Source organism: Vulpes vulpes, chromosome 6 (assembly GCF_048418805.1).
Source record: "Vulpes vulpes isolate BD-2025 chromosome 6, VulVul3, whole genome shotgun sequence".
NCBI lineage: Eukaryota > Metazoa > Chordata > Mammalia > Carnivora > Canidae > Vulpes > Vulpes vulpes.
Window position 1 is genome coordinate 90,925,548 of NC_132785.1, and position 72,089 is coordinate 90,997,636.

Here is a 72,089-nt window from a genome sequence, read left to right on the forward strand (position 1 = left end):
TATAGCACATGTGGTATGTATGGGGGGAGGCAGAAGGAGAGAGAGAATCTCAAGGAGACTCCCCACTGAGCATGAAGCCTGATGCAGGGCTCAATCTGATGACCTTGAGATCATGACCTGATCCAAAATCAAGTCAGTTGTCTAATCGACTGAGCCACTCAAGCACCTCTAAAATTTTGTTTTATGTTACATTTGTGTGACATTGTATTGCAGGCCCTGTGTTTGTCAGAATACCATAGGCAGAGCTTGATGTCCATCTTGGTGTGGTACTTTGTTTTATTATCACAATCTTGTCTTTGCTTCTTTTTTTTAATTAAAAGTTTTTATCATAAGTCAAATTTCACATAAAAATTGGAAGCCAACTTACTGCCATCTTGCTCAATTTAGGATAGTCAGTTTTTGCCCTAAGAAGTACAACTGTGAAGCCCACAAGCTTCCTCCATTTTTTTTTTTCTCTTGAGGGTTTGAAAACCCTGTGGCGGAGGTAGGTCAGGAACACAGTGGTGAGCGCTTCAGGGAGAAGATAGAAGCTGTTCCCTCCTTTGGCGACTCTCACACCTGGGATACTGGAGTGTGATTGCCCAACAAGAGACAATCAGGACAGTTCATAATAGTGAAAACTTCATCATTAAGGGTAGCATTAACATTTGGGAATCACTGATCTATGACACTGAGGTTAACATTTGGAGCATAAAGTACTGATTTTATAAAGGATTTGAAACAGCCCATCATGGACTTGAATCCTGGTTCTGACAGTTCTTAACTGTGTGCTATTAGGTTCAGCTTGCATATCTTCAAACTGCAGAGCCATATACCTACCTCACTGCATTGATACGAAGATTAAATGAAATAATATATGTAGAATGCTTAGAACTACAGTGCCTGACACATAGTAAGTGCCAAATAAACAGGGGCTATTTCTTGTTTTTTTGTTGTTGTTGTTTTTTTGTTTTTTTTTGTTTTTGTTTTTGTTTTTGTTTTTGTTTGCATTCTCTAGGATTACTCTGTCCTAGGACCATAGGGAACCTTGAAAAAAGGTGTTTGAGATCATGGAAGAGAAAGGCAGAAGCCCAGGGAAAGCAGCCAGGTAGGAAACTACATAGTAGGACAACTTGAAATTGTCTGCCGGGAGATGGGACTTAGCAATATGGGGAAATTTGAAGCAGGTATAAGGCTGGGCTGCTCTAGCACAGGATCTTTAACTCATGATATCCATTTTTTTTTTAAAGATTTCATTTATTATTTTTTTAAATTTTTATTTATTTATGATAGTCACAGAGAGAGAGAGAGAGAGGCAGAGGGAGGCATAGGCAGAGGGAGAAGCAGGCTCCATGCACCGGGAGCCTGATGTGGGATTCGATCCCGGGTCTCCAGGATCGCACCCTGGGCCAAAGGCAGGCGCCAAACCACTGCGCCACCCAGATTTCATTTATTTATTTGACAGAGAGAGAGCACAAGCAGGGGGAGTAGCAAGCAGCAGAAGAAGCAGACTCCCTGCTGAGAAGGGAGCCTGATGCAAGCTTGATCCCAGGACACTGGGATCATGACCTTAGCTGAAGGCAGATGCTTAAGTGACTGAGCCACCCAGGCGCCCCACGATATCCATTTTTTTATTTTTCCTTGGCTCATTTCTTCTATTTGCTTGTCAATTTTCAACTTGTTTTCTTACATTTAAAAGACACTATTCTAGTAAGACTGTTTAAAAAAAGACATAGGAGAAACTTAAAGGTAGATGTGTATAAGTCCCTAACTGGTTGACTTTATGTTAATCAAAAAGGAGATTATCTTGGATGGGTTTGATTTAATCAGCCAGAAGGCCTTTAAAAGAGGGGTTAAGATCTTACTAAATGAAGGAAGCCAATTTGAAAAGGTTACATACTACATTATGCAGAAAGACCAGTGGTTGCCTGGGGCTTGGGAGAATGGAAGGATGAATAGGTGAAGCACTGGGAATTTTTTTTTCCAGATTTTATTTATTTATTTATTCATGAGAGACACACAGAGAAAGGAAAAGACATTGGCAGAGGGAGAAGCAGGCTTCCTGCGGGGAGCCTGATACTGGACTCAGTCCCAGGACCCCGGGATCACTCCTTGAGCTGAAGGCAGACGCTTAACCACTGAACCACCCAAGTATCCCACACAGGCAATTTTTATGGTAGTGGAACTACTCTGTGTGATACTGTAAGGGTGGATGTATGTCATTATACACTTATCAAAACCTATAGAATGTATGACACAACCAGTGAATCTGAATGTAAACTATGGATTTTTATTGATAATAATGTGTCACTATTGGTCCTTTGATTGTAACAAATGTACCATGGTGGTGCAGAATGTTGATGGTAAGGGAAACTGTATGTGGGTGGGGAACGGGGTGACTGGGAAATCTATACTGTTTTTTTGTGAACCTAAAACTGCTCTAAAAAATAAAGCTCATGAAGTTTTAAAATATAAACCAAAGCTCCCACAATCCCACCACTTTTAGAAATATTCTTACTTTTGTATAGTGATCCTTGTGCACATACACACCCAGCTCTGGATAGTTGTGACTACTGAGGGATGATCATTTGACTGCACCGGAACTATTTAATTTATTTGTAAGCTGTACTAGATACCACACCTTAATGGATAAACAGAGGGTAGAAAGCTAACATTTATGGAGCATTTACCAGGTAGCAGGCCCTGTGCCAGGTGCTTTACACATTTAATTTTATTTAATCCTCTTAACAACCTTATGAGATTGGTGTTATTATCCCCACTTTATAAGGAAGCAAACTATAATTTTAAGATAACTCAATTACTAGATAACCAAAGATCATCCTTGGACAAGCTTAGATGTTACTGGTCATATAACCCCCCAAATTTTCTTATGGTAGGAAGAATAGGTCAAAATAATATTTAGTAACATGGGTTTTATGAAACTTCATTCTCAAAGGAAGTTAAAAAGTAGATAGATTACAGATAGATATTGATAGCCATATGTAGATAAAGATACATCTCCCCCCCCCCTTTTTTTTTTACTTCTAAAAGTTTGAAGTCACCCTAGGTGAAAATTGGAAAAGCTTCTTTCCTATAGAACATCTCAAGGCTTTGACATACTAATAAACGCTGTGAATTTCCATCTTTTCCCATTTTTTGGAGAAAGAGTACAGCAGCACTAGTTTGGGAAACTACAACATCAAACACACTTTGGGAAATACCGACCCATAACATTATCCATAATTTATTTAGTGAACTCACTAGTTAATTGTAAGAATTTCCAAAATATATTCCATGACAGTGTCCATAAAAAATTCCCAGTTTTATCTTATTATTTATTTTATCAAATGAATAATATACCTTGGGGTTAAGCCATAAAATGATGTAGAAGAATAGAATTGTAGGTCTGGAAGAGATCACAAGAACTCAATAGGTCACCTCCCAGGCTTCAGAGAGGACCACACCTAAGCCATCATGGACAGATGGGTATCTAGCTTGTTGTAAAAGACCTCCAGGGAAGAAAATTCCATAACCTCCCTGTAACTTATTCCAGATGCCCAAGCTCTTCTGAGAAAATGAGGAGTTCCCTGAAGCTCTTCTAGTCTATTGTGCAAGTACTGTGTGCTTTATCATTATGGTAATATATTATATGCAGGTGTTCAGGTTTTTAAAAAGGGTACTGGTGAAGGTAAGATGAAGATCTCTATATCTATATAGACATGGACATATAGATATATAAGATATAGATAGATATATCTTCTACCTATCTACAAATATATATTATCTATCTGTTATGAGAGAACACAGGAATTAAAAATGTCATCTCAGAATTATCTTTGGCTTCTATCTATTTTCAATCTCAATTAGTCTTCTCATCCTATAACTTTCTACTTTCTCCTTTGAAATGTCTCTTGATTCAATTGCCTCCTCTTTTTCCCTTGCCACCCATACACCAAGCTCTTTCTTGGAGCTTGCATCTCTCAAATAATTCCTGACTAAGAATTAGTCAAGACTATCTCTAGACTCTCTTCCTTTTCACTGCCCCCCACAGTGCTAAAGCATTCATCTTTATAGTGCAACTCTATCATGTCACTACCACGTCTAACATTTTTGGTGACTTGTTATTGCCAACACTCTAAACACTCTCACAACACTCTATGTGAGCTTCATAGACTGGCTTATATGGTTTGGCTCCAAATTCCCTTCCCAGTCTCATCTCTGGTTATTCTCCACTACACATTCTACATGTTGCTCACAGTGGACATGCTTTCCTGACCCTATGGATTTTCATGCTTTTTGTGCCTTTGATTTTTTTCATTCTTTCTGCCTGAAATTGTATTCCTTCCCTCTTTGTGGTATTCTTGTTCATCCATCAAATCTTAGCTCCATTGTGAAATCTGCTTCATTCTCTCTAGACCAAACTCATTATTTTATCACATTTTTGCTCTTTAAAACTTTTGCATCTACCACACTCACATCCCTTAGAAAGTTAGGTCATAAACTGTAGCAGCTAGTCAACCAATGGGTAACAGGACATTGATGTGTGCCAGGGAGAGGGGCAATGGGCATACAGTAAGCCCAAGGGAGGCCAGGTGTGACTATCTGATCAGCAAAGGAACATGGTGATCATGAAGATAATGGTGAATGTGAGAGAGAAAATCACATGAAGACCCCACTCTGGGGAAGGGGAAGGCTGTCTGTCATCCAGGGAGGATAGGCAAGCACAGGGCTAAGGGCAGGGCAGGCAGCAGCTCCTCAACAGCTCCTGGAATCAAGGAGATAGGACACAGGGAAGCTGGCAACCACAGAAACAAGAAACCTCTAGGAGAAGAGCTTCCAACTTCATTACTATCCTCAGAATTAGGGATGAGCGGTGCCAAGGCCAAGAACTTCAGAGGAAAGGAAAAGGCCACACTGTCCATCCATAGCATATCTCAAGCATAGCTCAAATGTAGTTTTGCACTACAGCGATTTGTGTCTCTTATGGTCAGAGCACCTATCTAGCCTTGTTCTCAGGAGCTCCGGCTGGGAGAAGAGGGAGTATGCCAACTTGGCAACACTGAAGGAAGCTCATTACTTGAGGACAATCCAAATAAATTGCAATGATGAGTATACTTAAGTGTTGTTGGATAATTGAATTAATATATGAACTAGAAATGGAAGGGTCCCTTAGGAAATAACCATCTAAGAATGTGTCAATAGTTGAGAGTCGATTTTATCATAGGGACATAAAACAGATGCCCTGAAACACCCCAATTTACACATCAAAACAAATATTTTTCTTTTTTCTTTAAAGAGGTTACATTAGGTGGCTGCACTCCTAGGACAATCATATTGCCATTTCTCTTCTGTTCTAATTTTTTGAAGGCCTACCATGTGCTAGACTCTGTTATCAATGCTTTCTACTTTCTAATCTACCAGTATTTGTAGGAGGTAAGCATTGTTATCTTCATTTCAAAGATTAGAAAACTAGATAATTTGCCCAGCATGGGTAGCAGACGTGAGCTGTGGGCAAAGCCTGTGGTTGCTCAAACTCTAATCTGAGACTTAAGTTTATATTCTTCTGATTCCGCCATCTTGACTTAAAACATTTTGGGAGGAAATGCTTTTAGAACCTAAGGTACAGTCATTTGATATACTCAATAGTAACAAACATTCTTACTTTCAAGATAAATGTGAGTTTTAAAAACAATAAAAAGATTTTTGGAATCAACGTTGGTGAAAATGGTGGGAAATTGTGGGTATATTAATATAATTTGGGACCAAAAATGAGGTGTGACTCTGGAAGAAATACGTTGAACACTTTGTATAATTTTTAAAATGAAATAAAAGATTTAAATTTTAAATATCATTGGCTTTGGAGTTTCTAAACATCACAGACCCAAGAAAAGTGGGATTTGGTGTAGAAAGTGTGGATATTTTAATTTTATTTCAAATCTATAATCTCACCATTGACAAATTTTAGGACTGGGAGGGCTGTTTTAGGTCACTGCCTTTTTGTTCCCTCCCAAATTCTATATCAGCAAGTGGCAGAGCAAACCTTTGAACCCTAGATGGTCAGGCTCCAATTTCTGTCCACTGTACATTCTGGCCCTCAAACACTTTGGGAAGTGCTTTTAGAGCCCAAGGCCCTGGCTAGTAAACCTTCATCCTGTGCTTAAAACCTCTGAGAATGATGGTCAGAGACCTCATCTCTGACCCTTGAGTAGAACGCAAACATCCTTTTTGTTATATTGAGCAAAAATTCATCTCCATGTCATGGGTATTTCAGGATTTTGAGAAATGGCTGTGATTTCATGAGCCCAAAGGAATAAGTTAATTTAGATATATTCTAAAAAGGTGTGTGTCAAACAAAATTAAAGTTCCAAAGCAGATAAACCTGATCGCCCCTTGCCAGGCTGGTGTTTTTTTAGCATTGCCCAGCCCAACTTTTAGAGTAGACTCAAATGAAAAGCACCAAAATACTTTTCTGACTTTTCCATATTTAGCACAACACCACACAAAATTGCTAAATACCATATAACCACACTTACCATCCTGGGGCCTATAAATTCAGAATTCAGACACTTGATTACAAACCGCAGAATGACTCTGTTTAAGAAATAGTATGTGGTATTGCAAGGGAACTGCCCCTAGTTAGATGTTCTTCTGGTTATTAACTTAGTAACATGGACTTTTTTACTCTCTCTTCTTTCTCAATCCTTCTACCATGGCTGTCATCTCCAATTTCTGGTACAATCGCATGTGTATTGGGGAGTGTGTATGCCTGCAAGGGTCAGGGGAGCATTTTCTGTCATAATTATAGTCCAAGAGGAAAATAAGCACATGCGTTTTGGGTTTTGCAGTAAAATTCCATAGCAAACCGGGAGTCAATCATCAATTTTCAGGAGGGTGAAGGTATGATGGAAAATTCACTCTTCTCATCTCAGGGTGGCCCAGGCACCTCTGTGGTATTTTGTTTTGTTTTGTTTTTTCTCTAATTCAGCTGTGAAGAGCTCCCTGTCTCTTAGCATTCATAGCTATCCTCTTCTGTTCCCTACTTTTACACCAACCTCTGATCAGACCTGTTAGGCACTATAAAGTGTAAATGATGGGAATCCCAACCTACGTTTTTATTTTTATAGAGATCGGAACTGTAAGCTAACCCAATGGAGGGCAATCTTCCCCACACACACGCTCAGAGAGCCACCTCAGAAACACTTATAAGTCACTTCCCCACCAAGCAGAGCTTTCTTCCACCCTTTATCAAGGCCTCTATTGCTGATAAACTTATTTAAAGAGGTTAGAAAATTATAAAATTTAAAAAATCCTTAAATTTTCTTTACCACAGAATTTCAGTTGTTAAATATAAATCCCTCATTTTATCTCTCTCTGATAGTAAATGTGTCTTATCTTTCCGTAGCCATACCTCCACACCACTAAGTATTCTTTCATTCGTTTAAAAGCTCATATTGACACTTTATATGTTCCAGAGATATGCTTATTTTGTTTTACTTTCTAAGAATAAAGTGTAAAGCTGTAAGGTGCTTCACTTTGCAGCCATCTTAGAAAGTGGATATCATTTTCTTCATTTCACACTTAAGACAACTACAACTTGAGTATATGTGCAGCCAAAGCGACTATGGTGAAGACAACTACAAGTGAGATTATATAAGTTATATATCTTACACACAATCCTGGAGTTATGGAAGAGGCAGGATCACATCCCATCCCTTTAACCACTATTATCAGAAAATCTAGACTGCGTGAGATGAAAACTTCTGTATCAGCACGAGCTTTTGGAGGCAAGCAATAGATACTGATTCTGCCTTATTAAAAAAAAAAAAAAAAAGACAATGAGGAGCTCATAGAAACTGTGGGAGTGCTGGAGAAATCCAGGCTCAGAAGTGCTGAAATCAGGAGCAATACCAAAGTCACACTGTAAAATAGGTCCATGGAGGATGGCCCTGGAGCCGCTGCTGATGAGCCCTAGATATGCACTTGAGCTATGAATGCAAATGACCCCAGGCACTGAGCACAGCTGCTGGCCCTGATGCTCTTTTGCTTTGAGAACTTGATCTCACAGCAATGGCCTCCACTGCCAGAGAAGACCTATCTCAAACCTTGGATCTTGCATCTTTACCCCCCTGGTCAAAGATTAGAATCGGTGCATTTGATTGATGGAGCCTAGATCACATGCCCACATGCGAGCTGCAAAGGGGACTGGGAAAAGTGAGTTTGGGGGCATTTTTAGCTACCGTGCTGACAGAAATTGCTTGCCTCCCACCAAACCTATAAGGTGGATAATTGCCCATTGGGAATGTGGTGTAGATCTCGGCAGCTGGAAGGAATGAAAGATGCCCACTCCACCGAAGAAGTAGGGTAGTAGGTTTCACCAGCACCGCACAGTTACTCCTTCATCCACATGAGTGTAAGATGCCCCTTCTCCCCCCACCTCCCCATGATTCTAGGGTCATCCATACGTACAGCAGGGCTTTGTGGTTTGCCAGAGCATTCTGTGGACGATGAATGGTGTCAGCAGAGATCCTGAGTCATGCATGGCTACTATTTAAAAAGAAGACAGAAGAAGAATTTAAGTAGTTTTGAAAGATTGGTGCTGGTGAATCAATGCTCTGTGGATTGAGGCTAAAGAACATTGTGTCCAGAGAAACTGCATTTTGGATGAAAAATAAAAGAAGAGCTTCTGTAAACTTGTAATTACCCTTCTGGTGTGCTCGTGGTAAATGCCAACAGTACGGATGTCAGCTTCCAGCTTGGGCCAATTTGTTGACCGGATCCATTTTCTTTTCACCAGAACTCATCTCCCAGAGGTCCTTGACTCTAAAAAAGAAAGAAGAGAAATATCTCTATTAGGAGAAGGATAATAAATCTCGCCTGTCATGGACATCTGTTATGTTTCTCTGCTTAGCATTCATTCTTTCTTCTTTCATTACCAGCATTACAGTATTCCTCTGGGAATGACCCTTCCCTCCTGGTTCTAGGGGGTGTTCATGTGACCCATGAACACCTGTACGTGGTGATTGATTCAGGGGAGAATATGTGATACAGAACATCCCAATCAGAACATTTCAGGTCTTTCGTGGAATTACTGGGAATGAAACTTCTTTCTACTGGAATTCTGGAGCTGGTAGATTGTGTATGAACCTTCTGACAGACATCTTGCTGTGAAAAGGAGAGAGCCTATCTAAGAACAGAGCCAACAAAGATACTCAGGCAGATATTAAAAAGAAAAGTGAATACTTACAGCATTATTTTAACATCTAGATCAAACCAAACTTGAGACCAATAACCTTGGGCTTTTCAATTACCTGAACTGATGAGTTCTTTTCGTTAGCCCAATATAAGTTGGGCTAAAATGCAACAAAGAATCTTAACTGATTCATTGACGTTGTTTATTAATTCTGAGAGTTCTGGGTTGCGTTGGTTCGAGAAGAAACCTGATAACTACTCGTCTTGAATGCCGTAAAAAAGGCTCATAGTTTGTGCAGAGAATTGATTTTCGTCCAACATTGAGAGTCTAGGATTGTAAGAATAAAGACAAATGAGAAGCATTTGTTAAAATACATTAGATGCTATCTCAGAAAAAGATAATGATGGGCTTGCCATTTAGCACAATAAAAAACATTACCCAAATTGGGTTAGTAACTATTTTAAGTTCCATTTAACTTCTCGTGGTAATGCTTTTCATAAGTACTTTGTAATTTCTAAGTTTGTGAGGCTTAAATAATTATGTAATTACTTTGCAACGACCACAAAACTCCACTCAGATTTTGTAGCTACTTTAAGCCATGTTAAGTTTTTCATTATAAATTATATTATGTTTAGTACATAATTTATAGTTTGTATGAAAAGAAGAATCATATCATGCAACTATTCTGTAATAGCATAGCAATTACTCCTATATTGTGGTAACTTCCAGTGTAATGGATATTTCTTTTGTAATTACAGAAATGATAACATCAAATCCAACAATTTCCTGATGATAACATTTATAACTATAAATTCAACCGTAACTCAGTTGCTTCTTTGTGGCCATTTTAGCTGAGCAAGAAAATAAGTGGTGCAAACTGTTTTCCTGCCACTTTAATATTACAAGTATACAGTACAGGAACTGGAGCTTGGAAATAGATCATGTGTAATGAGATCAAAGTGTATTATTTGCCTCCATTTATACTCTGGCAACAAATAGGCCTTGATCAGCTACAACAGTTCAAGATCAAGGAATCATGCAGGAAAGTTATATTTTATTGTAACATAAACCCAGTTGACAAACCACCCTGAAAGATGTGGTGTGAAAGACAGGCTTCCGTATGTCCTGGAAGGAAAGTGAAAGCACAGGATGTGGGATTAGAAACCTGAGTGGAAGTCTGACTTTGCTACTTCCTAGCTAGGTGATCTTACCAACGGCACAATCTCTGAGTCTGTTTCTTTTTCTATAGATTTGGCGGACCCTGTACTTAGTCTTATAAGATTTGTTGCAAAACCAAATGATAAAATGCATTGGAAGAATTGTGTCAAATAATAAATATGAAGGACTCTTAAAGAAGAAAGCCCTTTGTTCTCATTTCACTTATTTAGTTGGAAATAAAACACTCCCTTCATAAAAAGTTTATAATAAAAGATTTAAAAAATTAGTGCCTACTATGCAATACTGCACTATTGCAAAGAATTTATGCTGGCTTCTCTTTCTCTTTTTTGGTACAATCTGGACTTTTCCCAGGAACTTCTCTATATTCGTTTTCCCTTAATAGATGTAATGTTTGAGGACCTTTGAATTTTTACTTTATTAGTGAGACTCTTAGACAATAAGAAAAAAATACATATATATGGGAAGTTATTTCTTCATCAGATGGTTCAGGTATGGCATACAATGCAACTCCCCAGTCAGCTTCTAGAAAATAAGTATCTGAGTCTTACTGGAGTGATATTAGTGTAATTTAAAACTTTTTAAATTAGTGTAATTTTAAGAAGTATGAGAAGTTATTTTTAAATATAACCAGTTATTTAATCTTACACAGATAGTTTCAGTTCGTTGATAGCCTTCAAATCACTAGGTAGTAAGTTTCCTACTTGTTGTTTATTTGGTATAATATAAAGTGCAATGTGCATATACTTTTGTCTCACATTTAAAAGAGACCCACTTTATTATTCTAGACTGGAAAGGAGGAATTTTAAAGAGATATAAAAGACTTCTACAGAGCTTTGAACTTTTATTATATGTAAATGTTTGTATTGATACCATGTGTATAAAATTTCAACAGTGGTTTTATGGGTTCTTTAGAGGTGAATGAGAATAAAGAATCAAACCATCTTCCCTTAAGGATTAAAGAAAAAAGCAAAATCTTTCCAAGTTGAGCTCTTCCCCTATCAACCTTGAGTACTGAAAGTGTTCTTATTTCATAAGAGGTCAGAGGTTCCAGTAACATTAGATATGGCTGGACCAGGAATGTCTTTTTACTTGCATTAAGCATTAAGGAGGTATACCCTGTTACACTGAAGAGCTTATGCATTTATATTTCTGGCTCCCTGATGATTCAGTCAAATCTTTTGTTAAATTTTCTTCTTAATTATATTTCCGTATTCTCTTTCTGAACCTATTGTAACCACATACCACAGATTGGCCAGCTTAAACACCAGAAATTTATTGTCTTACAATTCTGGAGACTACAAGTCCAAAATCAACTGTTGGCAGAGTACACCTCTCATCTCTGTATAATACCCCCTTCTAATTCACAAATTGCTCAGTTCTGAGTAAATTATTTAGTGCTGTAGACAGAGTAGCCAGCACTAAAAACAGAAGCATCATTTTGTTTGAGCTCATATGGAAGTTTCTCAGCTATTTTTAATTCCTACAGATGCACCTGTTATTATTTAATAGTCAATGTCACTGTTAGTATATAATAGATCTCTAATTAGTCTATGTATATATGACAGAGACTTATAAATATATTTTCCTTTCATCAGAATGATAGAAATATACAACAGGAAAAAAAAAACCATACCATATCCCAAAGCTAGTTGCTGTCTATCAAAAGTTGGAATTATTGCTATATTATTTGGTACAAATATCATTTCATAAACTTAAGGGCAGAAAATAAAATTTTATTGTTTTTTATTTTGTTTTTTTTAAAGATTTTATTTATTTATTCATGAGAGACACAGAGGGAGAGACACACACACACACACACAGGCAGAGGGAGAAGCAGGATCCATGCAGGGAGCTGGACGTGAGACTTGATCCTGGAACCCCAGGATCACACCCTGAGCCAAAGGCAGGCACTCAACCGCTGAGCCACCCAGGGCTCCCCTGTTTTTTTATTTTGAATCTAAATTCTGCCAAGATGACAGAGACCCAATTTCAACCAGTACAGGGTTTTACCTGATTATCTTCAAGGTACAGTCAGGTAAGGATGTTTAAGTGTTAGAGAGGGTCCATTCAATCCTCAGGTATTTGTCCATACAGATAGCCACCAAGTCAGTTGAGTTTTGATGAAGATGCAAAGAAAAGTCAATGAAAATATGATGATATTTTCAACTAATAGGGCTGAAATCTGTACTTTAAAAACCAGTACAAAATATGGGGCCATGGTCCATAAAAGACTTACAAAAACCCAAAAGAAAAGGACTTACTTCTCTCTGTAGATTTCCATTCCTGATGCTCTAAGTCACCTTTCCTTGGCCCTCACTATGACTCAACAACACAAAATAAGCCATCTTTCTACGAGAGTTCAGGCTTCCAGAGTTTTGCTATATTCATATAACATACTTTTTATGTCTACTGGAATCTGAAAATTGTCTTCATTTCCATGGTTTTTCATTGGGAGTATTATCTTTCTCCAATTGATTTCTAAGAACCCTTTAAATCTGTAGGGTATTATACTTGTGTTTGACACATAGCATTCAAATATTTTTTCCAAGCATCCAAATATATTTTCTTACTTGCTGCTTAATTTGGCTCACATATTGCTTGACATATAAGGGTTTTCATTTTTATGCAGACAAATATGTAAATCTTTTCATTTTTGGCTATACTCTTATTCTGAATTCTATTGCAGAGCTTCAAAGTATCCATGAACCCTTCAGAAATATATCTTAAAATTAGATGTACACATAAGTGTATAAGAGATACATATAAAGTAGTTTCAATTTTCCTTTTATACATTTTTATAAACTTCAATATATAGTTTTCTGGTGCAATATAGTTTGGCACGAAAATCTTTCTTTACATAAACATTCCTAAACTCTTTGAAAGAGCATTGGCAATTACAAAGAAGTTATAGACATGAATTGCAGAATTCTAGTGCAAGCAGTTAATTAATAGAAAAGACTTAGAAGATGTGATTTGTTTATCTCTAATCCCTTATTCTAAGTATTTCAAAGCATTTAATAGGCACCATGATAGTTTACTATTGTCTGCATCAAGTGGTAATTTTAGAGTATTTATGTGATGAAGCTTGCATAGCTAATCATTTTGAAGTCTAGAGCCCAAAATGATAATCAGCTCAACAGAGACATGGGCACATAAGGTAAAGTGGACATTTCTGAGTTAATTCTGTTAAAAGGAAAATGAACAGCAAGCTGCTGAAACTCAGTTTCCATGGTAAATTTGTTCCAGAAATTTTTTAAGAGTCCTTGTTCATGATACCTCCCCTAGAACAGGTTGATGAACAGAAAAGAAATGGGGAGTTACTGATGTTGAAAGTGATAAGAAGATTTAACTATAGTTGCACATTACACAGATGGGTAATTTGCATGTTGAGCCATCTAATCTTGAATTAGCTTGGACATGCTACAACAAATTTTCTAGAAATCTAGTGTTTCAGTTATTGGAAAGAACCCAACAATCTAATCCCAACACAGTGTCATGTTTCATTGCTGAATAAGTCAATGCATAACATAGAATTAAGAGGCTCATTAATTATATTATCATAAATTTTAGAGTAGAAAGAAAGGCAAATTGGGTATCTTGAGGTAATTAATGGCTTTGGAGTGAATAGCCAACTTAAGGCTGTTAACCAAATGCAAAGAAAAGCTTTGGAACCCATGCTCTTTGGGAAAAAAAATCACAGGGCCTGAGATATTACTTACGTTTGCCACTCTTCACCCATATTTTTGGCTAGACTTTTTTTTAAGTCTTATTAAAAACCAAAAATGAATAATTACAACTCTTAATTTATATCAACACATATGAGGAAAATACCTGCTATTGGCCAAGAACAGCTCTATGTGGGACCAGCTTAATAGAACTTGCTTTGAGATATCACTCTACTCTCTTCTCAATATGTCCCCTCCTCCTGACCAGATAGTACTATTTTACAATAGTGCACACAGAGAAGGAAAGGCCAAAGGGAAAATTCTTTTCTAATTGTAGATGATGATTCTTTAAGTTTAAAGATCATGGATAATTTTAAAATAGCCCAAGACGTCATGGCTCTGGAGATAATCTACACAAATAATTAAATGTAGGTAAGTGTAATGTCTATTCCTTTAGACAGTTTGTAGATAGCAATTCATATCAAAGCTTATTTGTGGGTGCCTGGGTGGCTCAGTCGGTTAAGTACCTGCCTTCAACTCAGGTCATGATCCTAGAGTTCCAGGATCGAGTCCCTGCTCAGCAGGAGTCTGCTTCTCCCTCTACCCTCACCCTATTCATGCTTGCTCTTTCTCTCTCTCATTCTTTCTGTGTCTTTCAAATATAAATAAAATCTTTTTTTCTTTTTTTTAAAGTTTATTCTTAAGGACAACATTCTATAAAGTCAGCAACTGGATAACAATCTATATTTAGCCAAATGAACCTTATACTAACTCTAAAGTAAAGAGTTTGTAATTGTAATCTTAAATAATGGCCCACAAATTAGATATTATTTCCAGTCTCAGATCACAGGAAGAATATAAGCATCAAGGCACAAGTAATACAACAGCAATTTAACAGGTTGTCATGCACTATTTTTTTTAAGATTTTATTTATTTATTCATGAGAGACAGAGAGAGAGAGAGAGAGAGAGAGAGAGAGAGAGAGTCAGAGACACAGGCAGAGAAGCAGGCTCCAGGCAGGGAGTCTGACATGGGACTCCATCACTGGTCTCCAGCATCACACCCTGGGCTGAAGGCGGCGCTGAGCCACCGGAGCTGCCCTCATGCACTATTTTTAAAGGGAGTATGAATGAAGATGAACCCTAAAAATATTTTCAGTATACACTATAAAAGCAAACCAATTCATGCCTATTCTGAGAAAACTTCTCTAAAAACACGTGTCTGCACTGAAGAGCATCAGCCACCTCAGATGAAGGAGCAGGTCTTCATTTGTAGCAAATGCCGTATTTTTATTTTTTCAAAGGAATGATGTTAAGGTCAAAATCAATGATCTCAAGTCAAATATCCACTTCCCAAGATTATTATATAATCAGCTATGCCCTAGGTTTTTCTAGAGACTGAAACCCAGGTCCCTACCACTTGGCATTGGGATGAACAATCTTAGCCATTTTCCTGATGTGCAGGTGTGTTCCAGTGCACGGTACCCTGTCTTCAGATTCCAGCTCAACATTTAAACAAGGAGAAAAATGAACTCGCTCTTTGCCCTCCTGAGAGGAAAGCTGGTGTCAGAAAATATCAGTCATATTTCCAAGCTAAAACTGACTAAGTTCAAAGGTGGCTTCTTACATTCAAGAATGCCTCAAGCTTAGAGTCTCTCCACCACTGGAACTTCATGGGGGATGCAGAAAGCCAAGAACGTCTGAGAGGGCTGTCCATAGGGATACACAACTGGAAATAACAAAAAGGCCTCATTAGAACACCTATCACCTATAACACAGTCTATATCTTTGTGGCCCCCAAAGATTATGATATAGAAATGTCCTGGTGAACCTCAAAAGTTAGAGATGCAGTGCAGTGACTTATCTAACTGGGGATATGTCCACATTCACATAGAAAAATTTGGATTAAATGACCATTGGGAGATTAGAAATATTCAGAGTTAAAAAAAGATATTTTTAGTACAACATTAGAGAAATAAGTGTGTATTTTATATTGTATCCACCATCTTTTTGATATGAAAGTGACACTATTTAGACTAAGCTCCAAGCAGCATGTGAGGTCTGGGAATTTAATTTAGAGTTGAAGCATGTTGGAGATTTAAAAACCCTCTGGGCCAGTCATTCCCAAACTTCTAAGTTCTTAAAAATTATTCAGGAAATTTGGTGACAATGCAGGCTCCCAGTCTCTATCCCATGATACAAACTTTGAGAATTTGCTTTGGTTCTGAGGCAGGTGCTATGCAGGTGCTATGCAGAATGTAACTGGGGAGATACTATTTAATGCAATTCCTGTGGTATATAGTCAAAGAAGTTGAGAACCAGAGAGGATAAGTGCCATGATCAAGGACACACAGAAAATATTATCAGACACACTCTGCTCATCTGGGGCAGAATGCTTAGACATCATCTGACACCCTGAGATGGTAGGAAACCAGCCCCTCACTACTGCCTCTGATTGAATAGCCTGCTTCTTACAAGATAGATAATGGTTTAGTTAGGAACAATGTGAATTAGCTTCCACCCCTAGCTATATGGAAAAAAAGGTGTGGGTAGCTTTTAAGTGTGCTTTGTCTCATAGGAACACATGTATATATATACATATGGCATTCTCCAGGAATCAAGAGAGCTGGATTCTAGTCCTCCCTTGGCAAGAAGATTCTCTTTAGCTGGTCACTCCTCTGACTTTTACTTTACATGTTGTTAATGATGTAACTGGGCTAGGAGATATCTAATACTTCTCCTAAACCTCAAATTATGAGTTGTCCCACAGGTAGAAATATACATCTTTCATTTTGGCTACACAATTTTTTTATGAATGATAATAATTATACCCATAGTTAATAGTACTGGGTGCCAAATAGAATCCTAAGCTTTTTACATTTTTTTTGCATTTATTTCCTGTAATAGCTCATTGTTACTATACCCATTTTTCAGATGTGGAAACTCAGGTACAGAGAAGTTAAGTAACTTTCCTAAGATCACTTGACTAGTGAGTTGTAGAGATAAGAAATCAGATAAGGTTGGAAAAAAAGAAAAGCAAGATATTGTGGTGACATAGTATATTTTAATATCAACCTTTGCCTTTCCCTCTTATAAAGTAAACTCTTCTGTGCTTATTGCTGCAGATAATGGATATGAAAAACAAGCTTTTATCTTTCAATTGCTTAGGCTTTTAGAAAGGAACTGAAATGAGTCACTACATAGATGATTTGGGAGAAAACATAGACTGAAGTTTATGCACACATACACACACACATACAGACACATGCACACCTACACAGGTCTATGTGCTTGCTAGAGAGAAGAACAATAGAGAGAAAGCAATGAAAGTGTTGATATTGCAGTGTAATGTATCTTGCTATCAAGCCCTGGGGAGGTGGTAAAAGTCCACGAAGAGGTTCATAAAATCCAAAAGGAGAGGTGCTTGGATTTCATTTCCTGGAGGAAGGCAGAGGTAGACATTTAGAACTCTAAGAATTGACCAGCACCTTAATGCATGCATAGAGTTCAGTATGACCCAAAAGCAGCACTAAAGATACAAAGAGAATGGATGGACAGGCTGGATGGACAAATGACAAAAGGCCATTGGGGTAATGGATACCTTGGTGACTATCTACATGGATAGATGACTAAGGATCTTATGGACTCTAACACTTAAGCATCCTTACTCATACACAACTGTCTACAGAAACTTTATTTGTGATTGCCCTAAACTGTAAACAACACAAACATGTTTCACACAGATAATAAACATCCTGTGATGCATCTAATACAATGGATCATTACTTAGTAACAAAAATAGACAAACCATTGATGCATGCAACTTTATTGGTAAATCTTAAATGCATTGTGCTCAATGAATGGAGCCAGCCTCAGAGACTATATATTCTGTAATTTCACATATATGGCATTCACTAAGGCAAGGAAACAGGTAAGAATTGGTAGGGTCTGGAGCAGAAGGCACAGTTCACTAAACAGTGCTTGAGGGAATTTGAGGGGTGAGGCAAGTTGTCAATACTGTTATTGTGGTGGGAACATCACTGTATGAACTGTACACTACTATAAAGGATGAGTTTTTACATGATATAAGTTATGCCTTAATAAAAAAAAATGTATTAGCCTATAGAAATTTCCCCAACTAGTTCAGAACCTTATCTTTGATCCTACTATTGAGTCTAACTTTTTACAGTGGAAAGCAGTGAGTCAGTTGCAAATTGCAAAATGGGAGATTTTTGTGGGAAAGAAAAGATGACCTGTCTATGCTAATTATGTGGATGATTATTTATAGTTGAAAATCAAAGAAGCAAACCAAGAAAATAAAACCCTATGGTATATTTCATGCTCATGGACAATTACTATTGTTAAAATGTCTATACTACCCAAAGTGATCTACAGATTCAATGCAATTCCTATCAAAATTCTAAAGGCAGTTTTCACAGAAATAGAAATAACAATCCTAAAATTCGTATGGAATCATAAAATACCCCAAATAGTCAAAGCAATCCTGAGAAAGAACAAAATTGGCAGTGTTACACTCTTGATTTCAAACTGTATTACAAAACTGTAGTAATCAAAATTGTATGGTATTGGCATAAAAACAAACACATAGATCAATGGAACAGAATAGAGAAATCAGAAATAAACCCATACATTATGGTTAATTAAATTTTCATAAAGGAGCCAAGAATATATAATGGAGAAAGGTTAGTCTTCTCAATAAATGGTGTTGGGAAGACCGGATATCCACATGCAAAAGAGTGAAAGTAGACACTGTCTTACACCATACACAAAAGTCAACTCAAATGGATTAAAGGCTTGAGCCTAAGACCTGGAAATATAAAACTTCTAGAAGAAAATGTAGGGGTAAGCTCCTTCACATCGATCTTAGCAATGATTTTTTGGATTTGATACCAAAAGCAGAGGTAACAAAAGCAAAAGTAAACAAGGACTACATCAAACTAAAAAGCTTCCACACGGCAAAGGAAACCACCAACAATAAGAAAAGACAACCTATGGAATGGTAGAAAATATTTGCAAAACACATATTTGATAAGGGGTCAATATCCAAAATATACAAGGAATTTATGTAATGCAATGGCAAAGAAATAAAAAATAAAAATTAATAGGTCACACTGAGAGGGGCACTTGATGGGATGAGCACTGGGTGTTATTCTGTATGTTGCAAATTGAACACCAATAAAAAATAAATTTATTATTTAAAAAAATAAATAAATAGTTCAATTTAAAAATAGGCAAAGGACTTGAAGAGCTATTTTTCCAAAAAGGACATACAGATGGCCAACAAGTACATGAAAGGTGCTCAACATCACTAATCATCAGGGAAATGCAAATCAAAACCGCAGTGAGATATCACATTACACTAAGTAAGATGTCTATTATCAAGAAGACAAGAGATTAATAAATGTTGGTGAGAATGTGGAGAAAGGGAACACTCATACACTGTTGGTGGAATGTAACTGGTACAGCACTCACTATGGAAAGCAGTATGGCAATTCCTCAAGAAATTAAAAATAGAACAACCATATGATCCAGCAATCCCCCATCTGAGTATATATCCAAAGGAAATGAAATCATATGTGAAAGAGATATCTGCACCCCCATGTTCATTACAGCATATTTCACAATAGCCAAGGTATGAAAACATCCTTAGTGTCTATCAACAGATAAATGGAGAAAGAAGATGTGGTATATATACAAAAAGCAGAAAATCCTGCCATTACGACAACATGGATGAACCTGGAGGTAACAGTGTACTAAGTGAAGTAAGCTAGAGAAAGACAAATCCTGCATGATATCATGGAATCTAAAAAGAGGAAAAAGTTGAATCCATAAAACAGAGTAGAATGGTGGTTGCTACTCTGGGGCGGGGAAGTGAGGGACATAGAGAGAGGCAAGCTAAAGGCTATAGACTTTTCAGTTATAAAATGAATAAGATTAGAGGATCCAATGTATAACATTGTAGTTCTAGTTGATGATACTATATTATATGATTGAAATTTGCCAAGAGAGAAGAATTTAAGTATTCTCACCAAAAAGAAAAAAAAAAAGTATGTGAGGTGGTACATGTGCTAGTTAACTTAGTGGTAAGAATCTTTTCCCAATGTTTGTGTATATCACATCATGATCTTGTACACGTTAAATATATTACAATTTTATTTTTTTTTAATTTTTATTTATTTATTTATGATAGTCACACGGAGAGAGAGAGAGGCAGAGACACAGGCAGAGGGAGAAGCAGGCTCCATGCAGGGAGCCTGATGTGGGATTCGATCCCGGGTCTCCAGGATCGCGCCCTGGGCCAAAGGCAGGCGCCAAACCGCTGCGCCACCCAGGGATCCCCATATTACAATTTTATATGTAAATTATACCTCAGTAAAGATTAAAAAATTAAAAATTGAAGATGTAAAAAATAAAAATAAATTAAAATTAAAGATAAAATTAAATTTTATGGTATATTTTAAATCTCACATGCTATGTGGCTAGAATTTTGACTTTATTTTATTTTCCTCACAGTTGGGTGTTGGCTGTTCAGTAAGCAAGCCCAACTATCCTGCTTCCTCAGAATGAATTATTTCAAACTATTTTAAACTTCTTATCAAGGCCATTTTTATACTAGAGAATCGCTACATCATATATAAAGTTATAAACATAATGTATGATGTCAATAATCATATTATTATATTTATAATATATATATTATACTGCAACAAATTGCATTTCATAGAACTCTAGTTTCTTGAGACTTAATTCCAGCCCAAATGGAACTTTTTTCTTTGAATCAAGGAACTCTTTTCAAGTGAGATTTTCTATAGCCAATTTGCAGCACAGTTTATCATGTGGTTTATTAACTACAAAGATAATTGATTAAAATAAAACCATAACAGACTCTTAATGATAGAGACAAATGAGGGGTGATGGAAGGAGGTTGGTGGGGGATGGGCTAGATGGGTGATGGATATTAAGGCGGGCACTTGTGATGATGAGCACTGGGTGTTGTATGTAAGTGATAAATCACTCAGTTCTGCTCCTGAAACCAATACTGCACCGTATGTTAACTGGCTAGAATTTAAATATAGATGAATGAATGGATGAATGAATGAATGAGTGAGTGAGTAAATGAATGAAATAAAATGAAATGACATGATTGAAATCAAAGTACTAACAGATTTATCTAGTGTTGGCATCTATAGGACATCTGTAATGTGGGAAAGATGCTAAGGATATCTCTTTTTACTCTTCACTCAGTTCATCTGTGATCAGCTTAGGTGAGATGCAAACTTAACCAGTATTAAGGTCAGAGGACTTGCCAACACTAACCAAGTCAATTCAATGCCCAGGAGCATTGCTGGGTGACTCTAATCAACTCTCTTCATGGAATCCTGGGAAATCCTAAAACCCAAATCTGTAACTTGAGCTCTCCAATGCCCTTAGACAAAGTTCAAAGTCTTTAACATGATGTCCAAGGCTCTTCTAAGGTTATTGTCTCTCTTTCACTCCAGTCACTCTGGGGTTACTTATTTTTTTACAATTTTCCAAATTCAACACCCCCACAGCCAAACCTACACATGTAGATAGTAAACCATCCTTGTAAACTAGAATTGCTAATAAATAAAATTTCAAATTCTCTACAGCATCAGATTTAAGTTGCATTTTTAAGAATCAGTATATGGTACCATATGCGTGAGGGTGTTTACAAATCCCTCAGCGGTAGTTTGGAAATATTGGAACCACAGCTGCCACTTCCTTCCCATGTGTAGAATGGCGTGCCTGTTGGGACAGCTGCTACTCTAAGATAAACATAGAAGAGGGGGCTTTGGCAATGAGCTAGTGAGCTTTGCCTCCTTGAGAGCTTCAGTAATGGCTTTGCCCTGAGCAATTTTCCATTGGATTAGTGGGGTTTGAAATCTGTTGATGTTTTCTGAGGACACAGTGGAGTAAAAACACACAAAAATACAATTCTTGGGGATAAATTCATTGAGAGTTTGGCATCTGCCCCGTAACACTAGAAAGTATATCTGAAATCTGAAACTATATTGTGCTAATAGAGGCATATTGAACACATTTGTGTATTTCTTTAAAAGGAGGATAATGACACTGTTTATTATTCTTTGTCTGAATCACATTTTAAGGTGACTTTTCATTTGCTCTCTATTTTTCTTTATTTAAGTCAGTAATTGGACACAGTAATTCTTTTGTAGCTAAGGCTTTCTCTATCAATAGGCAACTGTATCTGAATGTCATTCACTTTCAAACCAAAACAGGGCATCAACATACTTTGACCAGTTCTGAGAACAAAATCTGGCTAAGAATCTGGTACATCACTACTGTCAAACACACTCCTTATATGAACTATAAGGGGGGGAAACCAAGGAAATAACAGAGAATATGTAGTTATAAGGAGAATGTCTTGTTGAGCTAGGATCACAGTTGTCAGCGTGTATTTTGTTATTTCCTGATGAAATGAGAATTAACATTTTAAAGTTGCAATAAGCTATCTAATTCATTAGCTAGATCCTAAAATATTTTTTAGGAAGGAGGAAGGAGTAATTACTGTTAAAAGAGAAAATAGAGCTTAATAAAACATTCATAGCCTTTTATTTATTTCTATTTTATTTATTTATTTATTTATTTTTAAGATTTTATTTATTCATGAGAGACATAAAGACAGAGAGAGAGGCAGAGACACAGGCAGAGGAAGAAGCAGGCTCCATGCAGGGAGTCCAACGTGGGACTCGATCCCAGGTCTCCAAGATCACACCCTGGGCCAAAGGCAGTGCTAAACTGCTGAGCCACCCAGGCTGTCCCCTTTCATAGCCTTTTAAATGCCTCTGTTCCATATTGATTTTGAATATCTGAACTATGGTGTACAATCAAGGCAATAAAAAGTGACATTTGAAACAGTGTTCTTTGGCATGCTCATCAGTTTGTCCTAATGACCTAGAGAATTGACTTAAAACCAATCAGTTGGCCATACTATTTCACTATTTTTATTATTACAATGGTAAATATAATTTATGGTCTGGTTCAACTCTTTGGATGACCAAATCAGGGTTATTTGCATGATTAATCTGCATTGGCCACAGATTGGTAAATACAGATTTTATATAGTGGTCAAATACAAGGTGAATTTCTCCCCAAATTATCACACCAAAAGGAGGAAATTGTATCATACTCAAATCTCTTCAAAACCTCTTTATATGATTGTATTATTTTAAACAAGAATACTGTTTAAGAAAGATACATTAGATTAAAGTGATCTTAGATCTAGTATTGAATGCATATATAGGTTATGTGATGGATTTCCCTAAAAACAAGACAAATTTAACAAAAGTTCACAGAGCTTACATACATGTTTTTTTAATAAAACAAACAAACATTTTTTAACAGGACAGAATCACATGGTACAATACTCAAACTATCCAAAAGAGTATACAATAAAAAAGCAAAAACCCAAACCACATCTCCATGTTTACAAACAAAAAAATCTCCCCTCCCAGTCCTGTCCTCCAAACACCCATGGAGTCAGTTGATATTATCATAATCATGCCATTTCAAGAGATCTATTTAAAAAATAGTATTGTGTAGGGCATGTCATAGTCATGGGATTAATGGAAACATCAGATGTTTCAATGTCCTGAAAATGAGTTGTTTGGGGTTTGGAACTGAATTTCTGGGGTATACTACAAAGATTCCAAAAGTGCTGCATCACAAATATCTCAGATGGAAGTGAAGAATGTGTGCCAGGGACAGCTGTGTTGGAGGATGTGAACTTCCACTACTGCTGCACATTAAGATAGTCCCATATTTTACAAGTTATAAATTGTGCATACTGAATTCATTCATTCATTTCTTTACTAATATATATTAAAAACCTACCTGTGTACAGCAATAGGCATAGGAAATGAAACTGTGAACGAAAAAGACTTAGGGCCTGCCCTCAGGAAGCTAACTTTTTAGGGGAGTTGGCTAACTGATTAAGAAATTTAGAAGGCATAATAAAAATCCCTGATAATGGGCAAAAATATTAAAGATGCATAAAGGATTGCAAAATGACTCAATAGTACAATATTGTCACTATTTTTTAAAACTAGTAAATATTTTGAGTAAGTGGTCATTTTTTAAAAGATTTTATTTATTTACTTGAAAGAGGGAGAGAATACACCAGCATGCACCCTTGTGCGCAGAGGGGAAGGGAGAAGGAAAGAGAATCTTGAGCAGACTCCTCACTGTGGAGCCTAAATGGCTTAATTGCCTTAGCCACTCAAGCACTCCTAAGTTGTCATTTTGTTTAAAAAGTTGGACCATCCAGCATGCTCTCAATCAAACTGGTTTTTGTCTAAATCATTTAGAGCTATGAAAAAATTAGGTATTATTATTATCCCAGTTTATATTTTCTCTCTCCTCTGTACTTCCATAGTTATCTACGAATTCTCCATCATAGCTCCTATGACATTGCATTCTCATTTAGGTTCATCTACCTTTCTTTCCCTATATGATGGGATCTTTGAGGATAAGCAATGTTTTATCTTTTTAGTATTTCCAGTTCTTATCATATAAACATACCTGTCACATAACAGACTGAATAAGCGAATTAAACGAATAATGGTTCTAAAACTCAGCGATATGGGTTTTGTGATCTCACTTATTCGCAAAGGATGTCTGTTCACTATTCAATCAAATTGCTTCTGGCCTCATCCTTCTTGGAACAGGCGATCCAAAGGGGATAACTATCTCACAACTAATGAGCCATCCAGTCTCTGTTCATTGCTATGACTTTTTAAGTATACATTTGCAGGGGTTTCAAAAACCATTTGGAAATGTAATTATCATGTTTTCCACCTACATAAATACATAAGGGATGGATTTATTTATGTGCTTAGGTATATAATACGTGTCCTTTTTTTTTTCCCTTAGAATTTCCCCTTTTTCAGCAGACATTTCTGGGGCAAAAAAGGTTATGCTATATTTTCAGTGACCGTCCATCAAAGGGAAGCCGAAGAAAATGTGCATATACCCAAGAGCACCTTTCTCACAGGCCTTGGGTAATGACTCACTGTTGTTTACAAGAGGATTTTGCCTCATGTGAAACAGGTGTTGAAACATTTGGACAGCTCTGTAAAAATTTTAGTGAAATGCGGTGAGCGTTAATCATCAGCCTGCATATTTTTCAAAAGTGCTTTTGGTCCTCCGAGCCACCTTCAACTTGCAGAGCAATCTTTTCTCATGTTTCCTTTGACCTATTGTCCCTTCCCATCTTGTAGCCGTCACTCATACCTCACATACTACTGCACTCACCCATGCCTCTCACCACCAGCCCTGCACTCCATTTCACTAGCATCCCTCCTTTTTAGTATTCATCCAGCTTCTATTTTTTAAAAGAGATCTTATTTATTCATGAGACACACACACACACACACACACACACAGAGGCAGAGACACAGGCAGAGGGAGAAGCAGGGCCCACAGGGAGCCCCATATGGGACTTGATCCAGGGACTCCAGGACCATGCCCCGGGCCAAAGGCAGGCGCTAAACCGCTGAGCCACCCAGCGAACCCCCTCATACAGCTTCTAAAATTTCCCAACCAATCCCACCACTGAGTGAAGGTGAAGTGGCAATTTCTCTTGGCCCCTGTGTTTGTCTGAACATGCTCACCCAGGTGCTTTTCTTTAGACTGTACCACACTGCTTTGTGGATTGTAAGCAGGGAACAAGTAAACCCTCAACAAGACGAAAGTTGATTACTGCTAAATCACTCCAGGCCCACCCTGGCTTAAAGTGCTGCAGTATGTAACTGCAGGAATCTCTCATAAGAACACAAATACAGGTATTGTTTCACGGTGTTGCCTAGAAGCATAAAAATTTTCCCACTTTCCACCTTAGTTATGTTACTCTTTTTACATATTTAGAGCATACCACCCAAGCTCATCAAAAGTCCCCTCTGTCTCTTTTTCTTTTTTTGGTTAAAAGAGGATATTAAGAAGGGAGATGGGGAAAACACTAAATCGTTGTACTTCAGAGGGTGACCAAAAATCAATAAATCCTTTGCTTTGTGCTCTGCAAGTCTTCTGAAAGCAGTTGAAAAATCTGCAACTGATGGCCCTCTGGGAGATATTTTTAGCAATTCTGATGCTGTTAAATCACTGGGGGAGGGGAAACACAATGGTCCATCTGGTCTAGACCTAGAATGTTGTTTTAAATATCATGACCTCAACAACTGTTAGAAACTCATCCTAATCTAGCTCCAACTTCCCCTGCAAAGGTTAAATCTTCATAGTAAATAAGAATGAAGCAAAGAATCAAAAAGAGCACCAACTAGAATTTATTGCTTTTGTGATTATCCAACTTAACTGTATAAATACACTGAAAGCAAATCATGAAATGTAACTTCAGACTACAGTACCCTGTGGATCTTGTTGTTTCATATTAACGAGTTAGGAAGTCTCATAGACCATTTTCCTCCCAAAATCCTTGTTTTGTTAGCCTCTGCCTGCCTCTGTGCTGGAGGGTGATGTCGTTGGTTGTGTTTTTATTTGGCATCTAAGGTTCATTTCCCTCACTGGCTCTTCCTGTGAGGTATCCTCTCTCATATGAGAAATTCTCCTCCACCTCCCCTAAATTATAACTGTTGAAGTGCTCTAAGAATCAGTCCTACAACTCCTTTTCTGTCTAGGTAATCTCACCCAGTCTTGTGGATTAACAAATTCTATTCTCACCCTCTCCCTTGCACTCCTGACCCATAGAACCAATTGCCCACTCCACAGATCTTCTTGCATGTCTAACAGACATTCCAAATTTATCATATTCAAAATCAAATTCTCGATTTCCCCCCTAAAATCTGCCCCTCCTTCAGTGTTCCCTTCTCTGTCAATGGCATTTCTGTTTCCACTTGCTTAAGTCACAAAGCTTGCCATCCTCCTTGACTTCTCTTGTTCTATCACATACTTTCTGCACCAACCATCAGCAAGTCCTGTTGGCTCAATCTTCACAGTATCTCCAGACCAGATTCCCTCATCTCCACTGCTTACCCTCTGAGACCTACACACAGTACTGAAACAGATGTTATAACCCTGCAGTATATAGTTCTGTCTTCTCCAGAGAGTTGATTGCTTTTGTGAAATTCAGGTCTTTGAAAATGAAAGTAAAATTCTTCTAGGTTATCTGAATCAACATAAAAAATTATTTAAAATATATATTTTTTAAGTTTTAAAAAGAATCACAGAGCTACCAAGAGAGTAATGAATTCTAAGGCCAAGATCTGCAGAAAATGAGAACCCTGAGAGATTAACCTGGTATTCAAAGCTGATTTGGTCAATAGAGAATCCGTCAATTTGATGGAAGAAGCTGTGGAACTGAGCTGTAACTTTGATCATTTCATGGGACAAGGCTGCTCGAAAAAGGATTAACAAATGATATGACTATGTACAGGGAAAATGTCCCCAAAAATCTGAGGATACATTTTTGGGATTAATAAAAACCCAACTTGGGATCCCTATGTGGCGCAGCGGTTTGGCGCCTGCCTTTGGCCCAGGGCATGATCCTGGAGACCCAGGATCGAATCCCATATTGGGCTCCCGGTGCATGGAGCCTGCTTCTCCCTCTGCCTATGTCTCTGCCTCTCTCTCTCTCTCTCTGTGACTATCATAAATAAATAAATAAATAAATAAATAAATAAATAAATAAATAAATAAAATAAAATAAAAACCCAACTCTTTCATGTATATAAACAAGAAACAATAAATGAAACAAAAACCCCACTTTTGCAATACATAAAAATATGCAGTAGCTAGGAACAAATCTAAAAAAGGTAGTAAGACCTCCATGGAGACAGTTATAAAATTTTTTTGAACATCATTAAGATTTAAATACACAGAGAGATGCACCAAGTTTATGAATTAGAAGACTCAATATTATAGAGATGTCAGTTTCTCCCAAATTGACCTATAGATAAAAATGAAAATGTTAGTTTTGTTTTTTAACATGACAAGATGATCCTAAGATTTATATGGGCTAAAAATAATTAAAACACTGGAAAAGAAAAAATATAAGAAGAAATATTCTACAGAGTTTTTTTCTACCAAATAATTAGGAGTTCTTACAAGTCTATTGTAATTAACACAGTGTGATTTTTGTCCTAGAGGTACATGACCGATGCATGCAGAATAGAGAAATTCCAATTAGACTAATGCTTGTGTGGGCATTTGACATTAGAATGAATTATTCAATAGATCAGTGAGAAGAGGACAGTATCTTAGGTATATTTTCCCAGAAGCAGACCGAGATGGGGTTTTATGTCCAAAAAGATGAACCTGACTCCACAAGGGAACACAGCAGTATAAGTGATGCCTTAGGGTTATCCTCCAAAAGGCAAAGGATCTGGGCCTTCATACTCTGGTATCCTCAGTCGACTACTGGCTAGGGGCTCCACTGGGGCCATGTCAATTCCTAGGCCCTTCCAAGGCTTTCCAAGTGTATAGGGAGAATGGTCTCTAGTTGTCTAAGAGATAGTCTTCTATAGAACAGCTGCAGGTATTAGCAGTTGGAAGCAAAAGCTTACGTGTTCCAAAATTTTAAAAATTATGTAAGGTGACATGGGTGGAGTAGCATTGTTGTTTAATGCAGAGACTTCAATAACCGGTGCTAAGATCATTGGATATTGATAATAAAAGATTGAAATGAGACCTACAAGAAGCATAAAAAAAGAACTGAAATAGGATAAGACCAATTAGAAGGGCAAAACCATAAAACTTTTATAATATACTCTAGTATGAGAGAATATCTTCTCTATTGAAGAGTTGGGGAAGGATTTCTGTAATAATGTATTAAGAGGGGATTCCTGGGTGGCTCAGTGGTTTAGCGCCTGCCTTTGGCCCAGGGCGCGATCCGGGATCGAGTCCCACGTCAGGCTCCTGGTATGGAGCCTGCTTCTCCCTTTGCCTGTGTCTCTGCCTCTCTCTCTCTCTCTATCATAAATAAATATTTAAAAAATTATTAGAAAATAATAATGTATTAAGAATATTGTTAACAAAGGAGAAAATTAATAAATTTGACTACATTAAAACAAAAGATTTCTGTCCACCAAAAGACATCACTAAAAGAATAAAAAAGTGAGTCATCAGTACAAGAAGCTACACACAGCCCATATGCCTGCCAAAGGATTAGTGTTCAGAATATATAAATAACTGCTAAAAACTGACACAAGAAATAGAGACAAGCTAATGAAAAGTAAGAAATAGTTGAATGGGCACATTAGAAAGGAAAAATTCAAATGACAAATAAAAATGTAAAATGGTGCTCCACTTCATTGTTTGTCAGGAAAAGGCACGTTAACACCCCAATGGAATACCACCACACAACCATCAGATTTGCAGCAATGAAAAAGTCTGAGAAGACCAAGTGTTGGTGAGAACATGGAGCAACTAAAATTCTTATTCACTGCTCATAGGAGTGTCCATTGGTACAATCACTTTGAAATATAGCTTGGCATTATCTAATAGAGTTGAATATAATGCATATACTCTGTGCAATCCCACACCTAGGTGTATCCTCCAGAGAAATGTAGGCACAGGCCAGACTCTCCAGACAAGAATCTCCATAGCAGCATTTGCTGGTAATAGTCCCAAAATGGAAACAATCCAATGTCCAACTCTAATAGGGTAGATAATTTATTTTGGTCTGTGAACACAATGGAAATGAATGAACCACATCTGCTTATAACAAAATGAGAGCATTCAAAAGCATAATATTGGGTGCAAGAAACCAGAAACATGGGAAGACTTCAAGTGTGATGCCATTTCTATAAAGTTCAAATCATTCGAGACTCAGCAATCTTGTTTACAAGGTTTACATATGTAAATGATCAAACTATATAGAAAAGGGAGGAAATACTCTCACAGAAGATAAATGGCTAGCTAAGAAGAGAAGAAGAGCTTCATGATGAGGAAGGAGCATAAGAGGAACTTGCATATTATGAGACTGATCTCATGACCTTCCGAACTTGTATATTTTACATTCTTCCAGATGTAACAGTCTACACTTAGAAAGTTAAAAAGAAATATGCAAGACTGTGCTGGTTTAAGCAAAGCGAGGTGGGAGGATGTGAAGAACAGATTGAAGCATAATACATTTCAGTGCAGAGTACTCTCCTTGACTGTTTTAACTAATGAACCTCAGCTAAGGAGTCCCTAAAGGCACCTTGATTGAAAAGGACTTCTCTGTGCCTCAAAACATATTAACCTGAAGCTCTATGCAGTTTTGGGAGTAACAGTCAAATTCCTTTTTTCCAGTTTATTTATCATCGTCATTATCATCACCACCATCATCATCACCATCTCTCATCAGAAAAGATTCTCTGGTGAATAGCAGTAATTACAGATTAGGAGTAAATCTGACTCACAAAACACCCTGGGCTAACCCTTCCCTGTGGCAAAAAAAAAAAAGCTACAGAGACTTACTAGGGAAATTTCATACTAGTATTTCTTGGTCCCTGGCCATCATTTGCACCCTTTGGGTAAGTTGACATATATATGAATATTAATATGTATTTTGTCTTTCTAAACTCTTAAGGTTGGGGAAAATTTGTTGAATTTCTCTCTGCACTACTTAGCAGAGTATAGTTGAGTATTTTTTAAAAATCCCTGAGTCTAACTCAATTTTTACTCCCAAATAACGCATTCACTCAGAGGTCAAGCAATACAATTCCCAGTAGGAGATATCTAGTGGTCAGTGGCAATAGCTGATTTGACTGCCTGATGTGGAGTTTTGCAGAAAGAAGGCCCTCATTTCTTCAGTATATAAACCACATGCTGATGTCACATAGTCAAAAATGGCCGGTATCAAATAACTAAATCTGTTTGCATTTGTGCAGGCACATGTGGCCATTCATTAATCTAACTAATAATTGGATGCTTAATTTTATGGTTACTTATAAGAACACACACACACACACACACACACACACACACACACACATTTATACCCACCATGGTAGAACAATTCAGAGAACAGTCTCTTCTTTCCTCCCTTTGGGAAATATATAAAGCTCATGGGTGGTTTCTAATTTTGAAAACAATTCTACAAAAACTACTTCCAAGGAAGTATGAAAAATTCTTGGTCTTATTCCCTTGACATACTGGTGCAGATTTCCCACACATTTGAAGCACTGGTCAATAGTCTACCTGTCATCCTGGTACTTGCCTGAAGATTTCTTCATGCTTTTTCTTACAGCTTAACTGTTTCTTACCCTTTCCTGATGGTTCTAAGTCCTACTCATCCTTCAATACTTGAGTCAAAAGTCTTCTAATCCATGAAGACTTCCTCTTGTCCTATCAGTTTGAAATAACTGCTGTCTTCCTCATTTCCATACATTTTGCTTAACACTCATATAACACCTATCGCTTTTATCTTACATTTGTCTTATTGGATGATAAAGTCCCTGGAAGGCAATGACTAGGTCTTTTTCAGTCTGATCCTTAAAGTGTCTTGTACATAGTAAATGCTAAATAGCATTTGTTGAGTGAATGACTAAATTATAGCCAGGGGAAATTTTATGTCATTATAACAGAAATGCTTGAAGTTAAGATGTAGTATATTAGAAATATCATCTTTGGAGTTCTTTCTTTACCTTTTTTTTTAAGACAATTTTTCTAGGACAGTTTCAGGTTCATAGCAAAATTGAGAGGAAGGTACAGAGATTTTTCATATGCTCCCAGCTCCTACAGCCTCCCCTATTATCCAGATCCCTCACCAGAGTGGTTTGTTACAACTAATGAACCTACATTTATATATAACTATCTCCCAAAGTTCATTGTTTATATGCTGATTTACTCTTAGTGTTGTACATTTGATGGGTTTGGACAAATAAATAATGACATGCATCCTCCATTTTAGTATCATACAGAATATTTTCACTGCCCTAAATATTGTTTGTTTCATTTATTCATCCCTTCCCCACTCCCAGGTCCCAGTAACCACTGATATTTTTCTGCCTCCATAGTTTTGCCTATAGAATGTCATATAACTGGAATCATATAGTATATAGCCTTTTCAGAAAGGCTTCTGGGACGCCCGGGTTGCTCAGAGGTTGAGCATCTGCCTTTGACTCAGGGCATGATCCCAGGCTCCTGAGATCGAGTCCTGCATTGGGCTCCCTGCATGGAGCCTGCTTCTCCCTCTGCCTCTACCTCTGTCTCTGCCTCTCTCTCTCTCTCTCTCTCTCTCTCTCTGTCTCTCATGAATAAATAACTAAATATTTTTAAAAATATAGGCTTCTTTCACTTAATATTAATAATATGCATTTAATGTTTCTCTTCCTAATATTCCATTGCCTGGATGTACCACAATTTATTTGTCCATTCATTTAGTGAAGGATATCTTGGTTGCTTCCAAGTTCTGGCAATTATGAATAAAGCTGCTATAAACATCCATGAATAGGCTTTTGAGTAAGCATAAATTTTCACTTCCTTTGGGCAAACACCAAGGAGTATGATTGCTGGGTGATATGATAAGAGTTTCGAGTTTTGTAAGAAACTGCCAAACTGTCCTCCAAAATGACTGCACCGTTTTGTATTCCCACCAGCAATGAAGTTCCTATTCCTCCATGTCTTTGTTAGCATGTGGTATTGTCAGGGCTCTGTATTTTGCCCATTTTAAAAGGTTCATAGTGCTATCTCGTTGCTTTAACTTGCATTTCTTTGATGACATCTGATGTGGAGTTTGTCCTTACCTTTTCCTCTTCCTACTTAGAAAAGAGATGGAGATTGGGGCACTGGGTGGCTCAGTGGTTGAATGTCTGTCTGCCTTTTGGTCAGGTCTTGATCCTGGCATCGGGGGATTGAGTCCCACGTTGGACTCCCTGCAGGAAGCCTGCCTCTCCCTCTGCCTATGTCTCTGCCTCTCTCGGTGTCTCTCATGAATAAATAAATAAAGTCTTAAAAAAAAGAAAGAAAGAAGAGAGATGGAAGAAGAAGCTAACATCTGTTGAGGATCTGGCTTATGCCAAATATTACACATATTACATGAATAATTTTCAAAAATAGCAATACTTTATAGGTGATAAAACTGAGGCTCAAAGGGATTACATTATTTGCCCAGGCTTACAAGCAAATAAGTGAGACCAATACTAAATCCAATTTTCCTGAATTCCAGATGCTGATAGCCATTTTCAGTCAAGTACATTTGATAATTGTTAACAGAGACCCCTCAATTATAGGAGTAAGAAGAATTTATTGTAAAGATGAATTGGAAGTGGTTTGAAGGATAAGCCCTACAAAAGTCCAAAACATGAGGCATTATAGAGCCAGCCATTGTCATTGAAACTGGACTATGGTTCTGGAACCAAATGACACATGGAAACTGTGTTGTTGGACACATCATTTTCACACTGTCATGCCTCTGTTGGTACGAGTCAGCCAGTCTTGTAGTCTCTTGTTTCTGTCCTGCATCCATTGGCTTTCTTTTTTAAAAAAGATTTTTATTAATATTTATTTATTTGAGAAAGAGAGTGAGGGAGAGGGATAGAGCATGAGCATAGGGAGGGCGGACAGGGGGAGAAGCAGACTCCTCACTAAGCAGGGAGTTCAATGTGAGGCTCAATTTGAGGACTCTGGGATCATGACCTGAGCTGAAGGCAGCGTCTTAACCAACTGAGCCACCTAGGGGCCCCTCACTGGCCTTCTCTACTTGATCAGTTCCTTCTCCCTATGACTTTGGCTCACATATTGCTTTGGCTTACCACACTTGTGAGCCTTACGTCTCCCTCATGACATTTTCTCTTAAACTTTTTCTTTCAATGGGCAAAACATTTTGGATTTCTTGTTGCTTAATTCAAATTCCATAGACAGAATTTGTTAAAAATAGTTCTTTCTGAATGAGGCCATGAAAATTAGGTAAGAGGTGTGTTTATAGATTCGTCACCCTGGGGCATGGCAGAGCTGTGGGAGGTGTTGGTGTAGGTGTGAACAGGCTATACATAGTAATCATCTCCAGCCCAATTCCCAAATAAAGATACCCAGTCCAGACTTGTTTCTGAGCTCCAGATCTTATTTTCTATGGCTTATTGGACCTCTTCTCCTGTGTGTTACAGAGCTATTTCAACAGAATTCAATTTAAAACTGAATTCATTATGGTAGAACCAAAGAACCCCACTCTATCCTTTGTTCTCTAGCTTGGCTTCAGAACAGCTTCAGGCTTTGTAACAAGTGGTCCTTCTTTTTCAGGCACCATTACTTTCTAAATGAGAATCCCATGATTAGTGTTCATAAGGTGCTAGCATACATACTCATTGAGAAATTGTTAGATATTTTAAAATTTGATGATTGATATATTCAATCATCTAATGAAATATGGAATACTTTAACAGCCACGTGTTTTTGAATAAGTAGAAATACAAAGTTTATGGCTTATATAACTATAATTGGAAAAGTATTTTAAAACAATCTTGAAACAAATTCTATTCAAGAAACTTGGGTGTGGTTTTTTTTTCAGTTGGATGTTGCATATCAGCTCATTAGCTCCCTTGAAAATTAAATTTAGCTGAAAACACAATCAATGCTAATGAGAGATTAATGCTCTACACCATTTGAAGTTTCTGAATAAAATTATAGCTGTGAAAACTATTTATATGAAGAATGAGTCACTGACAGTTCCAGGAGTTTTCAGCTAAAGTCAACCTTGTAGATTTACAGATTAGCATATATAAGCAAGAACTACAAACAAACCATGAATATTTTATTTTTGAAAACAACCATTCAGCAACTGAGGATAGAAAATGTGTCAACCATTCAGCAACTGAGGATAGAAAATTCCTCTTAGAAATATGGATTTTTTATTTTTATCTAGTATCTCTAGAAAGATGTGTACCTTGAATTGTGCCCATTACAACCAATGGAAAAAATCCAGCATGCTTATCCAAGGTCAATATTTGCTATGTAGATTTGCTATCACTATTTTTTTTTTGGTTTTTGAAAGCAATGTGTTTTATGTAGGACTTCGGGAAAGTTGAAGGTGTAAGAGATTTGTCTTAGAATTAATTTTTGTTAACCTAAGTCAAATAAAATAACAATCTAAAAATGTTGCAATAAAGATAAAGCTACCACAAAGATTTGAGGTTGATTTTGAAAGTAGACAAAATGGCAGCATTACTCAGAAGGAGCATTCAGAAGAGACAGTATAAAGTTAGGCATCAAATCTTGTGTGGGTTTATTACTGAACAACAGGGATATGATTTTGAAGGCCATCAAATTTTCCATAGGCAGGAATTTGGGGCTACAGAATTCAAGGCAGAGGTGCACACGAAGGATACCATTGTTTCTCAAGTGTGTTTCATTGGCCACCGGCAGAAGAATGGCAGGCAGGCAGAGGTCCTTGCTAAAAGAAAAAAAAAATCCACCCAAATTCTACCCTAGGAACTTACTTAAATAATCTTCCCAAGTGAATTCTGTGCATACCAAACCCTAGGTTAGGTGAACCATTAGGGAAAGTCTGCTGAGCTTTCCTGATTTCTGTGTCTCTGGAATGAGGGGAGTAAGCAGGCAAGAAAATACAGGAGCTGGGCAGTATATAAGTTAATGAGAAGGAATGGTGGGACTCAATATGAATTTGAGAAGCAGTTCCCTTTTAAATACATTCATATACAAGTTTGAAAATCTAGTAGTTAACAGAAAATACCTATGAAAATTGCAGTGCCCATAATTTTAACTTAAAAGAATCTTGAGTGCCTCCATGAAGGGTGTTGAACTTAGGACTTGATTAGCCACTTAATTTTTCTTTTAATCTACTTGATTTTTGTCCCATGGTCTTCTACTCTAGTTAGCTCCTGTTTTTATATGTTTTGATACTTGAGGCTTGCTTATTATTCTCTGTAATCTCCCAGTATGTTTTTTTAAACTGATTTATTATATCTTCATTTTTCCTAGATTGCTGTATCCATAGCCCAGGTAGAGTATTTAGTGATTCCTGCAGCTGACAGACACCAAGCAAAGCCTGTCTTACTGATGTCTTAACATGGGTAACACCTGTCATCAGAATTCTAAAACTTCAATATCTACCCTTAACTAATAGCATGTGATACCTGGAATGCCACATGCTCCTCCAGAAACCACTGATGATCAGTTCCTATCCAAAGCCTGGTATTTTTGGAAGATAATTTAATAGCTGTTTTTGAACCACACTATTCTGACTATCCCAAATCTCCTAAGATATACAAGGCAGATTATTTCTTCACTTCATCACAAAACCACTTTCAGAGAGTACATACCTTTATTGAAAGTTGCCAGAAGGAACAATGCTAGGGACTCTAAGGTATTCTAAAATTTTGTTCCAACTCAATGGGAAGCTTTGGTTCCCAAAGTTTAAGGACTGGTTCTCAAGGTGTAGTCTGGGTCCCCAAGACCCTTTCAGGATTTCACAAGGTCAACTATTTTCCTAAAATCACTAAGATATTATTTGCTTTTTTTTTTTTTTTGCTCTTATTCTCTCACTATGCAGAGCAGCAGTTTTTCAGAGGCTACATGGCATGATGATGCCATCACTCTAATAGCAATGGAATATATGCTTTTATATTCTTATGTTTTCTAGAATTTTCTAAAGTGGTAGTTTCATTTTCAGAGATTAGCTCATTTTTAGCTCAGTGTTTCTACTGCACTTCTATGATGCTTCTTTTATTTTACCTGCTATAATCTCTGGAACCTCATTATCATCCAATAAATCATTATTTTGAAATCCTCAAGTTTTTCCTCATATGTGCAAACACATGAAAAAGAAGTATGTCATCTTGGTTGGTAATGATACTTTTGAATTGTTTGTGAAATTTTTCTAAATTTAGGTATCTTTTTTTTTAAGATTTTATTTATTTATTCATGAGAGACACACACACAGAGAGAGAGGCAGAGAGACAGGCAGAGGGAGAAGCAGGCTCCATGTAGGGAACCCGATGTGGAACTCAATCCCGGGACTCTAGGATCACGCCCTGGGCTGAAGGCAAGTGCTCAACCTCTAAGCCACCCACGTGTTCCTAGATATCTTCTATAAAACTGTTATTTGATAACTGTATTTTATTTTTATTTTATTTTTTATTTTTAAGATTTTATTTATTTATTCATGAGACAGAGAGAGAGAGAGGCAGAGACACAGGCAGAGGGAGAAGCATGCTCCATGTAGGGAGCCTGATGTGGGACTCTATCCTGGGTCTTCAGATCAGGCCCTAGGCTGAAGGCAGCACTAAACTGCTGAGCTAACTGGGCTGCCCTGTATTATATTTTTAAATGAAAGGCATATTATAAATAAATTCATATTTAGTAATAGACTGTTAATTATTATTTTTTTTAAATTTTTCTTTATTTATGATAGTCACACAGAGAGAGAGAGAGAGAGAGAGAGAGAGGCAGAGACATAGGCAGAGGGAGAAGCAGGCTCCATGCCCCGGAAGCCCGATGTGGGATTCGATCCCGGGTCTCCAGGATCGCGCCCTGGGCCAAAGGCAGGCGCCAAACCGCTGCGCCACCCAGGGATCCCTAGACTGTTAATTAAATAAGGAAAATTAGAAGACTTCTCTTCTAGCCATGGTTGTCTCATCTATGTCTCAAAAATGTTGGAAAAGATGAAACTGACATATGGTAAAGTTCCCTTGACTCATGTAAGGGACACATCTACTCTGAGTACAACTGCACATAATAAATAAAAATACGATAAAAATCTGTCTTTCCAGTTTTTATATACATTCATTGTTTACTTCATTTGTGACTTTTCTAACTAGAAATGAAAGAGCCACTGAAGCATTTTAAATCTTTTTTTTTTTTTTTTTTTTATTATTTATTTATGAGAGTCATACAGAGAGAGAGAGACAGAGAGAGGCCGAGACATAGGTAGAGGGAGAAGCAGGCTCCATGCACTGGGAGCCTGACGTGGGATTCGATCCCGGGTCTCCAGGATCGCGCCCTGGGCCAAAGGCAGGCGCCAAACCGCTGCGCCACCCAGGGATCCCCACTGAAGCATTTTAAAAGCTAAGTTATCATGTGGCGTTGACTGAAGAAGGAAGCGCATACAATAGCTGAGGCACTAGTAAAGCTTTGTAGAGTTGACCTTGCTGAATGGCTGCTGGATGAAGAGTTAGTGAAAGAAAGCACTGCATAGCCACTTTTCAACAATACGGAAACATGTGAAATGGAAGCTTTAGTAAAGACTAGGTTAATACACCACCTGCACAATTATACTTTGCCTTACTTTTGGGTGAACCTACTGATGGGATTCAACTTGTGGTTTTGCTTATATTCAGCTGATGTCAGCATCCGCTCATTGTTAAACATACGCCTTTATGGGACTAGTTGACGATAAACACAAATGGTCCTGAAATATTCAGTGTCAAATAATTCTTTTGACTTTCCGGATTTATCCTGAAACAATGTCCTTGATGAAGCTGTAAAATTAGCATTAATTATCATTTAATTATTATTAATAAAACTATTCACTATATTCATCTTGACCTTAAGTACACATGTTCTTGCTGGTCTAGGATATTCTTATATGCTGTCTTTCCATTTGCTGCTTCTCGGAAACTCTACCTCTGACAACCTCTGTTGTCAATGGTTACTTACTTCATCTCCCTGATTCAAAATTTTTCTTTTAAAATGGGAAATCTGATTTCTATCTCACAGAATTATAATGGGGTTAAAATAAGAGAATTATGTTAGTCTTTCCTAAGGCCTAAACCTAATAAGATACTATTAAACTTGTTCTTTTGAAATGAACTAATTGTAAGATCCCTTTAGGTAGCTGAATCAGACCCTTTAAGTACTCTTCCCTTCCAATTGGATTCACTTCTAGTCCTTTACTCAAAAATTCTGACCATAGTCAGAAACCAGATAATTCCACTTATTCTATGCTCTTGCTTCTAAACATGAAATTGTTTACAAGATGGGCCAAGAATGTATTTGCTACACCTGTATCTAAACAGAATGGAGGGCAAGGTGTGTGGCCTGCTCAAGCCCTCATCCTATTTTATTCTAACTCTGTGATAGTTTTGAGGTTAGTAAAAAAAAACAATTAATAATGTCTATCTACTTAGGTAGTTTGGATGTACTTTCACAATAATATCATTTGTGTCATTTTTTCCTTTTTATTTAAATCCAAATAAATTCTCAGCACAGAGATTCTATCACCAGGACTGTCGATTTCTATGCAGACATGCACCTTATTTCCATGCACCTCTTCTACAAATTCATTGATCCCCTTTACAAGTGACCCCTTTGGTTACTTATATTTTATTGCACTATTGCCTACACTATACTTTTTAATGCATTCTCTTCCAAGGCTCCCATCACACACTTTTCTTCTTTCTCTTAGCCCTTCTCTGCTCTTCACAGGCTCACAGGCTTCTCTGCTTAATTTTCAATATGCTGTTAATACTCTCAGTCCTTGCAAAGTGCCTGTGATGATGTAGTCATTTTCCCTATTTTTGAGAATAAGCAGAGATTTTTTTTCTTTATTCATTCAATCAGTAAACATCTACTGAGTGTCTACTATGTACCCAGGCAGCTTGCTAAGTGCTAAAGATATGATGATGAGTAACAACAAACAGGGTCTGTGTCCTCTAATGAATTTAGAATCTCTTATGGGAAATGAACATTAAATAGTCATCCAAAAAACCCACCTAGAGTTCAATTGCATGCAGAAATAAATGCTATAAAGGCAATGCATTTGGTTCAATGAGAACATACCACCAAGGAACCCAACTTAGACATGAGGAGGAGAATAGGGAATGAAGAAAGGCTTTGCCAAACATACCAATATTTGAAAGAAGAATGAAAAAAAAAAATGAAAGAAGAATGAAATTTACTAGGTGATGTGTAGGGCTAAAGGGGAGCTGCAGGTGGAGGGAGTGGCATAGGTAAAGGACAATGTGACTAGTGCTAAAAGACCAAAGATGGGAGTGGCACAAATTGAGGAGGCAGTTATAGGCAGAGGCTAGGCTATGCCAGGTTTCATAGGGCTATTTTAATGGAAGACCATGATGGCATTTCAAGCTGGGGTTCCAGGCTGAGGGGAGCCATGCCCCATGGATTAACATGATAAGATTTATATTAAAAGAATATTTGCAATTATTTTGGTGCATAAGCTTTCTTCTCCTGGGTTTATCTGGTATCTGACTTTAGATGTAGGTTTGATGTCAATGAAAGAAGGAAGTGACTGAGGAAAACTGACTTACCACCCTTTGCAAAGTCATTACCCTAGAGGAGTTTTGTTACGGCTTTGAAGCAAATCAGTCTCTTTAGATATAATATTTGGGGTGCCTCTGCTGGCAAGATAGGCTCCATGTGATTTAGGTGTTTAGGGACTGGGCTACTTCGTTAAATCCTTTAAATACTCTTGAACATACCAATTCCAATTCTCAGGGCCCATATCTTTCCCAAACAATTTCATAACTTTTTCTGGTTATGAATTCATAAATTCATGTGAGTTCTTTGAATTCAATCTTCAGTGTAATTCATTAGTCTATAGGATCAGACATTGGCTTTGATCCTTTGGCTAAAATAATCCTGTAAACACAAGGTAAAAGAGATTCTCTTAGGGCAGTATAGAATGCTTCTGACTCTTTGACAGAGATTTTAGCCAAAGATTTAAAATCTTGAGTTTATTTCTTTTTTATATGCTCTCTAATATGGTTGGAAATGGCTACTCCACCTCTACAGTTCTTGTATTCCTCATTACCTTCAGAATTTTCAATGTCAGCAGCTACTCAGTTTGTCCAGGCTTCTTCTATATGGTCACTGATAAAATGTAGAATGACATTACACTTCTACTTGTCATGAACTACCAGTACCCCATCTTGTCCTATTAACATGATCCTTAACTTTCTTCAAACCCAACCCCAAATCAGATTACATTATAACTGAGAAACTCTGTTCATCAAAAAACACCATTAGGGAGTGAAAAGGCAATTCCCAGAGTGAGAATGCCATACAAAAGAATGCCATACAGCAATGACAATGACTGTGGCCATACACAATATAGATAAATCTCACTAACATAATGTTGAAGAAAAGAAGCTAATAAAAATGAAATGCATACAGTGTGGGTTCATTTATTTAAAGTTGAAAAAGGCAAACTTATCTTTGTTATTAGAGAAGAGATTGGAGCACAGAGACAAGTGTTTCTGGATACCAGTAAAGTTCTTTTCTTTGACTTGGGTAATGGTTACATGGGAATACACATGCACTTCCGTGTGTGTGTGTGTGTGTGTGTGTGTGTGTGTGAGAGAGAGAGAGAGAGAGAGAGAGGTGTATATATATATGTATTATATATATATAATATGTAAATGTCATACGTAATTAATTTAGTTAACCAATCCCAACTCCTCATTTCCTTGAGGGCATATCATGCAATCATTTGCCCTAACACTAACCAATTCATTCAGAATGGAGTCCACTCTGAATAATTTAAACAAAGAAAGATTTGTAGAAACAATCAAGCAACTCACAGACACTCCAGGGGGACCAGAGAACCAGGTAGGATGTTACACAGACAGGAAAAGTGTAGCCAGGGACAGTGCAATTGGGACAACTGCTGCTGCCTACAGTTCTCCACAGTCCCTAGTGAAAATGCCAGGTGCTTCTGCCAACAAACTTGCCTGGCCTTCAAACTCCTGGTCATGGGGCTTCTGCCTCATGTTGCTCAGTTCTGCCTCTAACTCTTATGTTGCTTTGGATTGAAGAAATCTGGACTTGATGTCTGTTTCCCATCTGAAATGGAGTCTGGGAAATATAAGAGCTCTGCCTTGGGCATGCAGGATTCACAATGTGGGAAACAGAAAACAGTCAAAATGTTGTTCGTAAGGTACTGGGCACTAAAAATAACAGATTCCCACTACAGTTATCATGGTAATTACAGTAGCTCACACATAGGCCATGGGACCGCCTCAGCTTAACAGTAAACAATGATGGGTAGTTCAAACAATAGTGTCTTATGAGAAATATATATCACTTATTACATGGTCAAGATTCTCTTTCATATTATCATGGGAAAATGGGTTATTTAATAAACATACTATTTTGAAATGTTAGATATGGAATACCACCTTACTCCTCACTCCCAAATAAACTTGTATTGTTTCATAACAGCAAAAATACGGGGAAAAACTTAATCTCTATCAGTAAGGCCCTATTTAAATAAAGGACATATTTGGGAAGATGTCCAAGACAAATTGACATGGGAAAAAAGCTAATCAAAGAATGGGAATAGTAAATATGAATAGTAAATGATTCCATTTGAATAAAATCTAACATTAATCTATCCATCTATTCTGTATATGGTCGTATGCTCATATGTGCAAAACATTTTCTTTTTTTTAATTTTTTATTATTTTTTATTTTTTTATTTTTTGCAAAACATTTTCAAACAGGGTATTCAATGCACAACATAACCCAAAACTGGGTGACATTAGGGTGTAGTTGGGAAGATCTTATTTTCATTCCTAAGTTCTTTTCCATTAAGCATATGTAACTTTGATGTTTGAAAAAAATTAATATAGTTGAAAAAAATAAAAGGAAATGTTTAGGAGCTAGAAGTTAGATATCAACTGAATTCAAGCCAAGTGTACAGATAGGAGTGTCTGAAATGGCTTTCCCTTTTCTGATGATGATATATTTGGAAAGGTCTGCTAGGGTGTTTCTAAGGAAACTTAGCAGCGAAGTCCAAACCGTCATCTCCATCAAAAAAAGGGAGTTGGTCTGTGCGTTATGGGAAGATAAAAAGGGGAAGTGAATTGAATATTACATTAATAACAAAAGTAAACATCTTTGTTTAAAACAACAACAATCCTGCAGCAATTGAATCTCAGCAGACAGAACCAGACGAGAACAGCACTAACTGCCCAGATAAGACCTTGCCAAGAGTGAAAGTATCAGCAAGAGGAAATGTATGCTAGTCTAAAACTCAATTAATTTCATCAAGGGTATCACCGAAAACAAATTATCATGTCTGATAACACAAAACCTTAGCAAGCCAAAGGACAAAGATAACGTTTAAGTTCAAAGACTTGCAGTTTACTTTGTTTTTAGTAAGCTACATTTTGTCTAAACCTACGAGGAATAATTAAAGGATGTTTCCTGTGCTGTTTCTGGTATTAATTAAAGCCGTCCAGTGGTACCGATATGAGAACAATAGTGATAGAGCCAGCCAGCTTTATGTGCTCTGCTTGTTGCAAATCACCTAAGGAATTTGCTTTTCAGTAGTAGCTGAATTTCACTTCTTCATATTCAGAGTTAAAGTGATGTAAAGTGTGTCCTTTTTTCTCAATAATTGCCCTTCATTTTCCTTTGGTGGAATTAAGAAATGAGCCAAGTGGAAGCATGACATCTACACAAGCACAGGAGGACACTACTCTGCAGGTTATCAGTCTACAGTAGTCATTGGCTCATGCGCATCCGATCACCATTGTTTGGTCACTCAGATGGGGTTGTTTTTGCTTTTGCTTTTTGATGTATTAAAGAAAAATGTAGAGTTGAGGAAACAGCTCAGGAATGAAGGCTGTGGCTCTGTGTTCTCACTCCCAACTGTGACTCATATCTCTAATGAGGCTGGTGGCAGGCCATCTAACTCCTATGTTTCAGTCTCTCCATCCATAAAATGGAAATGGCTGCACCACATACTGTGCAAGGGGTTTTTGAAATAAGCTAATCAGTGTAAAGAAATCTGAAAGAGGGGTGCCTGGGTGGCTGAGTTGGTTAAGCGTCTGCCTTCAGTTCAGGTCATGATGCCGAGGTCCTGGGATTGAGCCACGGCATCAGGCTCCCTACTTCAATGGGAGCCTGCTTCTCTCTCTGCCTCTCCCTCTGCTCATGATCTGTCATGCTCTTTCTCCTTCTCAAATAAATCAATAAATAAAATCTTCTTTAAAAAATTAAAAACAAGAAATCCAAAAGAAAAAATCTGCCTGTCCATCTATTTCCTGGCAATTAGGGTTGCTAAATGATAAAACAAATTGTTGTCAAGAAGGAGAGCTTTAAAAATAGCATACGTTTTCATTTCACTGGGGTGGTCCTAAAGGATCTGAAGGCAAATATTGGTACTAGATAACCCCTTTGGATCTTTTCCCCTTCTATGACTTCAGAGTGCCAAATCCTAAAAGATGGTCTGGGTTATATCTACAAAAATGGACACATCATCCTAGTCATTAAAAGACAATAATATACCATAGTTCTTGGGTGTTTTACAAATTGGGCAACAAAGCTGAACTATGAAAGAAAGTTTTAAAGTTCAACCAGTATAGTTCTTACAAATTTCGGGAGATGTTCTAAAATCGTGACTTCTACACAGGAATTTTAGCAAGGACATTGGATGACTTTCTTTCAGTTAAAGGAGCCCAAAGGCTTCTCTTCTGGAGAAGAGAAGATACAGAAACTGCTTTCAAATACACATAAACACGCCTGCACACAAATAAAATAATTTAATGAACATATGGATTTTCGCAAATGCTGAAGCTTGCTGCCAATTTTGCAGTTAATATTTCTGAAAGTCAGCATATGCTGATCACCATGTGTTTATAAAACAGTCTCAATAGTGAGGACAAAAGACTGTGCTTTGGCACGTTTACTAACCACATGGGCAATTATATCAGACTCTTACTTCACCCCAAAACCAGGAGAGTCAAGTAAGGAAGCCTCTTCTGCAGCTTTATGTGATCTGCGTTAATACCTTAGGACTCCTGACGTAATTGCTTTCTGTGTGAACAGCTCACCAACATAAAAACAAACGAAAATAGTCCTTTAAGTATTTAGTAATTGTGAAAATATTTGGGAAGATAAAAACGTGGGATTTTGTGTGATATTTTCCAATGACAGCTGGAAATATGATTTTTCTTTACTTCAGGAAACTAAAACCTCTGGGATTTTTCAAATGTTTATTTTGGACAAAGACTATGAAAACATTCAGTATTTATTCTGGTGCCATTTGAAGCTCATGTTTTGTACGTTTGGATCGTTTGGGCCCTAGATGTGCTCAAGCAAATTTTCATTTGAGTAGATGTAGCTTTGACTTGGAGCAAAAAACACTATCTGTCACAGACTTGCTGCTGTGCAGAAAAAACTCAAACCATGAACCAGTATCGTTAAGAACGTCTTCTTTCAAGCTTGTGATCCTTTGGGGGAGGTCTGAGAGTCCAGGAATTTAAGACTTTCCCCTAAAGAAAGGGGTTCTGGTACATCTGGAGGATGCTTTTTTTTTTTTTTTCTTGTCCTGACAGAGGCACTGGGTTTCAGGAAAACCGGCGCATGGAGATAGCAGGAGAGCCCCAGCTTCTCGTTCTCTGTCTTCTCTAATCAGGACTCATATTACAAGAGAAGCGGCCCCGGATGACACATGGCATAAGACAGCTTCTATATAACAGACCCTCTCTCAGTCCTCTCACAGCCTATACCTGTGCCTTCTCTCTGTGGGAGTGGGCGAGCGCCTTTTCCATTGACTTTATCAGCAAGTCTGGCAGGAGCCTCCTGAGTCAGGGTTCTACTTCACCGCCACGTTTCTTTACCTGGGTAAGGTTGTGAGTTCACAATCACTGCAGCACCTTAGAATTTCCCACTCTTGATGCAGTTAGGGAAGAAGTGGGTTTGAGAAAGACAAAGATTTAGGCAAGATAGCCCGCTGATGTCAGCAAAGCAGAGCAAGGCTGGGGTGGAGTCTGGGAATATCTATGTGGGGAGCAGGTGGTTCTGAGCCTGAGGAGTGAGAATGTCCTGTGGAGATGAGATTTCATCTTTTCAGAAGATGAAATCATCTCATCTAGCTCGGCTCTGCCCAAAAGTCTTACAGCAGAGCTCAGAAAAAAAAAAAAAAAAGAAAGAAAGAAAAAAGAAAAGAAAAGAAAACAAAGAAACAAACAAACAAAAAAAACAAAACCTGCTTTACTTTCTGTCCCCTTTGTAGCTTCCTTGGGAGGGGGAGCTGAATCAGCAGACTGTCTAGCAAAGCATTGAGCCCAGCCCCTGTCCCTAGAAGTGTACGGGCAACAGCCAGAAACCTAGATGCTCACACGTGGCAGAGGTGCACACTGTGATTTTTTTTTTACCGTAATTTTAACCTAAATCTTAATCTTTTCTTGAATCAACATCAAAACCTACCAATATAACATTTTTTTCAGCCAAAGAGCCATGTTTTCAAGAGACAGTTTGTGTGAAAACCCCATATACAAAACAGCTAAAAGTAGAGTTGTTCTTGTCCACGATGGAATGGGGGCTCAGGACCCAGCTCCTTTGACTTCCTCCTAATCCGTGAGAACCTATCCTCAGAGCATCATATAAAAATCATTGCTATAATCAAACACCTGTGTCTTTGAGTCCACACACACCTAGCACAACACGTACTTACAAATGGATTCTCTTTTTTCCATTGTGAGTAATATATGACCAGGCCTCAGTGTTCCTGTGGCCTGTACATGAAACAGTCCATGGATTGTATCCACTTGTTTATAAGTATTTACTAGGAGCCCATTGTGTGCCAGGCACTATCCTGGTAGCAGGGATACGGGGATGAGTCACATGAATCACTGCTCACAGAGAAATGTACCACATATGAGGCTTTAATGAAATGATAAGATGGGGCAAAAACATCAGCTTTCCATTCCCATCCTCTTTCTCCTCCTTTGCCTTGTCCTCTGAGTCGTACCTCTCCAACCTCTAACTCAGGAATCCAAAGCTCTGTGGCATCTTCCTTTATCTCACCTATCACCACTCCAGGTGAATTCTTGAACAATTAACTTGGGTTTGGAGGGAGAGTTAGATCATGGCACAGATCATCTGAAGAAGCCTGAAAGTCTTAGACCACTACAGTGGTGTGGCATGTTCACAAAAAGACCTAGTCTACATGAAAAGGGACATAGTTTCTGATGGAGTGAATTTCTAGTCCTGCTCCCTTGCCTCTGTTCAGGCCACTTCCAGGGAACAGTTCTGGGAGCCATTGCCATATGGACATTGACCAACCAGAGATAACGTAGGACTATGGGAGAACCAGAGGCGATCTACACAAAGAATGCCTTAAGGAAATGGGGACATTTAGCCTGAAGAAGACAAAAATGTCTTTAGTCTGTGTATGTAGAGAATGAGGAGGGAGAAGAAAGGCATATGAAAGTGATAGGCAACCATTTGATAGAGCTATTGTGTTAAAGAGGGAACTGTGCTTGATCTCTGTGTTCTACAAAACAGAGCTAGGATCAATGAGTGAACTTCAAAGGGAAGAATATTTGCACTCAGTATAAGGAAGACTTTCCTAATTATTACAATGTCCCACACGCGGAATGGGCTGCCTTAAAAAGGAGTGAGTGCCCTGTAACTGAAAACATTCAGGTCAGGACTAAATAACCATCAATTAGGGTGATGTCATGAAGATTCCTGCAACTGTTTCAACAAGCATCTGCTGTGTACCAGTCATGTAGATGCAGGGAGACACAGAGAGGAAGAAGGGCTTCCTCCCTCATTGAGCTCACTTTTAAGGAGACCGATATGTAAACAAACCAATAACGACAATTTAGTATAATCTGTGCAATTAAAAGAACATGCACCAAGTTTAAGTAGTAATAAGAGAAAAATGGATGCTGTGCTGGGAATAGGAGAAGACAGAATGGAACCAAAGATTTTAGGGAGAAGGTGATGTTTGAGCAGATTTGAGGGATAAGTAGGAGTATTGTGTGGATCCTGTTGTTCAATAAGTCATGGTCCATACAGAGGATGTGCAGAGGGCTTGGATATGCAAAAGGCATGGGGGTAGGAAGAGCATGGCTTATCAGAGAAGCAAATGGTTTGAAGTGCCTAGAGCATGAGGTGGTGGGAGAAGTGAGGAGATGGGGAGTGGCAGGAGACCAGAGGAGATGGGAGGTCAAGAAAGAGAATGGCCTTTGATCTCAAACAGAAGGACTTCTCTCACAGAGATGAGAGGAAATGCATAGGGATGTGGAGAGGGTAAGAACTGGTCAGTGAGATAAATGTGATTGGTGACAACATATTTTTCAGTGAAGTAAGAGATGAATGGCTCAGAGTAAGAGGAACGAAGGCTGTGTGTGTGTGTCGTGGAGAGTGTCACAGAGGGCTAGCATAATTGTGCGCAATGTCAAAAAAAGATAAAATAATTGATAGACAGCATTGAGGACCCAAAATGAGAATGAAACTTGTAGCATCTGTCCACATGGGCCTGTGATTTTCTTTTTCAGAGCCCTCAGATGTGTTGGCAGTCAGAATAGTTGGCCTCTAAAGTCTTCTCTGAATTTAAGATTCCCCAATTCCATGCCTGGTCATTAATTCCTCTTGGGCATATGAAATATTTCTTTAAAAGAAAACACAATTTTTTGATAATTAATTGAATTTAAATAAAAGAACATCAAAGAAACAACTTTTTTGCATATACCACACAATTTGCCAGGTGTAATTATATAATTCAACAGTTTTTAGTATATTCACAGGGTTCTGTAAATATGACCTGGTAAATTTTGGAACACTTTCATCACTCCAAAAAGAGACCTCATCTTCATTATTCACTCTCATTCCCTCTCCACTGTACTCTAGCTTTAGGCAATAACTAATTTATTTTCTGTATCTATACTTGTGCCTATTCTGGACATTTCATATAAATGGAATCATATAATATGTGGCCTTTTTTAAGGCACATTTACACTGCTGCACCAGATTCCTTTTTCATGCTAGAAGAGATACCTGGTCAAAGCACTGCTAAGTAACTTTATGGGCGGGGAGGGAATATGGTTAACTCTTCACTTTCATGAGTCCCTACTCAGCAATCCTGAAAAGGAGAATGGAAAAACAGACCCAATTGCATGGGCTAAGCCTTCATACTTTACCCTAGAGCTGAATAAGGAGAATTTGTTAATAAGAAACTAGCTCAGAAATCATTACTGAGATCTTGTATGTGGTGCCTGATTTCTGTAGGCCTCTGTGTCTGGAAGAGTGTTCTCCCAGGGCGACTCATAATGTCACTAGGGAAGACAAAAAGTCCTCTCTCTCTCTCCTTAGGCCTCCAAGATCTTTTGGTCTTGTAATAAACTTTTTCCTAAGATCTCTGCATGCCCCCCCTTCCCCCCCACCCATTTACAGCACTGTTCTCAAGAGTTGTTTCTGTGCCTTCTCTCAGTGAGAATTTTTTTTATTCACTTTATCTGCAACCCTTGTGGTAGGATGTCTGTTTCCCTAGCTTCATCCCCATTCCCATGCTCTCTGAAAACCAATGCAGATCCAGGAATACAGGAAGGAGGTAGAGTCAAGATGAAGACTAATTCAGAGAGCTTTGAACAGTTTCTTCTCTGGCTCCCTGCCTCTTTGCCCCAAGTCCCCCCGTATTCCCAGATTGTTCTTTCTTCCATATGTTTCCCATTTGGCCAGGAGCTTGCTCTCCATTCTCTTCAGTGAACCAGATGTGAGGACATTCACCCTGCTCCCATCGGGGAGGGACTCTCTCACCACAGAATGATTTATAATCTAGTTTAGAGATCAGTATTTTATAAGAAACTCCCCAACAGCCACCATGGAATGTTCTTACAAATTACAGGAAGATCCGTGCTGACATTATCCATTTTAATAACTGTCTACCAACAGATACGGAGAGATCACCAGCCTTGCTAAAAGAGGACCAGTGAAGACAAAATTTAGCGGAGTCAAAATGGAATTGGACAGGTGAGGTGATGCTCTTAATCAGAAGAAATCATTCAGAGTGTCATAAATTATTCTCTGCCTGTCACCAAACCTAAATCTTACAGCTAGTTCCTAAGGGCTTTAGCAACAAATGTTTTTAGCAGAAAATAATGCTATCAGGAATTTTTAAAAAATATTTTAAAATGGTGATTGAGGGCTTCTGTTTCTAAGTAAGATAGAGTAGGAAGCAATAGAACACCATTCCCTCTGTTATAGCTACGAGGGCCAGAAAACTGAAAAAAAATATTTATAAATATTTACACACAGAGTTTAATATATTTTAAAATTCATATATATTTATATATACATATAATTTAAAGTATAATATATATATTTATACTAATATAAGTCAACCCTCATTATTCAGATTCCTTATTTGAGAATTCACTTATCTACAAAAGTTTATTTGTAATGCTAAATCAAAGTTCACAGTGTTTTTGTGGTCATCTGTGACATGCATATGCACAGAATGGCAAAAAATTTCAGTGGCCCCACAAGAATTTTCCCAGCTGAGAACACACAAGGCAACAATGCTCTCTCTGCTTCTTATTTCAGCTTTCATCCTGTACATCCTTTTCATGGTCTATTTAGTGCCATGTTTTTTTCTATTTTTAGGTTTTTGTTAGTGATTTTGCTTTTTTAAAATGGCCTCCAAGTGTGGTACTGAAGTGCTAAGTTCAAGAACACTGTGGTGTACCTAAATAAGAAAATAGATGTGTTAGGTAACACTCTTGCCTTTGTTCAGACATGAGTTATATAACACTGTTGGCTGCATATTCAATGTTAATGAAATAACAACATATATTAAATAATCTAATCCTGCATTTCTTTTAGGGACAATGATTCAGTCTTTGCTAATTCAGTGTTTGTATGACTTTATAGACTATAACTACCTCAAATAACAAGAATCAACTGTGTGTGTATAATTTTTACATATATATTTTTTTATTTGTATGTATATTTATATAATTTGTACATATGTGTATATATATTTTAAGACATTGGAGCAATGTGGTAGAAGGTACAATGAACAAAATCAGACTAGCAAGCCCTTCCAAGGAAGCAGGCTATTACCAGTTACTTACTTACCTGGGAGTATTTGCAAATTGTGAGTAAGGACTGAAGATTAGACTTGAGAGGAGAAGAGAAGCTAACAAAGCCTTTGATGGTTGTGTAAGATTATTGTATCAAACTGGAAACTTCAGGAGCTCTAAAACATGGTGACCGTTGTCCCCCAGAGTTTATTTGCTGAATCCAAATCTGTGTGGGAGGCTGGAGAGTGTCTAAAAGGCAGATTATAATCCTTTTTCATCTAGCAATATTTGGTAGATAAAGTACTACATGAAGAAGAGGGACTTCATTAAACATGGGGCTAGTCTTCTTGAGACATTTGAAATATTTGCCAGATCATGGACCAGTAGGTTGAAGAAAACAGTTCAAAGCTGCCACAGAAAAATTGACTGACTCGGCTTTTTGGGGTGAGGAGATGGTACAGAGAGATCTGCCAGCTTCTCAGTCACAACTTGGGAAGGTTTCTTTCTTGAGACATTTAAAATCAGCAGTAGATTGAGTTTAATTAAAGCTACAGTCCAGCTCTATTCCAGCTCATTTTTTGATTGGATCTAGAAAGGAAAGGCCTTTTCTGAGGAGAAAAGAATATAAACTTTCATTTCTACAATTTGTTTCTATACAAAGTCTGACATAAAATTAAAAAAGCAAAAAACAGGACATATAAAGAAGCCTAAGAACAGTAATCAAGATCAAAAATAATCAATAGGAGTAGACTTATAGATGATTCAAATATTGGAGTTACCTGATAAGGCCTAAAAGAATTGTAATAAATATGTTAAGTAAAATATAGAGAAATATGGGAAAATTACTAATTTTAGCAGAGAATTGGAATCTATAAAACCAGGTGGACCTTCCAGAACTGAAAAACACAACGTGTGAAGTTAAAAACTTAGTGGATGAAGTTTAGAGCAGTCAGGATGCAGCAGAGAAAGGGCAATAGCTATACACTCAAACTTAAGGTTAGAGAGAAAAAGGATAGAAAATTATGGAAAAGAGTGAAAGAGATGTGAGATACAGTAAAACAATTTAGCATACATGTAATTTGAACTTCATAAGTGAGGAGAAAGAGAACAAGGCAGAAGCATTATTTGAAAAGACAATGGCCAAGAATCAGCCTATAGAAATTCAAGAACCCAGAGAACACCAACCAGGTAAATACAAAGAAAATCACAATCAGGCATAGGGTAGGCAAACTGCTGAGAATAAAGAATAAAGAGAAAAATCTTAAAAGTAGTTGAAGGAAAGAGCCACCTTACCTTCAGAGGGACAACAACAAGAATTAAAGATCACTTCAAAAACCATGGATGTGGAGCAGATATTGGAAGAGTTGAAGGAAAAAAATCTGCCAACCTGCAATTCAGCACCCAGAGAAATTATCTTTCAAAATGAAAACAAATTAAAAGCAAAAGCTGGAACTCATTTCCAATATATCTGCACTACAATAAAAAAAGTTCTTTAGCTTTAAGGATATATGTACAAATTTATCAGGCTGTTGCCTAGGATTTTTTAACCTTACTGTATTTAAATTTCTCTTAATATATAATAAAATTGGCGCTCAAAGTTAGAAAATTCTTAGCCTCTCTCCCCATTTCAGGACTTCAAACCATCCACTCTTGCTTATTCTCCGATGCAACTGGGAAAGTAAGGGTCTTTGACAAATGTCTTGACCAAGAACTCTGAACACCAATTAAATCAATGAAAATATGAACATGGAATATGATAACAAATATATATAATGAACTGTGACCTCACTGATTTACTGACTTTTAATCTTCCTTTGCTCCGAATCCTGAGTTTCATATATTTCTGGTTATTTTCCAAAAAGTTGCTTACTGTCCTTTCTGCCTTCCAGTACCATCTGAGAAACAGTATCTGCCTGTTGGGTCCTTATGGTCTACCATAAAATAATCTGCAATGGATTCTAAAACATGTTTTGGATTGCATGTGATCCCATATAATGTAGTTATGAATTATATCCTATCTTGGTTGTTCTCTATTTGTTTCCTACCTTGCCTTCTCAAGTTTCTTTTGGGAGCAGATTAATAAAGATATTTTCTGTCTAAAGGCTTTTTCTGCCTCCTAGGTATATATTTATCCTGAAATATCCTACCTTCCCACCCTTTTTTTCTGGATTTCTTTAAAATTCTGTAGGTGGTTCTGCTTTGCTAATTCTACATACTGGCATACAAACTATCCAACAAAGACCCTAAATGAATTTTTTTGTAACTTTTCCTTCTCTTATCCTGCGGCTGTATTGCAATTTTATTCCCATTTATCATTACTTAACTTATATACCTTAGGCATTAAATCTTTCTTAGCCACAGCTCATTGTTGTAACTTTAGATATATATTGTTACGGACAAGCTTGTTAGATATTTAGTTATCAAAGATATTTCCAAAGATATTCTCCTTGATTTTTATCAAATCTACAAAAATTATGCAAGCCTTTAATCTTCTGTGCAAGATTACAGACTTCACAGACCCAGGTGTAGAAAGAGAAGATCATGAAAAAACAAGTTCTCAGGGAATTTATAGCTAGCACCTGCAGTTCAAGGCAGTGATGCTCTTGATTTTCATAGGCCTTGAAATTAGCAGTTTAGTCCAAGTGTACCAAAATCTCCAAGGAACATTAGACTTCCGATGACATCTTAATAACAGTTACAAATCTAATTAGCAATGTGAGATGATTTAGTAATTAGCAAATATGAATTAATAAAATATAGTCAATTGGTATTTAGTAAACAATTAGTGATGTGTAGTAAATTAGTAATCCATAGTAAAGGCTTCTTAGTAATGTGTAATGGGCCTGGATCATGGAATGCCACTAGGTGGCTTGTCTTGCCTCTTTCCTAGTGCTCCTGGGAATATCGGGAAATGGGGCAAGTATCTTTTCCATAAAGTCATATTAAAAATTCAAGTAATCCCAAATGTTTTATATTAAAAGAACTAACTTTCCTGTAACATTTAAACATGATATTTAGAAAAGAAAATTCCATGTTCTTGAAAAGAAACTTGGTATGAACCAGCAAAAACATCTACCTATAGTAGATGTTAAATCCCTAGTTTCCAGTTAACTACATAAATGGGACTCTATACCAGTCCTAATTGCACCTCTGATGCTGTAGGCTGCCAATCTTTTCAAGTTCTGACTTTGAAAAAACTACAAGATTGAGACAGTCACCCGTCTAGCATACTCTTATTGCCAAGGGGAAGGGAACCCACTGTGTATCAGAATGAAGTATTCTTTTCGACCATCCCTGTCACATTACATTTCCTGGACAGAGTCACTTTCCATATCCACAGGGTCCTTTGAGGGAAGCCCTCAGTCCTCTGAGCCTTATGTTCTCTCTCTGCATTACAACCTTGCTAGAAAAAGAGGCACTGTTGAGCATAGAGTGGAATCTATGTGAGACAATATGTTTATTATCTTTTAAACTGCAAACAACAATTTTAGAATCAGACCAACCCGGGTTCAAGCTCTGACTCTATCACTTAATATGGAAGAGACTTGTAGGAAACTTGACATACCCTTTCTGAATTGATTTCTAAATCTACTTTGTAATGCTGTTGTAAGGATCAGGGACAACTGATGTTAGATGCTGGAATGCTGCCTGGGCAAAGAGGTGCTCAATTAATGGTAATTTGGTATCCTTAGAGCAGCTTCTCAAGTATAAGGAAGAGGGCACCCTGGTGTAAAACAAACACTATATTTGTTTCTGTGGAAACAAGGGGGTCACTTAACAAAAAGGGTAGCTTCGGTACAGCAAGCATTCAATAAATTCTAGTGAACTCATGGTAACAGACTGTTTCCTGTTTATACCAGAAGAATATCTTTCTTTTTCCCTAAACAGCTCATGAACGTCATTGTCTTCAAGTACTCATTGTGCTCCGATATTCTCAGTTAATAAAATGCAGTGTCCAACAAATATACTCTTAGCTACAGATTACCAAGTCAAAAGCTCTTTACTAAAATGTCAAGGCTTTGATTATGCCATTATGAGTGGTGCTCATAATGACCTTGGTTACCGAAAGATCCAGAAGTATCTTCTGAATCATCAAAGACTACATTGATTCCATGTGATTTGTATATTGAGCATACTTGTGGCATTCAAAGCCTTTGAAACTGGTAGCCCAGGAAAGCTCCTTGAGGGAAGGCTAGGGTGTTCTTTGTTACTGTCTAATTAACTATGGACACAATGCCTAGAGAATTAGGAACTTGATAAATATTTGTTGAACTTAAAAGGGGGTGTGGTGGGAGTTGGTAAGGTATGTGGCATATATGGCAATTCAATCTTCTAGCTAGGGATATAATTAGTAAGAACAACATTGTTAAACCACAATAGAAAACAGAGGCATCATTAAAGGTTAGGTTCCTTAATATTGGTATTTAAATAGCAGAATTTCTTTATGAAATGGAATTTCTCCAGCTATGCTGCTGAGGGTGGGCATGGGGGGTTGAGGAGGTCACCTTATAATTTTCCCATCTGTGTGAACAGTGATTTCTAAAGATAGATAAAAGTGCAAGGGATAGGTTTCCTAAACGCATAGGCATTCCCCAAATTTGGCAATGTTACTTTCACAAAATCAGCACTTTAAAAAACTATATGCTGACTCCACAACTGATTTTTACACACCAGATTTAGACTTTAGAGCAGCAGCTAATGATCTAATATTTCAAGCCATCATCTGTATAGCTGCCTGCCAGACAACAATTTAATATTGGCATCATTACTTCATTTGTCCCCAAAGCAGTTGGTATGATTAAAAAATATATTTTTATAATGTTTCCATGATAGTTTTATAATGTTGCTACTAGAAATGAGAAGCATAGTTGTGATAAACTTCTTAACATTGAAACGAAGAAATAGTTATTAGGTAATCCAAACCAGAACACATTAACCTCCAATTCGAAATGTATTTGACTCGAGATGTTCAAAGATCAGAGTCATGAAATGTTGCAAGTACATCATCAAAGATCAGCTCTAAATAAATGCTCAGGTGTAATTGTGAATTTGTGATATTTTATAGATTCCTCCTTAGCACATATAAGTCTATACACATATGTAGCTCTTCAGAAACCTATTTTCTGAAACAGCCTGGAATCACCCGTAATTAAATGAGGAGATTGCAGTTATAACGAAAAAAAGAAGACTTTAGAAGCTTTTGGCTATTTGTCCCCTTTTCTGTAAACTTCTTTTTTAACATAGGCCTGCCTTAAAATACTGGCATATTTCGTTTGTAACAATACTTATTGTTTTTCTTCCATGTGAGTGGAGACAAAGTAAGGTTTCTTAGATCGCAGGTTGATTGTGATGACTTTTTGAAATGCAAATGGATGGTGTACCAGCCTCAACCCCCAAAGGTCAGCCTTGCGGAAGTGGACATGAAGATATTTGAAGAGAAGAAAAGACAACAGAGTGCCCTATGTTGAGAAGAAATGAGTGACCTTCCTACCTAATACATCACCCCGTATGTCGAAAGCCATGCTGACAGTCTCCCCTAGTGGGCCTTGTTTCTCACCAACTCCCTGTTCATGCCAGACCTCTGCGTCTCTGTTCCAGGGGCCCAGAGCCTGCCAGGCCCCCCACTGGTGCTCGGTCACCTCCAGACTGCCTCACCCTGCCCGATGGCTGGTTTGGTTTCCCGGCCGCCCCCAGAACGTACGGTCCAGGCTCCTTCTGTCTTTCTGGAACATCTGCTTACAAAGAAGGGCATTTCCCCCAAAACCGATGTTTTCTTTTTCCATTTGTCATTTGGATCTCTAGCTCTCATATTTGCTAACCAAAACTTACTGACATGCTTTGTGTGAAGTTTTGTTTTGAACCTAACACGTCAAATTTAACCTAGTGTTCTTGGGAAAACTATAAAATGGCTGCTTGCGCTGATATTTTATTGAATTAGGACACATATTACAATATCTGTTTCATAGTTACTATAATAAATAATGTTTCACTTCTCAAGACTTGAGTTATAAAAATAATTGATTTTGACGTTAACCCATCTATTTAATATGGTCTATAAAATGCTCAAAAAATTCTAAATAATACGATGGCCTGACAAAGGAGCCAATATGCTAGCTGGGTGAGGACTTCAGAACTCTGTCTAGGGAATCCTACAGAAATACAAAGACTCCAGGTATCAGTTGTCTAGTCTTGATGTTTGTTTATCTGTCCAGCATCGCTTAGGGTAAAAGTCTGTATATGTTTCTATGGTTATAAATGGTCCCACCCTTCTGGACATTTACATTGAATTGGTCAGCCAGCCAGCCAGTTTTACAAAAAAAAAGGGTCTGGGAGTAATTAAAATAAGAGTTATAATTTTTTTTTTTTTGTCATTTTACCTTTCTTTGTCAGACTCTAACAAAACCAACATATCTGAAAGAAGAACAACATATTTGAAAATGGTAAAGATATACTAGCAAACATAAGAATACATGAGTAATTAATTCTAGCTATTAAAGGTGTATGGATCAGGTGTCCCTCCCCGTACCTCACCAGCTGTATTTGCCACAGGAATGCAAACAAGTCCATACAGGCCTGGCCTGCTGAGGGGTAGGCCTGGTGGGGCTTGAATTTTGTAAGGAACCCTGGAGGCTCCTGGGAAAGAACTCTGAGGAGAGGGAAGGTTTGTTCTAATAATAGTGCTTCAGCTATCGGAGGAGATGGGGATGGGAGTCCCCAAGAACCTGTTTGGCAGGGACAGTGGGATGGTAGACCCTTTGCAAGCCTCTCAATATGGCCTCACTGCCACAGTGGTGGCATACTCATTTATTGAACTTTATTTCTATTTTGCATTGAAAAGCAATGAAGTGGTGGTTGCAGTTCTGAGAATATCAAGAGCTTGAGACCCACTCAGTCTTCATAAGAAAGCCAGGGGCTCCAACATTTGCCTGTTGCCCCAGCAGAGCCATCCAGTTTTATGGAACTGCACAGCCTTGGGTAATGAGCATATCTGCAGGCCCTTCCCAAATATTTGGGACTACATACAGCTGCTAAAACTTCCCCAGGATCCATAGAGTCCCCAGCAGTGATAGCTTATGTATTCTAGTGTGGCAGAATGGGAGAATTTTGGAAAAATTTTTGTTGAATGTGCCATTTCTCATGTTAGAGTATTGTGGAATTACATCCATGCCAACTACGTTGGGGGGTGTGGAACAAAAGAAATTCTATGACTGCCAATGACTCCATTTTTGTTCCTAGGCTAAAACAAAAAGGTTTACAAAACCAAATGCTAAAAAGTTGCTGAGGTAACCATCTTCAGCTAATGCCAAACAACAACAACTAATGTAGAGTAAATTGTAGAAAAGAAACGTGTGTTGCAAGGAAAAGAAAGAACCTATGGCATGACTCTGGCCCAGTTATAAGCACCAGTTTCTAAATAAAAATCTTGTATTTATTTGGTAAATTATTGATTAAATAGCAGCACTAATCACAGACTTTTGTTTCATCTCTTCCACAAAGCAGGTAGACTCCTGTGTTTTGTTCATGCTGACAACCTGCCTACCCTCTTTCATGCCAGTTTTGTCTGATCCATGAGATCCAATATGGGTTAAAGGGCATCACGCATGGTGAAGAAGGCCTCACACAATTGCCTTATAATCACTACCAATGTGGTCTGACATGAAGAAAGTGATCATGGAAATCAGATCTTTGCCAATCTTAGGCCAGTCTAGGAATGTCCATTATTAAGGACATGAGGATCTGGAGAGAAGGGAAAGGAATAAATGTAGTATTTTATACAAATCACACTTAATTACCACAAAGAAATTTGGTGAACAGTCTTAAAAACGAAGCCTAGAATAGTTCTGAGAGATCCAAGGCAAAAAAATAATATATTAGAATTTCTATTTGTATTTGTAGCATATTTATATAATCCCCAATCATTTGAAATATATGGATTGACACTGGTACCCATATACTATGTGTCAGGAGGTCATGTGTCATAAACAGAAGATGACATAGCAATTGCAAAACATAGATAGGCTGCCAGCAGAGTAGAACTTGTGAGTTTGTTTTCAGTATGTTGAGACTTACCACTGGTCCCAGTTAAGTGAATATATAGATTATATTGTCTAATTCACAAAACTGACAGGAGGATTAAACATATTTTTAAAATGAAGTCCCAAATTGAAGTATTCTCAATAACGCAAATATCTACAATTAGAGCTTGGCCACTTTCCTTATGTTATGAATTGAAAACAAGGAAAATCTTTTAAAAAATCTTTCCAGAAGTTGTTTGGAATTATGGACAAATGACCATAATTCACAGTCATTCTTATTAAAGTTGAACCTTGCACTAATAATATAAAATCACTTAGAATATTAGCTAATAATGTTTAGAAGCACCGCTATAGGCTAGTCATTTATAAACTAAGAAACTAGAGCATGTTACTATAAATCTTGGTGAGAGGACATATTTTTATGTTATTAATTTCAGAAGTAAGTTGCTTTTTCACCTTTATCACTTGTTCAATTCCTTCTTTGTGTCTCTTTTTTATTGTGCATACAAAAATGTGAGAAAAGGTTCTCCTAATACAGGTGGATCAATAAAGTTCAGAGACCATTGATGTATTTGCAAATCAGGAATGTAAACAAACATTTTTCACAGCATGCTCTGCAGTCTTAACCTCCAACTATGATTAAATATTTCTCTAAAATTTGATCTCATGTATTTAATTAAAGAAAAGATTCTGAAACTAAGAATAAAATTTCACAACCACTGTGCTAGGCAGTCTTATACCTTAATCTAGAATGGGTAGGAAAAAAATCCATCCATTTTAGAAATATGCTCCTAATCATTTTTAATTCACTGGAAACATAGAAACCCCATGGTTGGAACTTTAAGTCAATATAATTCCATCAGTTCCTCCACAGGAGCTCAAGAGTGAAAGATTCAGGGAGATACACAAGGGAGAGCAGTTAGGTTAATTGTCCATATGTGGTCACTAGTTCTGCTAACCATACAATTGCAAGTACAAAGATATACATTTTATTGAGCCATTTTTAATCTAACTAGTTAAATCAGCCCTCAGACAGACATACTTTTAAACCTTTAAAGATGGGATCCCTGGGTGGTGCAGCAGTTTGGCGCCTGCCTTTGGCCCAGGGCGCGATCCTGGAGACCCGGGATCGAATCCCATGTCGGGCTCCCAGTGCATGGAGCCTGCTTTTCCCTCTGCCTATGTCTCTGCCTCTCTCTGTGTGTGTGTGACTATCATAAATAAATAAATAAAATTATAAAAAAATAAAATAAAAAAATAAACCTTTAAAGATAAAGATTAATCATACTTTTAGTACTTAAGTCTCATCCTTTAAGATGCTGACATAAGTCATTTGGAAACAAAAAGAAAATGTTTTTTTTTTTTAATCTGAATTCTTTTCAGCTCCTCTCTATGCTTGAAAATGTTCATAACATGATGTTGAAAAATTGGCATTTTCCTGGCTTACATGTGTAATTTTCATGTAATTTAATGTTTAAATGTGTAGAAATAGCATATCCCAGAAGAGTATAAATTAGAAATGCAGATATTAATAGGGATCCTTTACACTTGTTCCTTCTATTGGTATTATAGCCCTGTGCATGTGAAAAATATATATGGGGTTTTAAGAAGAGAAAACACATCAAGTGTGATGTCCACCCTCTAGGTATGAAAATAAGTTGTAGATATTATGATGGAAAAAAGTTATTAAATTTTAACTAAACCCACGTAGAAACAGATTTTGAGAAATGGAATTCATCCTGCCTCTCATTTTATGGAAGAAGGAGTAGAGTCCCAGAGAAACTAAATGACCCCAAGGGCTGTATGGCTTATGGGCTGTATGGCTTAAGCCCAATGAATTGGGCTTTCCACCACATCAGGAGATATGTCCACATCTATATCTAAACCTATTTACCTTTATCTATATCCACCTATCGATAGCTATACAGATACATCGGTATTTTTTAATGGCATTAAAATAAAATTGAATCAAATAGTTCATTTGTTCATTGGCATGCCTCTCCTCTCTTTGTATTTCCTCTTAATAAGGGACAGTGACCTCTGGGGACAATAAATCAAGACGGTATTTTTTTCTAGTAGGAGACCATGATAGTTCTTGAAAATTTACATCTTGACTGTTTGAAGCCTGGAGCTTCTCACTTCAGGTGCATGCTGATTGGCTACACCTGCTCTTCTATTTGCCCTGGTTTTATACCTTCCCTCTGAGTCAAGTCTCCACTCACTTGATTCCCATTTATTAAGCACCTAACTGGTGCCAGATGCTAAGGATTTACAGGATAAATGGACCCCATCTCCACCGTGAAGGATCTCCATCAGGTGGCTAGGGAAGCAAGTATTCGCCTCCTCCCCTCACACTTTTGTTCCCACAGTGCTGAGGGTCTCAATCTGCAGAGCAATGAATCCTGTGGGGTTGCACCTGCCACATGTGAGTGTTCAGGTGAGGTTAGTAATTTGGCATCCCTCCAAGTGATCCTCTTTCCCTAGTTTCTAGACATCACCTACCTAGAAGAGCAGCTGAGTACAAGAGAAATGGAGAAAAACAAAACTGCTATCCCTGTTCAGTCTTGGTTCTGTGGTGCTAAAAGCTTTGGGGAAACTTCCTACAGTGAGAAGGCTGGAAGGAGAGTGTGGGTGGAGCCATACCTAACATCTGTATTTTATCTGGCCTTTTCTTTGATGGACGCTCTCTCTCTGAGGCTATGTCATGACCATGTGGTGTGTCTAATTCTGTGATGGATGACATTGTAACAGGGTTCTCTTCTTTAGTCTTTCCCCTTCTCTCATTTCCATTCTTGTTCTGTTACACAGAATTCTATGTCTCTAGACTCTTAAGTGTCTTGTGATTTTGACCTTTCTGGCATGAAGCCACCTAAAAATGGCCTAGGTCTTTGATTCTCATAGAAACCTGGCATACACTTATGACAAGTTATTTGATTGGCTCAAACAGGTCAAAATGAATATGATTGATCTACAGGCTCATTCTAGACATTCAGATGCTAGGGTCTGACTGGTCTGCTTAGATCATTTTTGGCCCCACAAAATGATAGACATTTTCTTTTTACAGTATTAGAAATAGGGTATCTTCAGAGGATTCACAATTTCTTTAACCCTCCCCAAGCTTCCCACACTTCCCTCTTCCTTCCCAGAGCTGTAATTGCTCCTTGGGCTGTGCCCAATCCCTTCTATAATGCAAGGCAGAAGATGTCTCACAGCAATCAAACCAATGAAATATAAAAGGTTATTAAGAGAAGAAAATTACATAAATATCTATAGGGCAATGGGACCATGAGCAATCAGCTTCATGAGCATATAATAATATGATTTTGTATCTTTCATGAGGCTCTCTGAGTGCTTTATGTAGTAGTCAGTATTATTAGTGTACTTTACAGATGAAGATGTTGACACATAGAGAGATGTGTAGTCCCAAGGTCATATGCTGAGTCCAAGGCAGAGCAATATGAAGAAGAGTAAGCAGACATCCTATAAAGCTATATTTATACCAAAGCTGTTTTAAGAAGAGTAGAACAAAGCTTGTGAGTGAAAACAAAGCTATTACAACTACAGCACCACCTCCTTCTCTTATTCCAGACAAACGTCTGAGAGAGAAGAGAGGAGACAGAGAGAGAGAGAGGGAGAAAACAATGTTAGAGTTTACAATGCATGATGGGAGAGAAAGGTGTTTGTCTGACATTTGGTTTTAAAACATTTTAGGCAATAACTACGTAAATAATTACATGAACCAAAGTAAAAATTATGCCGTTTAACATCAACTTACCTTTTTTTCTCCCCTATTTAAATCCTAAAAGGCATCACTGCCTCCAGCAGACCTACCATGTACCAGGTCCAGCACCATAGTTCACTTGTTTTCATAGTTCCTGGCACATCAGTATCTCTCAAAGAGCTACAGAATGAATAAATGATAGGTAGACAGATAAATATACAGAAAGATACTAATACCTGTCTTAGAAGGATGAGAATATCAGCAAAGAACAAGTAATTTGGACAGAGTCACACAAGTAGTTCATGGTAGAGCTAGGATTTTTAACTTTCCTCCAGTGTCCTCAAGCTAACGGACTTATCAGAGCATTTCAACAACATATAGTACTCTTCTTAGAAGAGATCCATCAAATATAAGGATCTCTGTTTGGTTACATTTCCAGCAATGTTCAAGTATCTCATGACCTTTCCCTATGCCATACCTATGGCATACCACCTATAAAGGTGGTCTAAGTCCATCTTCAATCCCTCAGCAATGATTTATGTTGCTAGTTTAGCAATGAAATATCATTCCATTGTGACATCTCTAGTGCTTTTCTTTTATTGAGTGTATCTGATAACTCCAATTTTAGGTTCTTCAAAGTCACTGGGCTTGTGTTATTTAACTTTTTGCATTATCCTCCGCATCGTGTGTAGAGTTTTTCATATAGTAGGATACTTAGGATACTTAGGATCTTTAGCAAGTGGACTAAAATGAAATGACATCATTAGGGCTACTCTTGGTTGTACAGTAAGAGACACCAAGGAGTTTTCTAGAATTCTCATAGCCAGCATCTTTATCACGATAAGAACCACTGAAGCAATAATCAGACCCGGCTCATGAAACAGGCCCCCCAGAATAAAGAAATCTCATGTATCAAGATACAGTAGTCTCTACACTTGGCTCCTTCTTGCTCAATAAACAATGATACTCATTTGGGTTAAAGCAATATAATTCAAAAATTAAGTACTTTTTTGTTCCTGTTAGGAATGAGAAATGCTGATGGCTTTAAGACCACATTATATCCAAATGGAGATATTTTTACAGTTCATATATGTTCCTTTGGCATAACCTAAAACCATAGATGTGACCATTTCCTACATCTATAACATGATTGGTAGTTTCCACTCTCATGAAAATGAAAGGAAAGCACTGGTTGTACCAAGGTGGGGGGTGGGAGGCACAGAGTCAATGGGTTCCAATGGCCTAAGCACAAAGTATGATTTACAAACAGTATTCAATGGCTGTACTAATCCAAAGAAGTTGGTAGGCCATATTTGTTAAGTGTGGAACTTTCTCGCACAGGTACTGACAGCCAGTAATAAGATACAGAAACTTACCACATCAGTAGCACCAATCCTTCCTGGCCTGGAGCTTTCCCAAGATTTGTGCCCTTTGCTACCGTGTTTATGATATACAGCACAGCATGGGCTGCTGAACGTGCCCATTTTTCAGTTCAAGGGGTGCTCAACCATTTCTTCCACATCTTTACTCATGAGAAGTGATTTTCCAAATTCTTGGATGCTGGAAATAACCCAAACATAGCTCACTAAACTAATTTCCCCCAGAATTTTTAACTGCATGTGCATTTGAGCATAAACATTATCCATATGTTTCTGATTCATTTACACTGAACTCATCAAAGGACTGTGTTGTAAGAGTTGTTTGATGTCCAAGAATACTTGAGGGTTTTTTTTTTAATGGAATTTTATACTTTCTTTCACCATTTTTCTTAGGAAGCCAAACGCCGTTGAGAGTAAACAAACTCGGACCCCCAAGGATCTGGGGTTTACCCTTATATTCAAAACTCAGGAGGATAGTTTGACAGCTTGGCAGGAAAGGCATCCCTAGCCTTGGGTATACCTTGGCACTATTTCCCAAAGGCTAGGAAGGTTTTAGGGTAAGCAGGGAAACCCCTTTCGGGAGACCTTCTTTCATTTGGTGGTTTATTCATTCAATTACAAAAAGTTATCCCAAACTCTTGGAAACTACTTGGGCCTCTCCCTTGCCAGTGTGAAGAGAAAGCTTTAAAATGTTGCTACTGTAACATTTTTGGAAGGGAACTGCATTTATTGGAAGGGAACTGCAGGAGGTTTTTTAGGAAAACAGTATTCATCCACCTGAACGCATCATGTCCTCCTACATTTGGATGCTAAAAAGACAAGACAAGCATCTCTGGCCACAGCTGAGAACTAATTAAAGTTGCTCCCTTACAAACATTATGTGGTTCATTCCATTCTTCCTTGATTAAGAACAAAAGAGAAGGGAGTCATTTATTGCCATGAGTCACTTGAGGTACAATGGAAGGAATTCCAAGACGCAGCTGAGACAAAACAAAACTGACATTATGAAAGCCATGTCTAAACACTAATTTAAACTGTCAATTTACTACCAAGGAAGACTCTAACAGACAGAGAATGAAAGCTTTAAAGACCTCATAAATCACTGAGGAGATTAGCACCAGCGCGAAGGAGTTAAAATACATTTCTGCCGTCAGTGTTGGAGTGGTTCAAAGCAGTCCTGTAGGATTTGACGGGAAAATTAGTTGTAATAACTAGGAAGAGAAGAATTCTCAAATATAGCTTCTTGGGGATTTCAGAGCACGAGCTTCACCCACCGCAGTTTTTCCAGGTACTTGAGTTAGTGAAATATAATATAGACGTTTTCAGGAGCTAGTATAGAGTACAATAAAAATGACTTGAAAACTGCTAGAATTCAAAAACATTATTTACAAATACCAAACATTTTTCCAACCCCCAAACCACTAAAAATAGCTGAAATGTCAACCTAAACGTATGACTCAGCAGTGGTTTTAGCACCACTTTGTCCATCTCCTATTTCTTACTTGTGCCTCTCTCCAAGAATCCTGCCGCATATGTATGATTCTCCTGCAAGACCCATGGCCATGACCCCGGTTAGGTGGAGTTTCCAAACTCTGCTGCCAACACCGAGAAGTCTCCTGAGAAAACTTTGTTAGGAGTTCCATTAATTTTTATATTTAAATGTTGCCTCTTGAGGGCTTTGGGGTTGACATTAAAGGCACTTCTTACCCCAGTGTGTGCAGTCTCACTTGCTGCTGAAGGAGTGGGCAGTGGGGGAGGGGGGGCTGCATAGGGTCTCCTGCTCCGCAGGGGTCTCTACTGTCTGTACCGCAAGAGGCTGAGAAACTGTTGCAACAGAGAAATCGCTGGGAGTTGTGCAACCTTTCAAGAGAAAAGAGGCAGAGAAACTTGAACTGTAAGAGTTAAATCACACTGTGTTAACTCTTCTCTCCATTCCTGAGGTCTCAACTAGTCATTTCTCTATGGGTTCTTTCCCAAAGACCCCATAAAATAAAATCATGTTTCCTAAGTCACTGGTGCACTCTACATGATCTCTGACTTGGATTTTTATCACATCTCTGCCTGTCCAGGAATGACTTTCTGAAGTACATGTTGATCTGGTCTCTTCCTTCCCCAAGTCGGAAACTTTTGCATGCAGGAATTTTATTCCATTCGTTGGTCCCCCCACCCTCACCCTTTGGCTTAAGTCAAAGTGATACAGCAGTCCACATGGAAAAGAGTGGAACATAATTGCTACAGTCTTCAGACTGAATCCACCCTTATCCAGGACACTGCTGCTATGTCCTTTCTTCTCCATACTTTGCTCCTCTCCCTGTGCCCCTCTCCCCCATTAGCAGCGGTAGTCAGAAGCAGTCAGAAATGGCTTAAAGGCTAATATAGGACACTAACTGGACATTTAAGGAATCATCTTGAGGTGGCACCAGTTGATCCAACCACATGCATCCAGCTGTAAGATATTGACTCCCAAGTCCCAAGTCATAAAACTTAGACCCCAGGGTGGGCACAGGCCTTGGGACCCCATTATAGATGTGAATTGCTCCAGAAGCTTTTTGCCCAGGGTCACATCTATGTCAGTTTTCTGCCCAATGGGAATCTTAGTTTAACTTTTTAGTGGTGCTACAGAGGTTGAATTACAGTCATGTTACTCTAAATTCAATTCTTTAATGCCAAAACTATTGCACTTTATTTCTTTTTGGAAGAGAGACAGGAAGCAGGCAATGTAATTGAGATCCCTCCTCGGGCTCCCCTTCCAGATTCTAAAATAAAACTCAGATCAGAAACTGCAGAAGTGGTCTCAATAAAAAGGGCATCCTGCTTCTTTGAGAAGAGGCTTGATAGCCTGCCCATAAATCCCTACAGAGCCACAGACTCATCCTTAAACTACTCTTTGGCCAATTGTAAGATGGAAGACACTCAGCTCCATCCCCCACTCTCAACAAGACCACCACTCTATCTCATGCCTTCTAAACTTCCTCCAATTGGCAAGTGGTAGTTGCCACAAAACTTCCACATGAGAATCATAAGAGATGCCTTGTCTGAAAACAGGAAGAGAAACTCAACAGTGAAATCTACCTGAGTACAACACCCTCACAAAGGAACTGAATTATCAAGATCTGCTATCTGCTTCTGAATAACGTGGTCTGTTTTTCACTGATCACTGTATCTCAAAGCTAAAACTGTATGAAATCCACTAGCCCAGTTCAAACGGCCTGCAGTTACTTCCAGGCTCTTAATTCATCGTGAACTCATAGATGTTTTCAGACTCCTGTGGTTCCTTTTAAGATTTAGTCCATAGAAAAGTATACCATGTATTAGGCAGAAACCCTGGCATCGGGAAGGGGCTGGCTTGCCAGCACTTGAAGTGCAGATGAATGATTTGATTTGGTTACATTATTTAAAGCTCTGAGTGTAGGGAACACCTTGCATAGCCAGAAACCATGCTTTCTGTTTATAGGTCAAATGACTAGCCACTTAGAGAATCATAAAGATCATATTTGGATTTGGCCATCTCTTGCTGACATTTCTCCTGTGTTTGTAAACATTACTGACTTTGACCCCAATCTCTTACAATTCCATGACCAACACCAAACAGCCACAGAGGAGTTGCAGAACATAATGTGATTCTGTAATGCAAAACAGGATGGCTTGCTACATGTGCAGATCTGGAGAGAATTCCTGACATAATCCTTCTTACGTCTTTTATGATAATCATTTCCATCTTCGGAACACACGCAAACAGTGCTCCTTGGACATTGCTTCTGGAGGCTGGACTGCAATCCCTTCTGCTGAGGCAACTGCATATGATAGGGCACTGGGGCAATGAGTATGTGAGCAGGACACGATATTTCCTGTAGAAGTAGAAACAAGCAAAGAAAACCCAGAGACTGATTAGCTGGAAGATGCTTCTGCAGAGGGAAAATATGAAATAGCAGTCACTCCCCAAAACATTAAAATCAGCTCCACTCATAACTTACTCATCCATGTATTCATTTATGGGCATTTATTGAGTGCCTACTATGAGCTATACATACACCATTTGGGAGAGGATCACTTATGACCAAGAGACTCTGAGCTGAAATTTATTAGTAATCGCACATTTTTAATAATCATGCCAAACAAAGTCAGTATCACTTAACAGAGTGTACCAATAGAGCCTCTGCGGTGGTCCAGGAATATTTGTTTAAAATATTGGATATACTGAAAATGGGAGGGGCCTGCACTGATTACATAAACAAAGGACAAAAAGTTGGATCCTGATGATACCACCTAGGCAGAGCCTCTTAGAAATACCATCTAGAATCAGCTCTTTCCAACTTCAACTGTTGAAACACATGATGGCTTTCCCCTCAGAAGTCAGTTCTATACAGAAAATGTGCGGAGATCCCTGTATCTTTTATTTAAAAACCTCCTTCTAGTGCAGTTGACAGGGAACCTAGTAAAGTGGGCACACTGAATTATGTTCATTGTGTCCTATTTATGATGGACTTGGAGGAGAATTTTGCTCTTGGATCATTTATACTGCTTTGCAAAAAAACCACAAGAAAAGCAAAGAAGCATGGATTTGATCTGGGACAAGTGTATAATCATGGGTACATTTTATTAATACAATTGTCACTATTTGTACCTTGGGGATGAGAGAATCTCAAATCTCAAAGATCTTATAATCGGTCTAATAGATCACCTTTTCCTGAATTTGTTTCTGAGTCATAATAGCAATGAGTATAGTTATAGTCCAAAACAATAGAGAAGGGAAAAAAAGTGGAGGCTTTGAACCTAAGGAAGAGTATAATAATAAAACATAACAATAAATGCTCATATCTGCAGAACATCCTACTGTATGCAGAGTTTTTTGTTGTTTTACCATACATTATTTCATTTTTTTCTGACAATAATCTTGTGAGCTAGACATTATTAATTCTTTCTGGTAGATAGGAAGAGACTGATAGAGATCAAATCTTGCCTAAAATTCTACAGGTCCCACACTTAAAGTCAAGGTTCTGATTCTAAGACCTGTGGTCCTTACCTTATAGTGCATTGTTTAAGGTGGTTTTGAGACTTTCAAAGTAAAATACTTATGTCAGTTCAGAGGAATATGATATTCAATGCAGAAACAATATTTTTACATTGCTTTTGCATAGCCATAACAATACCGTCATCACCATCACCATCATCATTATTCCTAATCCTGATTTGTATAGGAATTTTAAAACACACAGTGAAAATTCCCTAAGGACAGCATTAAAACATCTGCAAAATAGTATTTCACTTATATTATAAGATGTTTTCTCAAGGAGGGAATCCTACATGAATATATCTGAGCGACTGTGCAACCTACACCAGGTTTAGACAAAACTTACTTCCCAAAACCTAATCCAATGCAAGACTTAGACTACAGATGATCTGCCCAAACTTCTCATCTGTATCTTTTTTCTCCCTCTGGAAATGTTAAATTTTACCCTAGAAACTCCATACACTTTCCTTTTTAGGTGGTAACTATAGTCTCAGATGTTAGAAGGAACAAAATTGATGTTGCTGTTGTCTTAGCATGGGAATGCAATTCTAAGACCTTCGCAACATGAAACCTATCAAACAATGAGTCAGCAGGCTTTGCAGGTGATATCTTTCCATTTCTTTCATTGGCAATTAAGTCCATTCTACACAAGGAGAAAGGAAGGCCCAAGCAAGATAATGGTTTTAGGTAAGAAATTTCCGACAGGACTACTAACTGAACAAAACCCTACAAAAATATTCCATTATCAACATATATTTTCAGAAAACTAGACTCAGAAAGTTACATAACTTACATGAAAAAAGATATGTTCTTGAAAGTAAACAGGTAATTTGACATTTTTCTGCTTCCATCAGAGGAAATCTTAAAATTAAATGTGATGATTTTGTGAAAAAGAAAAAGTTAATCATGAGCTGAACCTGAAACAAGAAAGCTCTTGGGATGAGAAGCTGCTTCAGCATTCTTACAAACATTATGTCCTAAATCTGCTAAAATAAATAATTAAAATTCAATTCAACTTAATAAATTCATTGTAAGTAATGTCCATGCCCCGGAAATTGTGCTAGGTGTTAAGTAAATGGAAGAAAGAATGCAAAGAAGTTTAAGATTCATTTATTGTCCTCAAGGAATTTATAATCTGTAAGAGAAGTGACCACCTTCTCTTTGCTTCTCTTCTCCCTTCTAGTGAAGAAGCATAATAACACATAATTAGACCAATTCTGATCAGTTCACAAATGGAGATGTTATTGGGTAAAATCTAAATAAATGGTGTGCTGAACTGGGAGTACTGGATCTTTCTCTAGTTCCCAGATCAAAATCAATTACAAGGGTCAAGACTTGTTAAGTCTTTTAAAAGTCTGCTTCCCAATTTCCATCTTTAGGGTGATACAAATAACATAAGAACATCCTTCTTCACATAAAGAAATAGCTAAAAACTTTAAATTTCCTTTTCAAGTAGAAACTTTAATCAATCTAATGAAATTTAATCATCAATCAAATTTTAATTGCACAAACATAAAAAGGAAAGCAAGGAAGACAGACCTAGGCATTCAACAAATTAATGGATTGCTAAGTATGTCTAGATGGCTTAATAGTAACTGAGTAGCTCTTCTCAGCTTGTAATTCAGCTATTCAAGATTAATTCCTATTATATAAAATTATGTCATCACAAATACTCTGTTCAGATTTACAGTTTGTCTTAAGATACTTAGAGTTTCACTTTGGTTAAAGAAATGAAAAATACATAAAAAGTCAATTGTTTAATCTACTTCTTGAGATGAAATGTGGAATTAAAATTTGAATAAAATCCAACTATAACAGTAAGTTTGGATGAAAAGTTAAGTTATAATGACAACTAAGATGAGGAAGGTTAAAAATATTCTGAGAAAATCCATGCCCACCTACAGAATTATCGACACTATTCAGGAAAAAGCTAGCATGAGGCAGTGTGGGGGAGGGCATCGAGTTGAAAGCTGTGAGGAATGCCAAAGACTTAGAAAAGATTCTTCGTCTCAAATAGTTTATGACCTATTTGAGAATGAAAGATACACAGGTGAGATGACCAGAGGACATTTGTGAAGAATGAAGGTAAAGTGGAGGGAGGAAAAAGAGTCCATGAAGAGACAATCAGGGGCTTCTGTCTTCTCTCCTCCAAGAATGTCAATAAATCTCAAAAACTGGGGAATGATAGTGGAAACTTCGTGGGAATTTTAAAAGAAGTGTTCAAAATCTGTATGTAGATATGAATTTTCCTGAGTCCTAGAATAGTTATCATAGTAGCAAGTACTGAATAAATGGATATTTATTACTACCACTGTTATTATTGTTATTAGAAATTATTAGGTTGATATATAGAAGTTATAGAGAGTAACTTCACAGAACCCCATTAATCTTAATTTGAATGGATACTTGCTAAAGATAGTGGTAGGTTATAGGTAGGATGACCACATGACCACGTTGACTAAGACAGTCTGGGTTCACATCCATTTTCCCACCTTAATTATAATTGAGCCTCTTTCATTCTTATAAATATCCTGATTTGGATGATAAATACCATGGTAATTTAGTTATAGGACAGATTAAGAAATCACCAATTAGACCACCTTTATCACTACTAATCAATAGTCTTCCCAAAGCAGCACTGTGAAACAGTCCAAGGGCAAAAGCAGATTGTCTAGAACACATACTTAGAAGCAGAGTTTCTCCTCCTAGACTCAACTTCTCTCCAATCCAAGAAGCATTAGTATCCAGAAGAAGGCAAACACAATTCCACCCATAGTTGAAATGGAGAACAGGGAAACTTCGATATCAAAAGTTGACCCCCAGGATGCATGGGTGGCTCAGTGGTTGAGCGTCTGCCTTTGGCTCAGGGTGTGATCCTGGGTCCTGGGATTGAGTCCTGCATCAGGTTCCCCACAAGCAGCCTGCTTCTCCCTCTGCCTATGTCTCTGCTTCTCTGTGTGTCTGTCATGAATAAATAAAAATGTTAAAAAAAAAAAAAAGAGTTGATCCCCAGCACAGCAGATTTCACCAAGTACAGAGAAGAAACCACACATTCTGGGTTAATCTATGCTTCTGACTTTCTTCTCACAACCTTAAGTCTATTGAATCACTGAACTAATGATACCAGTTTACATTTACTAGAACCTCAGCTTAAGAGAGAAGAGAAAAACCCAAGAAGCATACCAATAATAGCAAGGGA